We start from the raw sequence: 58,259 nt of genomic DNA on the forward strand, positions 1-58,259 counted from the left end.
TGCCGCCTTGGCAGCAGGGGGGGTGGGCTGCTGCCAGTAAGAAAGCTGGTGCCGACGAAACCCACCCCGCTGCAAGCTTGAAGCCTAGAGATTGTAGTGTGCTAACCTGTGCTCCTACCAGTATATAGAGAGTGAAAGAGTTGCGTCGATCCAACCAGAACCACATACACAACTAGCCTAGTGCTCTTCGCATCGCTTGAAAAAGACGAGAACGTATCAAAACAACGCTGACCCGGCCTCTGACTCAAGCCGCGAGGTGTTCGAGGGTAGTTTTGATGGGCAAATTGCCTAGCGACACCAGTAAAGAAGGACAAAATGCTGGTGCCGACGTTATCATCCACCACCAGTACATGTCTCTTAGGCACGCCTGTGTCTTTGCGTTTGGGCAAGAGCCACGGGGAATGTTAGAGCGTCACTTGTCTGATTAGCGAAAGCTGAGGCTACGACCGACACGTAAACACCAACAGCACCTGCACTTCAGTGTTTCCGCGTGGCCCTTCCAGGCATTTTCACGGACAGTGAGGGATGGCGCTACGTTAGCCATGTATAAGGATAATGCGCCTGGTGTCTGGCCAGACGTCGACGACTCACACACGAACAAATGGGGTTTGAGAGATGCTGGTGCGCGGACCACCAGCTGCCGCCTTGCAGCCGGGGTGGTGCCTCCTGGCAGTAAAGAAGTGGTGCCGACACCACCACGAACCGCGCTGCTATGCAGCCGGGGTGGTGCTCTGCCCAGTAAAGAAAGGCTGGTGCCCGACCCCACCCCGTGCCCCGCTGACACCGAATCGGAGGTGGTGCGCCTGGCCCAGTAAAGAACAAGCTGGTGCCCGCCGACTCACAACGCCGCTGAACCGCCCGACCGCTAAGGCGAGCGTGCCTGCTTGCCGGTAAATTATGAGGCGATGGAGCCGGAAACTGACACCACGCTTCCCGCTGCGCTCGCACGCGGTGGGTTTTGGGGTGTCTTTGATGCGCACTCAGAAAGCTGGTGGCGACCACCAACGCATGCGCTCACAGATTCTCTGCGCCTGCTTGGTGCGGGGCCGAGCCCACTACCAGCGGAGGCGGGTGGGTGCTCACTGCCCAGTAAAAGAGCTACAGCCGACGATGTGCCTTGACCTCACTGCCGACCCACCCCGCTGCGCCTTGCAGCCGGGGTGTGTCCTGCGACCAGTAGAAGAAGCTGTCGTGCGACCCACCACCCGCTGGCCGTTGAGCCGGGGTGTGGTCCTGCAGCTGGTTGCCGACCATCCCACGCCCCCGCTGCGCTTTGCAGCACGGGGTGGTGCTCCTGCCGGACAGGTGGTCACGCAGCACAGAGCGGCCCTCACAACAGCCCGAGTACCCCGCCTTGCGAAGACGGGGTGGCTGTGCCTGCCTGGTGCCGACAACCCCACACCACCACGGCTGCCGACCGCTTACGCACCGGGAGGTGTGTGCTCCTGACCAGTAGCCTTGCATCAGCTGACCACCCCACGCCCGCCTTTTGCAGCCGGGGTGGTGGTGCTGCCAGTAAAGAAAGCTGGTGCCGACCCCCACCCGCTGACCCCGCCTTGCGCCGGGTGGTGCTCTGCTAAGAAAGCTGGTGCCTCGACCCGCCACTGACGGCAGCAGGGATGGTGCTCCTGCCCAGTAAAGAACGCTGGGTGCCGACCACCCACCCCCTGCCCAGCCTGCAGCCGGGGTGGTGCTCCTGCCAGTAAGAAAGCTGGTGCCGACCCCACCACCCCGCCTTGCAGCCGGGGTGGTGCTCCTGCCCGTAAAGAAAGCTGGTGCCGATACACACCCCCCGCCCACCCTGCGCCTTGCAGGCCGGGGGTGGTGCTCCTGCCCAGTAAGAAAGCTGTGCCCGACCCACCCAACCCCGCTGCCGCCTTGCAGCCGGGGTGGTGCTCCTGCCCAGTAAGAAAGCTGGTGGCCGGACCCACCCACCCCGCGCGCCTTGGGCAGCGGGTGGTGCTCCTGCCCAGTAAGAAAGCTGGTGCACACGACCCAGCCCACCCGCGCCGCCTTGTCAGCCGGGGTGGTGCTCCTGCCAGTAAAGAAGCTGGTGGCCGACCCACACCCCCGCCTTGCAGCCGGGTGGTGCTCCTGCCCAGTAAAGAAAGCTGGTGCCGCCACCACCCTCCCACGCCCGCCTTGCAGCCGGGGTGGTGCTTTCCTGCCCAGTAAGAAAGCTGGTGCCGACCCCCACCCCGCTGCCGCCTTGCAGCCGGGGGTGTGGGCTCTTGCTGAGTAAGAAAGCTGGTGACCCGCCCATCGCCCGCCTTGCAGCCGGGGTGTGCTTCCTCCCAGTAAGAAAGTGTGCCGACCCGCCCACCCCGCCTTGGCCAGCGGGGTGGTGCTCCTTGCCCGAGTAAGAAAGCCTGGTGGCCGACCGCCCACCTTGCAGCCGGGGTGGTGCTCCCCCAGTAAGAAGCTGGTGCTGACCCACCGCCCACGCCCGCCTTGCAGGCCGGGTGGTGCTCCGCCAGTAAAGAAGAGCGTGGGTGTCTGACCGCACCACGTCGCCGCCTTGCAGCCGGGTGGCTCGCAGTAAAGCAAGCTGGTTGCCAGACGCCACCCACCGCCGCTGCCGGCCTGCAGCCGGTGGTGCTGCCTGTGCCAGTAAAGAGAAGCTGGTTGCGGACTGCCCCTTGGTGCCCCAGCCCTGACCCCACCAGCCCCGCTGCCGCGCCTGCAGCCGGGGTGTCTCTGCCAGTAAAGAAAGCTGGTGCCGCCGCCCATCCCACCCTCTGCCGCTTGGCCGGGGTGGTGCTCCCTGCCCGTAAGAGAGAAAGCTGGTGCAGACCCACACCCGCTGCCGGCCTTCAAGCGGCCGCTGGCTGTGCCGAAGAGAAAGCTGGGTGCCGACCCACCACGCCGCCTCGCCTTGGCAGCCGGGGTGGTGCTCCTGCCCAGTAGAAAGCTGGTGCCCGACCACGCCCACGCCCGCCTTGCAGCAGGTGGTGCTCTCTGCCCATAAGAAAGCTGTGCCGACGCCGCCCACGCCGCCTTGCAGCGGCGTGGGTGGTCTCCTGCCCAGTAAGAAGTGGTGCCGACCCGCCCATCCCCGCCTTTGCAAGCCGGAACGTGGTGCTCCTGCCCTAGTAAGAAAGTGGTTGCCGACCCGCCACCCCGCTTGCAAGCCGGTGGTGCTGACCTGCCAGTAAGAAAGCGGTCGACCGCCCATGCAGCCGGTGTTGTGCTCACTGCCCAGTAAGAAAAGCGGTGCCGACCCGCCACCCCGCCTTGCAGCCGGGTGGTGCTCCTGCTCCCAGTTAAGAAAGCTGCGTGCCGACCGCCCACCCGCCTTGCAGCCGGGGTGGTGCTCCTGCCCAGTAAAGAAAGCTGGTGCCGATCCCCCCCCCGCCTTGCAGCCGGGGTGGCGCCTGCTGCCCAGTAAGAAGAAAGCTGGTGCCGACCCCCCACCCCGCCTTGCAGCCGGGGTGGTGCTCCTGCCCGTAAGAAAGGCTGGTGCCGACTGCCGCCCACCCCGCCTTGGGCAGCCGGGGTGGTGCTCCTGCCCAGTAAAGAAAAGCTGGTTGCCGGACCCGCCCACACCTCCGCTGGCCGCTTGCAACGGGGTGGTGTCTCGCCCAGTAAAGAAAGCTGCCGAAGCCATTTGCAGACCCGGGGGTTGGTGCCTCCCCAGTAAAGAAGCCCCGACCCCCACGCCACCTCCGGCGCCGCCTTAGCATACCGGAGGTGTGCATCCTTAGACTCCAGTAAGAGCTGCGTGCCGCGACCCGACCACCACCGCTGCCCGCCTTGACGCCGGGTGGCGCCAGTAAAAGAAAGCTGGTGCTGGGCCCTTGCAGCGGGGTGGTGCTCCTCCTCAGTAAGAAGAGCTGGTGCCGCAACAGTTATCACACCGATGGCCCGCTGCCGCCTTGGGCGCCGGGTGGTGCTGCTCCTGCCAGTAAGAAAGCTGGTCGCCGACAACAGCCCAACCCCGGCGGCGCTTGCAGCGCCGGGGTGGTGCTTCCTGCTCTCCCAGTAAGAGAAAGCGGTGGACCACCCAGCCCGGCTCCGCTTGCCCGGGGTGGTGCTCTCGCCCAGTAAATAGCTGTGCCGACCACCCACGCGCCGCTGCTACGCTTGAGCAGCAGCCGGGGTGGTGCTTCTGCCCCAAGTAAAGAAAGCCCGGCACCACCCCTGCTGCCGCGCTTGCAGACCGGGTAGAGTGCTTCCTGCCCGCCTTGCACCACCCGCTTGCCCAGCCTTGCAGCCGGTGGTGCTCCCTGCCAGTAAAGAAACTGGCCCAGTGCCGACCCTTGGTGCCGGTCGCTGCGCCTTGCAGCCGGGGTGGTGTGTCTCCTGCCCAGTCAAGAAAGCTCTGGTCACACTTCACTCGCTAAGAACTCACACCACCCCGCATTGCAGCCGGGGGTCGCGTGTCCTGCCCAGTACAGAAGAAGCTGGTGCACGACCCCACCCCGCTGCCAGCCGGTGGTGCCTGCCCAGTAGAATAATAGAAACGCTGGTGCCTGGTAGACCCGCCCACTGCCGCCTTGCCGCCCGGGGTGGTGCTCTGCCCAGTAAAGAAAGCGGTGCGAACCCCCAACCCGGCCGCCTGCACGGGTAGGTGCTCACATGCCCAGTTAAACAGAAAGCTTGGTAGCCGACCCCCCACCCGCCTTGGCAGCCGGGGTGGTGCCTGCCAGTATAGGAAAGCTGGTGTCCGACCGCGCCCCCCGCGCCCGCCTTGCAGCACGGGGATGGTGCTCCTCCCAGTAAAAAGCGTGGGTGCCGACCGCCCACCCCGCCTTGACAGGCCGGGGTGCGTGCTCCTGCCCAGTAAAGAAAGCTGGTGCCGACTGCCACCGCGCGCTGCAGCCGCGGGGTGGTGCGCTCCAAGTAGAAATGGCTGGTGCCGACCCGCCCACCCCGCCGTTGCAGCCGGGGTGGTGCCTGCCCAGTAAGAGAAGAGCTGGCCGAACCCGCCACCCGTCCCCGCCTTGCAGCCGGTGGTGGTGCTCCTCCAGTAAAGAAGAGTAAAGAAAGCTGTGCCTGACCCGCCACCACCCGCTGTCCGCCTTGCAGCCGGGGGTGGTGCTCCTGCCCAGTAAGAAAGCTGGTGCCGACCACCACCTGCCGCCTGCAGCCGGCGGTGGTGCTCCGTGCGTAAAGAAAGCTGGTGGCCTGACCCGCCCCCCACCCCGTGCCGCCTTGCAGCCGGGTGGGTGCTCCTGCCCAGTAAGAAAGCTGGTGCCCGACCCACCACCCCGCCTGCTGGCCAGCCGGGGTGGTCTTCCTGCCCAGGTAAGAAAGCTGGTGCGGAGCCCACCCAGTGCTGCGTGAGTTCCCCAGGATAAAAGCTTGCAACTGCCGCTGCGGGGGTGGTGCTCTGCCGTCAGTAGACCCAACTTGCACAACCCTGCCCAGCAGTAAAGAAAGGGTGCCGACCCAACCCACCAGCCGGCTTGGTTGCTCCTGCAGTAGAAGAAAGCTGGTGCCGGCGCGAGCCACCGCGGTTGCTTCAAGTAGCTGGTGCGGACCACCCTCTCTCGCTTGGCAGAGCCGGGGTGGGTGCTGCCCAGTAAAGAAGATGGGCTGTGCCGACAACACCGACCCGACCCACCCACCCTACCCCCTTGCAGCCCGGGTGTGTCCTGCCAGGTAAAGGTGGCCGAGTATGCCGACCCCCACCCGCTCCGCCGCCCAGCCGGGGTGTGCTACACCTGCCCAGAAAGAAAACGCTGAGTGCAACCCCCCTAGCTGCCGGCGTGGTGCCGGGTGGTGGCTCACGTCCAAGTAAAGAGAAACTCCGCGCTGTCCGCTCCCTTGGCAGCGGTGGTTGCCCGCAAAAAGCGTGCCCGACCACCCACACCGCTGGCGCGTTGTCAGCCGGGAGTGGTGCTGCTCCAAGTAAAGAAAGCTGTGCCGTGACCCCAGCCCACCCGCTGCTGCCATTTGCAGCCGGAAGTGTGCTCCTAGCCCAGTAAAAAAGCTGGATGACCCACCCACCGTGGGCTGCCGCCTTGCAAGCCGGGGTGGGTGCGTCCTGCCAAAGAGATGGTGCCCCGACCCACCACCACCGCCGCCTTGCATGCCGGGGTGGTGCCTCTGCTCAGTAAAGAAAAGCTGTCCGACCCACCACCCGCTGCGCCTGCAGCCGAGGTGGGCCCCTGCCCAGTAAAAAGTAACACCCGACGCGCCTTGCCCCGGGTGCTCCCTGCCCATAAGAAATCTGGTGCCGACCCATCCACGCCCGCTGCGCCTTGGTGCTGCGTGCCAGTAAGAAAGCTGTGCCGACAGCACACACGGCCGGCCTTGCAGCCGGGTGTGCTCCTGCCGCATAAAAAAAGCTGGTGCCGCCCTGCCAGCTGCGCCGTGTGCCGCCGGCGGTTAGCTACCCTGCCCAGTTAAAAGAAAGAGCTGGGTGCCACACCCACCCCGCTGGCCGTGGGCAGCCGGGGTGCTGCCCCTGCCCAGTTAAAGAAGCGGTTGGTGGCCGACAACACCACACCCCCTTGCGTGCCTTGGGGGCAGCGGGGGTGGTGCCATCCCTGCACCAGTAAAGAAGAGGCTTGTTTTTGGCTCCGACTCACCCACCCGCCTTGCAGCCGGGGTGGTGCTCCTGCCAGTAAAGAAAGCTGGTGGCCGACCACACATCCGGTCGTAAAGCCGCCTTGCAAGCCGTGCCGCCGCCATCCACCTCGCTTTCAGGCGGTGGTGCTCCTGCCACAGGTAAAGTATGAAGCTGGGAGACCCGCCCACCCCGCTTCAGCAGAGGGTGGTGCTCCTGCCATAAGAATGAAAAGCTGGTGCCGAACCCGCACCCCCCGCCTTGCACGCCGGGTGGTGCTCACCTGCCTAGTAAGAAAGCTGGTGCCGACACACCCACCCCGCCTTGCAGGCCGGGGTGGTGCTCCTGCCCAGTAAAGAAAGCTGGTGCCGACCCGCACTCCACCCGCCTTGCAGCCGAGGGGGTGCTCCTGCCCAGTAAAAGAAAGCTGTCCGACCACCACCAGCCGCCGCCTTGCAGCGGGGTGGTGCTCCTGCCAGTAGGTTAAGAAAGCTGTATTACCGACCCGACCCCACCACCCCGCCTTGCAGCCGGTGGTGCTCCTGCCCGTAAGAAAGCTGGTGCCGACCCGCCCACCCACGCTTGACAGCCGGGGTGGATGCTCCTTCTAGCCGCAGTAAGAAAGCTGGTGCCGCATCCATACACGCCAAAGAGATATACTTCTGTCCGCCTTGCAGCTGGGGATGATATGTGCGTAATATCGGACTAGACCCAGTAAGAAAGGCTGGTGCCACCCGCCAGCCACCCGTACCTGGAAATGCTGCCCGGGGTATTGGTTATAGAGCTTGCATGGCGTACTAGAGGAGGACACGCCCAGCAGTAAGAAAAGCTGGTGCCAAGACCCAGTATGTCACACCTGCCGCCTTGCCGCCGGGGTTGTGCTCCTGCCCATGTAAGAAAGCTGGTGCAGACCCCCACACACAGCATGCGCCGCAGAGAGCTGGCGCCGACCCCCACCCATTAGCAGCCGCGGGTGGTGCTTCCTGACCCAGTAAGAAAAGCTTGGTGCCCCCCCACGGCATTTACTTCCCGCTGCGCAACTGACGACTGGTGATAGCTCCTGCCAGTAGCAAGAAAGCTGGTGGGGGGGGGGGGGGCCGAACCCTAATCCACTGCACGCCGCTGCCCGCTCTGCAGCCGGGGTGGTGCTCCTGCCCAGTAACGTAGTGCGAGCCGGGGGGATGCTCACAGTAAGAAAGCTTGCGACGCTCGTCTCCCAGCTTTGCAGCCGATGGTGGTGCTGCCTGCGGCAGTAACAAAGCTGGTGCCGACCCGCCCACCATTAGCAGCACGGGGTGGCGCTCTGCCCAACAGAGAAATTTGCACCTGGTGCCTATGACGCCACCAGTGGTAAGGATCGCGTATATGCCACAAGGCCTGCAGCGGGGTGGTCTACCTGCCCAGTTAAAGAAGTTCAGCTTCTGGTGCCGACCCGCCCACCCGCTGCCGCCTTGGCAGCCGGGGTTGTGCTCCTGCCCAGTAAGAAAGTGGTGCCGACCCGCACGCGACCCCAGCCTCCTGCAGTAAAGAAAGCTGTGCAGCACGACGAGACCGCTGCATGCCGGGGCTACGCACACTGCCCAGTAGAGAAACTGATGCCGACCCACCACCGCCTGCAGCCGGGGTGGTGCTCTGCCAGTTTAAAGAGAAAGCTGGGCGACCAACCACACCCGCCTTGGCATCCGGGGTGGTGCTCCTGCCCAGTATGGAGAAGCCTGGTGCCGACGCACACCGTCTACGCACCCTATAGTTTGCAGCCGGTGGTGCTTCTGCTGTGCCCAGTAAGAACAGTGTGCGAATTCGACCAAACGCCCACCGCCGAGTCCTAGTGGCCAGGCAACGGCGAGTATGGATGGTATTATACCTCGAGCCAGTAGATAAGTAATAAGCTGGTGCCGGACCCACCCCACCCGCCTTGCAGCCGGGGTGGTGCTCCTGCCCAGTAAGAAAGCTGGTGCCGACCCTGACCCACCCGCCTTGCAGCCGGGGTGGTGCTCCTGCCCCAGTAAGAAAGCTGCTGCGGACCCCCCACCCCGCCTTGCAGCCGGGGTGGTGCTCCTGCCCAGTAAGAAAGCTGGGTGCGACCCGCCCACCCGGCCTTGCACGGGGTGGTTGCTCTGCCCAGTAAGAAGCTTGGTGCCGACCCGCCCACCCCGCCTTGCAGCCGTGGTGCTCTGCCAGTAAAGAATAAGCTGGTGGCCGACCCGCACCACCCCGCCTTGCAGCCGGGTGCGTGCTCCTGCCCAGGTAAGAAAGCTGGTGCCGACCCAACCCACCCCGCCTTGCAAGCCGGGTGGTGCTCCTGCCCAGTAAGAAACTGGTGCCGGCCCACCCCCGCCTTTGCAGCCGGGTGCTGCTCCTGCCCAGTAAAGAAAGCGTGGTGCCGACCCGCCCACCCGCCTTGCAGCCGGGGGTGGTGCAGCTAAGACGGTGCCACCCGCCCACCCCGCCTTGCAGCCGGCGGTGGTGCTGCTGCCAGTATAAGAAAGCTGGTGCCGACCGCCCACCCCGCCTTGCAGCGGGTGGTGCTCGCGGGACCAGTAAGAAAGCTGGTGGCCGACCCGCCCACCCCCTTGCACGGTGGTGCCCGCTAAGAAACTGGTTGCACCCGCCCCACCCCGCCTTGCAGCCGGGTGGTGCTTCCTGGCCCAGATAAAGAAAGCTGGTGCCGACCCGCCCACACCACCGCCTTTGCAAGCCGGGGTGGTGCTCCTGCCAGTAAAAGAAAAGCTGGTGCCGACCCACCCACCAACGCCTTGCATGCCGGGGTGGTGCTTCCTGCCCAGTAGAAACTGGTGTCCGTCCCACCCCGCCGTCTGCAGCCCGGGGTGGTGCTCCTTGCCAAAAGAAAGATGGTGCCGACCCCACCCACCCGCCTTGCAGCCGGGTGGTGCCTCCTGCCCAGTAAGAAAGCTGGTGCCGACCCACCACCCCGCCTGCAGCCGGGTGGTGCTCCTGCCCAGTAAGAGAAGCTGGTCGACCCGCCCACCCGCCTTGCAGCCGGGGTGGTGCTCCTGCCCAGTAAAGAAAGCTGGTGCCGACCCGCCCACCCCGCCTTGCAGCCGGGGTGTGCTCCTGCCCAGTAAAGAAAGCTGGTGCCGACCCCACCCACCCCGCCTTGCAGCCGGGGTGTGCTCATCCTGCCCAGTGAAGAAAGCTGGTGCCCGACCTCACCACCCCGCCTTGCAGCCGGGGTGGTGCTCCTGCCCAGTAAGAAAGCCTGGTGCGGGACCACCACGCCCGGCCTTGAAGCGGGTGGTGCCCTGCCAGTAAAGAAAGCTGGGGCCCATGGGTGCCCCCCAGCCCGCCTTGCGCCGGGTGGTGGCTTCCCCAGTAAAGAAAGCTGGTGCGGACCCCAACCTCCGCCTTGCAGCCGGGTGTGCTCCTGCCCAGTAATGAGAAGCTGTGCCGACCCGCCCCACCCCGCCTTGCAGCCGGGGGGTGCTTCCTGCAGGTTAGAAGAAGCTGGTCCGACCCGACCCACCGCCCCGCCTTGCAGCCGGGGGTGTGTGTCCTGCACCCAGTAAAGAAAGCTGGTGCCGACCCGCACCCCCGCCTTGGCAGCCGGGGTGGTTGCTCCTGCCCAGTAAAGAAGCTTGGTGCCCCACCCGCCCACCCCGCCTTGCAGCCGGCGGTGTGCTCCTGCCCAGTAAGAAAGCTGGTGGCCGACCCGCCCACCCCGCCTTGCAGCCGGGGTGGGCTCCTGCCCAGTAAAGAAAGCTGGTGCCGCACCCGCCCACCCCGCTTGCAGCCGGGTGTCTTGCCACCCTGCCTTGCAGCCGGGGTGGTGCTTCCTGCGCAGAAGAACAAGCTGGTGCGACCCACCCGCCCACCCCGCCTTGCAGCCGGGGTGGTGCTCCTGCCCAGTAAAGAAAGCTGGTGCCGACCCGACCCACCCCGCCTTGCAGCCGGGGTGGTGCTCCTGCCCAGTAAAGAAAGCTGGTCCGACCCACCCACCCCGCCTTGCAGCCGGGGTGGTGCTCCTGCCCAGTAAAGAAAGCTGGTGCCGACCCACCCACCCCGCCTTCTTATGCCTATTCGCGTCATGGACAGGGCTGGGCTATCAGGGACGATAAGGGTCAGCGGTGGGTGTTGGTCGTTTGTGTATTACAACTGAAAACCACTGCCTGGTCCACAGTGATCTACACCTGTACAACTCCTGTGTGTCTTGTTATCGTCATGAAGAAGAATCTTCGTCGTACATGCTCGCCCACCTTTCAGGTACAACTCCCGGAGTGGGTGAGGTGGAGAGGTGACACTAGAAAGCTCGGCACAGCAATCAGGTGGTCCAGATGCTAAAAGTTCTGTCAAAAACAAGACTTTCCGCCAAACCGTTACAGTCTGCTAGTCTTTATCACGTGACAGACAAGATAGGTGTTGTCTGTAGGTGGGATGGCAACAGGTAAAAATCTGCTTTATTGTGAAAGTAAGGAATTTCACACGCTGTACGTGTTAAATTTGTCATTAAAAAGTTTCTTTACAAATCGATTGGAATTGTCGCCTGACTTTCCGTATGACTGCTAAATGTTTGGGCTGCGTGTGTGATGGGAGTGTCCGTCCCTAGGCAGAGCACGACAAACATTTATTGGTAATATGTAAATTTATGTTTTAAAGTTGCAGTTAAAAAAGAGAACTGAGCTTAACGTGCAATATTTTTGTTTATAAACTGTTCACTTTTGGAGAGAGAAGGGGCGTAGTATTTGTCTTTAACCAAAGGTGCAGCCCTCATCGGATCGAAAGAATTCCGCGATTATTAACACCATGGTTGTGTCCCTGGAAACAGTCGGGAGATTTTCATCTGTGATTTACATCCGACAGGTAATCCTCCCATCAGCCTCTCACTTTCACGCGTACCATTGCTGACTCAGTGGTGTGGGTCACCCGAGCTATCGGCACTGGTGTAGGGGACGTCACCGCGCTTTGTCGCGACATGTGGGGTCTGGTAAATCACTACTGGTAAATGAGGTAGACAACTGCCATTAAATTCTATGGGTGTCATAACCCTCCTATCCCCCTCCCCATCCCGCACGTGCTCGCTTGCCGGCTTGCGTCCGTAGTCTGGGATCTATGCATATTGTTTTGTTTTGTTTTTTGTTGTTGTTGGTTTTTTTTTTGTTATTGTTTTTTGTTTGAATTTTTTTTTTTTTTGTTTTTTTTTTGGTTTGTTTTTTGTCTGTAAATTTTATTTTTGCTTTTTTTTACTTTTTCCCAAATTATATAAGGTCCCCATGTTCTAAAGTCCATGTTTTCTAAATACTGAGAACATAACCTGTGTTGTTGTATACTGAAAACCCACATACTGCCTTTATTTACAGCATGACATGTCCGGTATAACCCCACAAACATAAGGAGAAAACAAAATCCAAATGAAGCTAAAATATTTTATGTTAAGAGGGGGGGGGGTGGATAACAAAGTTGGTAAATATTATCAGGAATTGTCTGAGTAGGTTCGTTTCTCTAATGTGTTAGCATAATGAAAAGTAATAAAACGTCAGCAGCTATCTGTTAATAATAAAATGAAGACCAGATTATTTATTGACTGTACTATTCAAACAAACTTTGGTGTGTGCAAGAAAAGAAAAAGGGAAAGGCTAATGGAATGGGTTTGTAAAGGTGAATGTGTGTGAGAGATAGAGAGAGAGACTAAGTGTAAATGTGTGAGGGCTGATGTGAAAAAATGAGTGTAAGTTAATAAGTTATAATTCATGAATTGACTATAAACAAATGAAGAAATAACAACTGGCAAATCAACTAAACTCAAGAATTGCGGACCGAAAATTCCTCTTACCAACAGACACAAGCACCTGTTCAAACTATTTCAGGTATGTCGTGAACCATGCCATTAACCGATGAACTACATATATCAGGCTCGAATCAGAAACAGAAATAAGGATGCCGTCACCAACGGAGATTACACCCGACGACTCGTACAACATGAAGAGGCCACATTGATGTTCTTCTGTCCTTTCAGTCAGCCTGAAGCTCTGTGTAATGTAGCTTGAAATACTTTAGATGAACGAAACCAGAAGACAGATGGGAAGCATGTTGTACACCTTGCTGAAGTATATGACCTGGTCAGTTGTGTTTATAAAGCACTTACCCTCGATCTCTCTCTCTCTCCCCCTCACACACGCACACACACAAAAGCGCGCGCCCCTTCTTGTCAGATGAAGTCCTTTTGATTTGAAAATACAGGTAGATGAAAACAACATCACCTGTGACTTGCTGACGTGATCTGAACAACTGACTTCGACATACATAGATTACCCTTTGAAGGTGGGCTATAAATTTCAGAATCAATGCTGCATGAAAGCGGACGAAAACTCTGTGGCGGAACATAATCAGGTATATCTGAATAAGTGCTTATGGAATGGATAGGAGTAAAGAAAAATCGTAGTTTTTCTTCGAATGAAGGATTCGATCATTTTTAATAGAAGCCATTCTGTACATAGTATAAGAACTATACATATTGTACAATAACTTTCTATGTTCCAGACAATGATTTAGTTAAAATGAAAACTTGTTCGAAGATCTCGAGGTTGGCGACATTAAAAGATGATCTTAATTTTCTCCTGTTTTTGTAAGCAATGTTGTATGTGTGTTTAAATAAACTGCTTTGCTGAAACAAAAAAAATAAATATTTATTTGTACAGTCAGAGTAAACAGCACTTGGAGCGAAAGTGTAAACAAAAGTTTGTTTGTATCTCTGGCTACCGAGCGGCTAGCAACTAGACAGCGACATCGTGTCGGACGAAGCAGCAGGAATTCAAAGCTTCTGAGATCGCAACCAAGAGGGAAGAATGTTGTCTTTAAGGGTGGAAGTAGCCATCAGGAACGGCGCCAAGCATTTGGCAGAGGGTCCTCACTGGGATGATGTCACTCAGACGCTGCTGTACGTTGACCTCACAGGTCACGAGGTACACCGATGGAACCCGGTGACCAAGCAGAACACCAAAGTCACCCTCAGTGAGTTCTTACGACGACGACGACGACGACGACGACGACGACGAGACGACGACGAGACGACGACGACGACGACAAAGAAGATCATCATCATCATCATCATCATCAATCATCATCATCATCACTGTTAAATTTAGCAGTAGAACAATTTGTTGGAAGGGGCGGTAAAGTTCTTGACAGATAGCATGTCACAACTCGTGTCGTTGACGCCAGATGTCGCTGCTCTGTCCAAAACTAGACGACAACGTTACCTTCGTTATCCCACGGAAGCAGGGAGGGCTGATGGTGGGACTGGGCCGGACGATCTCCCAGCTTAACTGGAGCTCACACGCCGTGACAAAAATCGTCGAGGTGGATCAGGGCACCAACAACCGCTTCAACGACGGCAAGTGCGATGCCAAAGGCCGTCTGTGGGCAGGTGAGCGTCTTATTAACCCCTTAGTTCCTGCAGGCGGCAACATTTTTTGGTGTGTGTGTGTGTATGTTGCTTTCTTTTTTTTTTTTTTTTTTTGTATTTTTTATTCATTTATTTATTTTTGCACTGCCTTGGTCTCATTTCTTTTTCATAAAAGACGGAAAATAGTTAGGAAGTACAAGAAAAAGAAAATGGACAAAGGAAACACTGGACGATGATGACGATGACGAGACTTCAGATTTCTTTCCGGAAGAAGTCCACTGTCTTGGAGTAGTTTTAACACTTTTTTATCTCACCAGGTACCATGGGCTCTAACCCCAACCCACCAGCGCCCCTCAAGGGTCGCTGTACAGCCTTGACCTTCACCGCACAGTTAGAAAGCAGGCCACGAACTTTCACCTTTCTAACGGTTTGGCGTGGACAGACGACAACCGAACCATGTTCTTCGTCGACTCTCCAGTAAGAAAAGTCTACGCCTTCGACTTCGATCTGGAAGGAGGAAACATAAGTGAGTGTTTGTTTACTGTGTTTGCTACAAAGCTTTTTGTGCCTAAAGACCCGTTAACTTTTAAAAGACAGACCGATGATAACGGGATTGTCTTTTGCTGCTTCCTTCTGACATGTCATGTGTTTATTTTCTGGCTTTTCAACATGCAAGAGCACTAGGGCAGTTGTGTATTTGTTGTGATGAGATCACAGCCTCACAATAAGGAGAACTTTACAATCTTAGTTTTATTAGGAGTAGATGAACATCGTTCTTGCAAGCCAAAGAGATGCTTAATCAAGCAGTAAACTTTAAATGTTTAATGATTCCGTACGTTTCTGAGGATGCCAGGTGTAACTCCCTGTTTTCTGTTGCCAGGCAAGAAAAGAGTCGCCATTGACATGGCCACTGCCGCTCCTGACATCGGAGGGGTGCCGGATGGAATGAACATCGACATGGAGGGGAAGCTGTGGGTGGCCTTCTACGACGGGGGAGTGATTGGTAGATTCGATCCCGTGACAGGTACACGTGTACTCAGCTTCTCGTCATTTGGACGCGTTTGTCTGTGTGAGCACTACTCACGCTTCGAGCGATGCTTCTGGAAGAGATTTCTACAAACAGGATTTGATTAGGAGACTGAGAAGAGAAATAGAAATATAGGGAATGGGTTAACTTTTACTATTATTTTATTTATACAGTGTGTGTGTGTGTGCAGGTAAGCACCTTCAAACGCTCAAGTTCCCAGTCACCCAGGTGACATCCATGTGCTGGGGAGGTCGCAACCACGACGAGTTGTACGTCACAAGTGGACGACAAGGTCACCCCGAGGAGTACTTCGTCCAAAAAGAACCACTGGCTGGATCCGTTTTCAGGGTTACAGGTTCGGGGTATAAAGGTCGCGCAGCCCACGTATATGAGGGTTGACCGACCAGTCCCGAGTTTTCGAAGCTACCCCAATAAACCTGAACCTCACAACATGGGTGGCTGTAATAAATAAAACCTATAATATTCCTGATGAATCATGAGAAAAGGACAATTTTTGAGCTACATATCCTATTTCCCGTTGTCAGTTGGCATAGAACGATTTAAACTTCCATAATTTTTAGTACTTATAACTTACTGCACTATTTAGGTTTTTATTATTCTTTTATACGCAATCGATTATTTATTGATTCATAGATTATGCTCCTTCTGAATGTGATTGTGCAATAAAAAGCATTATTTCAATGAAGTCTTTAATTGAAAAACCTACTATTTGAGAGAACATGTCAAACAGTATAAATAGACAACACAGAAATGACTGACACATGAAACACAAATGTCATTATAAAGACTAGAAATCACAAGTAAAACACTATCTGTCTTTCTTTTTTTTTCTATTTGTTCTTGAATCTCTCCCCCTCACTAACCAACACACACACACAAGAACACAATCTGATACAATAAGTACAACTCTGACACATTATTTCTTGTCTTCAACGTTGTAGACTGTTAACATCTTTTCATGTTCTAATAAAGTGTTTAAAAACATACTTGGTTCTTGTTATGTCTGTTCTTCGAAAGCAAAAATGATTCTATTTTTTGTTGCTACTTAAAGTCCGACTTTATTATTAATATTAGGAGGGTAGTCTAAGAAATTCTGGAAACAGAGGTCACATCGGCTCTCAGCAAATTAAAAGACGCCACCACCTTTCAAACATGCTTAAACAAGTCTGAAACAAATATTAATAAAAAAAAGATAATTATATAATTTCTCACAAAATTATGGCACCAAGCATCCTCAACCAAAATCGAAAAAAAAAAAATTAATAAATTACAATGATTTAATAAATTTATAAATTGAACAAAACATAAATCCCAAGGTCTAAAGCTTAAAGACAATCTCCATTAAAATTAAAGCAAGAAGGTTCATTATACAAGTAATAGCCAGGATATGATCTTTATTTGTTTGCTTGCCGGCTGCCCCTTATACATTCTTCACAAATTCCAGAAAGTACAGAACTTCTCTGTCTGGTGTTTAGAGACAGGAAACGGGACCATGTCTCTCCTCTCCTCAATTCTACTATTCGTTTTTGCATCCAGTCAAATTGTCCGTGCTGTATTTTCATTTCATTACTGGCTGTTATTCTCATCCCCCTCCCACATTCCCCATTTTCCACTTCCTCTACAGTGTAAAATCGCCTTTAGGGGGAAGCACTTTTCCTCTTTAAACTAAACGACAACAATAAAATCATCAACACTAATAGTTCAGATTGTGGTGACTTTCCTTCTCGTTTTTTCTCCCTCTCTCTATACATAAATATATTTTCCTTCTTTCTTTCTACATCAAGAAACTACAGTGTTCCCTCGTTTATCGCGGGGAATAGGTGCTATGATCAGCCGCGATAAACGAATTTCCGCGAAGTAGGGACATACACGCAATAATAATATATACATGTAAAACAATATCATGTGAGTGTAAAGTAATATATTAATCATGGTATTAATACAGTACAATAACAAATTAGTGTAAAAAAATTATAACTGTACTCAGAGAAACCCCAAAAAACTTATGCGAACTGGCTGCGAGATGGGAGATAACAATCATGGCTCGTCGCTTACGCATAGCAATGGATTTCTGTTACACAATTATTTATTTCTTTCTATCTACAAAATAATTATGGTATTTTAATAGAAATACTAATACAGCTTCATTTTTCGTCTTTTTCCTGTTGAAGTATCTATGGTATTTTGTAGAATGATAATTCCCAGCACGAAAATATCGATCGATACTTAACTCAAAAAAACCGCGAAGTAGTGAATCCGCGATATGTGAACCGCGAAGTAGCGAGGGAACACTGTATTTATCTGATCATATACCTTCATGCCTATGTTTCTATATTTAAATGTAAATGTTCATGTCTATTATCGATATATATTCCCCTAGTCTCTGTCTAACCATTGATATGTAAATAGTGTCGATGGTCTAACCATGACTGTGGCCGTGGATATTGTCCCTTGTTCTACACTCCAATAAATCGGGAAACTCCACATTAGCGTTACTCATAATAATCAAACCTAATTCCGATTATTCTGTTTACTTTCAACAAATATTTAGCATTTCATAACACTTAATTACTTATTTATAATGATTTCTGAGAGCCATGTAGCCAATTTTTACTATCCTAAAGTTATGATCCTTGTTTGTTTATTTATTTAGAAATTTAGTTTTGAATGGTATGAACAAATAAAGCACCTTAGCACAGCTTGATAGGCCTATTACAGTGTTTATAATTGTAGATAAACTGTCAATATGTAAGGCGGTCCGACAGTCGGGTGGTTATAGTCGGAAACGACAGCAGTACCCGGTGCTGCTCAACCTGTCACCTGGCGACAACCTAGACTGCCGTTCGAAAATTCTCTTTTTACCTGATTTAAAATAAGAAACATTCTTTTGTTATTTTTTTTTCAATGTTATTTCTTCTGCTGCGTCACCGACAACCTACACAAAAATTTATAATAATTATCTGCAGTAATTCGTTATTTCCTGTGAACATTGGTTTTGTAGTTTAAATGCTTCCTTTGCTAACTGCACTTGTCACTGAAAAGCTTGGATACCTTGGATACAGGACGAGGAACATTTGTTTTTCGAAAAGAGGTATCATACATGGGTATGTTTGTTGCTGCTAAATAAGTCACGTGATAATAATTATACCATCACCTCTTTTTCTGCGATGTTGAACCAACGATTTATAGTTTATTCTTCTTTTTCCTTCTGCAACATTTATCATTCCTTCTCTCCGATTTAGTGTTTCGTTGAATTGTTAATTAAGATAATTATTATTTCATACCTCATCTCAAATAGTAGTTCCTGGTGAATTTCCGAAGAACCTACACAGAAACTTTTCATGTTTGTTCGTTCTAGTTGTCGAATACATGCGGCATACAGACAAACCAACCGCACAGACTACTGGAGAAATAACAACAAAGTGGAACAGACTACTGAAGAATGTTTGAAGAAGACGGCAGTCGTTGCTGTTGGTGACCATTGGGTTTGTAAGGTTTAAAAATAAACTGTCGCGTGCAAGACTTGTACAATTATAGTCAATCGGGAAAGTCAGATCAATGGCTAAAGGGCGATCATACATTTGTTTAGTTTACAAGTCATAATGACAATTTTTCATGGAATTTTATCAAGATATCGAAAATCATTTTTCATCAGTTTTAAGCATAAGGATGCTAAAGTTTGAATATTTCGACTCTTTGCTGACGGAAGAGATTTTAGTGTGTAAATTCAGTCGCTGACTGTATGGATAAAGTGAAACGTTACATAACACAACAAATATTTATTTGTCCTTTATAAGGTCCTCGTTCTCAATACCCGTAAGGCGGTCCGTGTGCTTGTGGGTTCTCGTCAGTGATGGCAAACCTCCTACTCGCCTGACCATTAGACCGCCGTCAATGAATTTCTCTTTTTACAACTTTTGGTTTGTCCTGAGTAATAAAGTTCAGGGTTACATTTTTATAAGTTATTTGTATGACATCAGAACAGTTGCCTGATATCTTTAACAGTTTGTAGGACAGTGGTACTTTATGATATATCGAATCCTGGTCAGGGCAAGAAGTGTGTGATTGATTCTTTAGTCTTCTAAGTCAGGAGTGTGGGTGTGTATATATAGATATAAAGTTAAGCAAAGAAGAACATCTCAGGACACTTCTAGGCACGACGTCCGTGCTGAGTATTCGGTCGACGGCCGACATCTTTTCAAATTTCTTCAACTCCAAGAGACTTGTAGTCGAGACCAGTTGTGGACGCTAGGGGAGTAGAGGACGAGTACAAAGGGGAACAAAGGGAACTTCCGCTCCACGTGAGCAGGGATGGGCAAGCTACTTTTAATTTGTAGCCGGCTAGGCTACAGCTACTTTTTTTCAAAATGTAGCCGGCTACACTACAGCTACAATTTTGCAAAAAAGTAGCCAGTTTCTTTGGGCTACTTTTAAAATGTAGCCAGCTTCTTTTGGCTACTTTTAAAAGCGTGATGTTATAACAAGTTAGCTGTAGCCAGCTGGCTGTAGCAACATACACAAACATCAAACACACAAAACACTATTACTTGCTTTACAAAGTTTTTATTATAATAAGAAACGGAGAACTGCGATATATACCGACAATTTTATTTAGTGAATCCATAAATGCTTTCATTCATTCCTTGCCCCCTTCCTCCCCGGCCTTTTTCACACAATAAGTACACGTATTTTACGATTATATTAAACATTTCTGGATCTTTTTCCTCATCCTGTTTTTAGTGACAAAAGAAATTATATAAGTTTTCCGATAAACATTTGTTTTCTATAACTATTTGTTCCCTATTACTTAGAAATGAAAACTAAACAGATGCTTAAGTATCAGGTACCTGGTGGAATTTTCAATAAGTTAGGTTATGTGGTGATGAAAAATGTCAACCTCTTATCAATACTGTGACAATGAACAACAGACCATTGAAATAAATGAGTTTGCATGGAATATAAGTAAAACACTGCTTAATCTAATTTAGGCAAGCAGATCATAAGGCATTTTTTTTCTAACACTGACACTGAAAACAAAGAAAGGAACACAAACTGTTTCCAAAAGCTGATAGGGTGAAAAGTATAGTCCTGGCATACTAGAATAGACTTTAATTATATAGTAGGATGTCAAATGTAGCATATAAACACTGAAATATATTTTTCAAAAATGATCTGATACAAGATATATTTATTTTAAATCTTTAAGCTTGAATTTCTCTGTTTGTCGTTTTTGACATCCAGTCCTAAACTATAAAAACATATTTCTCAAGATTGGCTTGTGCTTCAGCAGTAAAATTTTGCAATTTTGTTTAGAAATGCATAAGCTACAAAGTGATGCATTTGAGAATATGGTACAGTCAAATCTCCCTACTATGCCACCTACCGGGACCGAGCAAAAGTGGCATAGTAGCGAGAGTGGCATAGTAGAGAGGGTTCGTAAAAACGGCTTTATTTGCTCAAGTTACCCGTCAGTCCAAAGCAGGGGTGGGCAATTAATTTTCCCAAGGGGCCGCATGAGAAATTGGGATGGTTTTAGAGGGCCGGACTAATATAGTTAACTCAGTTTTACCTAATACTGTATATATAGTATATATACGGCGGGCGGGCCGGTCAGAGACTGCAGGAGTCCTTTGCCCAGGTCTGGTCCAAAGCTCTCAAGAATCGTCGCTTCGCTAGCTGTCTCCTCTCATTCTCCCCTCACCTCTTCATCCTCCACCCCTTCCAACACATCGCGCACCTGCATCCTGTCGCTAGTCGACCCTCACACCTTCCCTCTGTCACGTGGCTGTCACCCGGCTAGCGACCATCCCCCCCCCCACATTGCCAGCCTCCACCCTCCCTGTGTGCGTGCTATGTTCCATCCCACCTAACTGCGATGTCACACACTACCATACAGTATAATAATCGAGCACTGCGCGGAATTTTACAACTTGTGTCTTTTAACAGTCACAAAAAAGTGGCATAGTAGCGAGAGTAGGGGTGGCATAGTAATTTTTTTTTTACATTGAATTTATAGTCGGGACCGAGCAAAAGTGGCATAATACCGAGAGTGGCATAGTAGAGGGGTGGCATAGTAGGGAGATTTGACTGTATAGACATTACTTTTGATAAAATTAACATTTTTCTAAATATTTTCTAAATATTTAATTGCCACATTCACACTGAGTCGGGGGGTACCATGTCTGATTTTTTAAATCTCCTAGAAATCTTGAGATATCAAAACGCCTTATGCATCAGTTTTCTTATCAGTGCCTCTAGTTTACAAAAAATCCAAAACCTTTGGTATATGACTTATGGTATTGTGTAAATTTGTTTTTTTTAAATGATTGTACGTTTTGAAACAAAATCGTTGATTAAAGTCACAATATTTCACTTTAGGTACTCAAAACAGTTTTGAAAGTGCTATATTTATGTTATTTGTTACTCTATATTTAAAAACCCTTAAAGATATTTAAAATATGGATTTTTAATTTTTGGAGTGTACCGGTAACCTTAAAACAAATCTACATTCTTTTAGTCCTTCATGGAATTGAATTTGAGCAGAACTTTGGCCTCGAAGTTGCTGTCTGTCACCCTAGTTCGCAGCTTTTGTCATGATAAGTCCTGCCAGACTGAACAATCTCTCAACAATTCTTGCATTTGAAACTATACCCACATTTTGTGGCTTCGCAAAATGTAAAAAATTTCAAATAAGGCTGGAAATTGATGGTACGTCCATCTTCGTTTTTCAAATCGCTCCGCGCACATGGACGACCCGGTACTTCCGGTTACTGAGCGTGCGAGACACGTGGTGTCTGGCTGTCAAGACACCGAGCAGTGACAGCAGTGGCTGTCGTCGTCTTGCTGACACGCTGTCGACGAATGGTCGTGTAACCAACACTTCAAATGGCTACGTAGAGTGCTGTCGTACCAGAAATAACACAGAGATTGAATTCCACACTGAAGTTTCTTTAATTCAGTATCTTTTTCTCAGCAGCTGGCCTAACTTCTCTCTCTCTCCAATTCACAAAGAGGTCCCACACCACTATCAGCCCTGCTATTTATTCTCCTCCCCTCGAACATTCTAGCACAGACATTCTATTTCGTCGCAATAAAGACATTTTTGAACATCGCTACATTGTTGAACATCATTTCCTCCCTCGCACAAAGACATTCTATCTTTTACATTGCTGCCGTGCTGAACATTCTGGAATATAGATGCAAATCTACAACCCAAAGACATTATACTTTGTACACTACTAGAGTGCTACAGTCGTGAAAGTAGCCAACATGTAGCCAAGCTACAGCTACTTTCTAAAATGTAGCTACGGCTACAAGCTACTTTTTTTAAATTTGTAGCCGGCTAAGCTACAAGCTACAAAATTTGTAGCCGGCTACAGTAGCTGTAGCTAGGCTACAGCTACTCCCCATCCCTGCACGTGAGTGACGTCATGACAAACAGGTAATCGGCAGGTTCCGCTTTTGTTGCCAGTGACAATAAATGTCAGAAGACTTTAACATTTCAATATAATTAATCTCTTCTTGTCAAGGTGTTCAATAATTATTAAATAAATATAACAAGATTTCACGATAGTGAAGGATATTAATTTTCTAGAACTGGTTGAAAAGTGTTGTCGAACTTTTTCAAAAAGTAGTTGCTGACTGCATGGAGGGAAACTTAAGCTGTACAGATTAATTTAAAGAAAATGTGGGTTTAAGGCCAAAACATGAATACAATTACCTTAAGGCGGTCCGGAGTGCTCATGGTTACTGTCGGAGACGACAGCGAGTGCCAAGATTTTCATCTGATCCTTTCCAAGAGCAAAGCAGTAGACTGCCGCAAAATTTTAACTAACAGTTCGTTTCATAAACACTCACGTGTTTATGTTTTTATAGCATTTGCTTCTACGTCCATTTTCTTGCTTGGATGTTTTCCATTTTAATAGTTTTGATTAACGACAGCGGTTTTCGTGTTGTGATATCGAATGAACGTTTGTTGTGAAGTAGTTAACAAAGGAGACTATTGTTATAATACTGACATTATTAGCTCATATAGCCCTACATCCTATTGTGTTCAACTCAGGTGTGGGCAAAGTATTGTCCTCGGATATCTTACGACCGGCCCGTCTTCCAAAGTGTGAAGTGCACTTACTTTCTTTTTTTCTATTGAGCTTAGGTTAATTTGATTGAAATTTAATTTATGAAGTACAACAGCTTTAGAAATTGGCAGTTTGTAATATTCTAACACAAACAAGATACAAAGATAACAAATAACAAGCTGACATGTCTGATGGAGTCGCTAGAGACCGTCAGCGGCGGCTGCCTTCAAAGGAAAGGCTGGCTTTAAAGTTTTATTTTTATTTATTTATTTTTCCGCCAAACATTCCATCACGCAAAGTGAACCGTTACAGTCCACTAGTCTTAATCACGTGACAGACACGCTAGGTGTTGTCTGTAGGCAGGGCAACGGGTAAAAATCTGCTTTAGTGTGAAAGTAAGGAATTTCACACGCTATACGTGTTAATTTGTCATTAAAAAGTTTCTTTACAAATCGAGTGGCATTGTCGCCTGACTTTCCGTATGACTGCGAAATGTTTGGGCTGCATGTGTGATGGGAGTGTCCGTCCCGAGGCAGAGCACGACAAACATTTATTGGTAATATGTAAGTTTATGTTTTAAAGTTGCAGTTAAAAAAGAGAACTGAGCTTTAACGTGCAATATTTTTGTTTATAAATGGTTCACTTTTGGAGAGAGAGAGAAGGTGGCGTAGTACAGTCAAATCTCGCTACTATGCCACTCTCGGTACTATGCCACTTTTGCTCGGTCCCGACTATAAATTCAATGTAAAATAAATTTACTATGCCACCCCTACTCTCGCTACTATGCCACTTTTTTGTGATTGTTAAAAGGCACAAGTTGTGAAATTCCACGCAGTGCTCGATTATTATACTGTACGGTAGTGTGGGACATTGCAGTTAGGTGGACGGAACCTAGCACGCACACAGGGAGGGTGGAGGGTGGCGATAGGGGGTGGTGGTCGCTGGCCGGGTGACGGCCACGTGACAGAGGGAGAGCGGGAGGGGGTCGACTAGCGACAGGATGCAGGTGCGTGGATGTGGCTGGGAGGGGTGGAGGATGAAGAGGTGAGGGGGAGAATGAGAGGAGACAGCTAGCGCCAGCCGACACTTCTTGAGAGCTTTGGACTGACGGGTAACTTGCACAAATAAAGCCGTTTTTACAAACCCTCGCTACTATGCCACTTTTGCTCAGTCCCGGTTCCCGGTAGGTGGCATAGTAGCGAGATTTGACTGTATTTGTCTTTAGCCAAAAGTGCAGCCCTGATCCGATCTTCAGCGATTATTAACACCATGGTTGTGTCCCTGGAAACAGTCGAGAGCTTATCATCTGTGATTAACATCCGACAGGTAATCATCCCCATCACCATCTCACTTCACGATGTACCATTGCTGACTCAGTGGGTGTGGGGTCAAACCCCGAGCTAGACACTGTGTAGGGGACGTCACCGACACGTGAGTCTGTAATTCACTACTGGTAAAGGTAGACAACTGCTATTAAATTCTCTGGGTGTCATAACCCTCCTATCCCCCCCATCCTGCACGTGCTCGCTTGCGGGCTTGCATCTGTAGTCTGGGATCTGTGCATATTGCTTTCTTTTGTTTGTTTTTTTTTTTTTGTTTGGTTTTGTTGTTTTCGTTTTTGTTTGGTTTTGTTGTTGTTTTTTGTTCGAAAATTTTATTTTTGCTTTTTTAATTTTTTCCCAAATTATATAAGGTCCCCATGTTCTAAAGTCCGTGTTTTCTAAATACTGAGAACGTAACCTGTGTTGTATATTGAAAACCACATACTACCTTTATTTACAGCATGACAGGTCCGGTTTAACTCCACAAACATAACGGAGTAAACAAAATCCAAATAAAGCTAAAATATTTTATGTTGGGGGTGGGGATTACAAAGTGGGTAAATATTATCAGGAATTGTCTGAATAGGTTCGTTTCTCTAATGTATGATCACTAATGAAAAGTAATAAAATGTCAGCAGCAATCTGTTATTAATAAAATGAAAAAAATTATTTATTGCCTTTACTATTCAAACTTTTGTGTGTAAGAAAAAGAAAAAGGGAAAGGCTAATGTAATGGGTTTGTGAAGGTGAATGTGTGTGAGATAGAGAGAGAGAGACTAAGTGTAAATGTGTGAGGGCTGATGTGAAAACATGAGTACAGGTAGTCCTCGGGTTACGACGGTCTCGAGTTACGTCGTTTCGTGGTTACGACGCTCATTCCGACTTACGAGGTCAGTGCATCAAAGAAAAGGAAGGTCATCACCATGGAGGTGAAAGTGGATATCATAAGGCAATCTGAGAAGGGGAAACAGCAACAGAAATTGGCATGTCTTTAGGACTTAGTCGTTAGACTGTCGCTACGATTATCAAGGATAAAGATCGCATCCTTGAACACGTGACAGGATCTGCTCCTATGAAAGCGACAGTGATAACAAAGCGTACTGTACGGCAAACTATTTTACTGTACTTATGTTTATTGATAATTATGTAGGGCACTGTGTTAGGATAGGTGTTTGGATAGGCTAAGTGTTTGCAGTACTGTACTGTTATTATGGTACAGTACTGTATGAACGTATGATCCGACTTACGTCGAAATTCGGTTTACGACGCCACGTTAAGAACGGATCCCCGTCGTAAGTCGAGGACTACCTGTATAAGTTAATAAGTTATAATTCATGAAATGACTATAAACAAATGAAGAAATAACAACTGGCAAATCAACTAAACTCAAGAATTTCGGACCGAAAATTCCTCTTACCAACAGACACAAGCACCTGTTCAAACTATTTCAGGTGATGAACTACATATATCAGGCTCGAATCAGAAACAGAAATAAAGATGCCGTCACCAACGGAGATTACACCCGACGACGACTCGTACAACATGAAGAGGCCACATTGATGTTCTTCTGTCCTTTCAGTCAGCCTGAAGCTCTGTGTAATGTAGCTTGAAATACTTTAGATGAACGAAACCAGAAGACAGATGGGAAGCATGTTGTACACCTTGCTGAAGTATCTCACCCTCGATCTCTCTCTCTCTCCCCCTCACACACGCACACACACAAAAGCGCGCGCGCGCGCGCGCACACACACACACACACACACAAGCGTGCCCCTTCTTGTCAGATGAAGTCCTTTTGTTTTAAAGACACAGGTAGGTGAAAACAATATCACCTGTGACTTGCTGACGTGATCTGAACAACTGACTTCGACATACATAGATTACCCTTTGAAGGTGGGCTATAAATTTCAGAATCAAGGCTGCGTGAAAGCTGACGACACTCGGGTGGCGGAACATAATCAGGTATATCTGAATAAGTGCTTAAAGAATGGATAGGAGTAAAGAAACATCGTAGTTTTTCTTCAAATGAAGGATTCGATCATTTTTAATGCTAGCCATTCTGAACATAATATAATAATAACTATGTATATTGTACAATAACTTTTTATGTTTCAGAGAGTGATTTAGTTAAAATGAAAACTTGTTCGAAGATCTCGAGGTTAGCGACATTAAAAGATGATCTTAATTTTCTCCCGTGTTTGTAACCAATGTTCTGTGTGTTTTTAAATAAACTGCTTGGCTGAAGCGAAAAATAAATATTTATCTGTGCAGTCAGAGTAACCCGCATTCGGAGCGAAAGCGTAAACAAAAGTTTGTTTGTATCTCTGGCTACCGAGCGACTAGCAACTAGACAGCAGGAATTCAAAGCTTCTGAGATCGCAACCGAGAGGGAAGAATGTTGTCTTTAAGGGTGGAAGTAGCCATCAGGAACGGCGCCAAGCATTTGGCAGAGGGTCCTCACTGGGATGAGGACACTCAGACGCTGCTGTACGTTGACCTCACAGGTCACGAGGTACACCGCTGGAACCCGGTCACCAAGGAGGACACCAAAGTCACCCTCGGTGAGTTCTTACGACGACGACGACGACGACGACGACGACCACCACCACCACCACCACCACCACCACCACCACCACCACCATTACCATCATCATCATCATCATCATCATCATCATCATCATCATCATCATCATCATCATCACTGTTATTATAAATTTAGCAGTAGAACAACTTGTTGGTGGGAGAGTACAGTTTTTGACAGGTAGCATGTGTCGCTTGACACCAGATGTCACTGCTCTGTCCAAAACTAGACGACAACGTTACCTTCGTTATCCCCCGGCGCCAGGGAGGGCTGATGGTGGGACTGGGCCGGACGATCTCCCAGCTTGACTGGGACTCACAGACCGTGACAAAAATCGTCGAGGTGGATCAGGGCACCAACAACCGCTTCAACGACGGCAAGTGCGATGCCAAGGGCCGTCTGTGGGCAGGTGAGTTTCTTGTTAACCCTTAGTTCCTGCGGGCGGCAACTTTTTTGGTGTGTGTGTGTGTGCGCGCGCGCGCGCGCATTTTGCTTTCTTTCTTTCTTTCTTTCTTTTAGTTTTTTAAAATTTTTTATTTATTTATTTTTGCACTGCTTGGTCTAAGTTCCTTTATATAAAAGAAGGAAAATAATCAAGAAGTACAAGAAAAAGAAAATGGACAAAGGAAACACTGGACGATGATGACGATGACGATACTTAAGATTTCTTTGCGGAAGAAGTCCACTGTCTTTGATTAGTTTTTACACTTATTTTGTCTCACCAGGTACCATGGGCTCTAACCCCAACCCACCAGCGCCCCCACAAGGGTCGCTGTACAGCCTTGGCCTTGACCGCACCGTTAGAAAGCAGGCCACGAACTTTTACCTTTCTAACGGTTTGGCGTGGACAGACGACAACCAAACCATGTTCTTCATCGACTCTCCAGCAAGGAAACTCTACGCCTTCGACTTCGATCTGGAAGGAGGAAACATAAGTGAGTCTCTGTTTACTGTGTTTGCTACAAAGCTTTTTGTGCCGAAAGACCCGTTAAAGACTTACCTATGATAACGGGATTGTCTTTTGCTGCTTCATTCTGACATGTCATGTGTTTATGTTCTCGCTTTTCAACATGCAAGAGCACTAGGGCAGTAGTGTATTTGTTGTGATGAGATCACAGTAAGTAGAACTTTATAATCTTAGTTTTATTAGGAGCAGATAAACATCGTTCTTGCAAGCCAGAGAGATGTTTAATCAAGCAGTAAACTTTAAATGCATAATTCTGTGAGTTTCTGAGGATGTCAGGTGTAACTCCCTGTTTTCTGTTGCCAGGCAACCAAAGAGCAGCCATTGACATGGCCACTGCCGCTCCTGACATCGGAGGGGTGCCGGATGGAATGAACATCGACACGGAGGGGAAGCTGTGGGTGGCCTTCTACGACGGGGGAGTGATTGGTAGATTCGATCCCGTGACAGGTACACGTGTACTCAGCTTCTCGTCATTTGGACGCGTTTGTCTGTGTGAACACTACTCACGCTTCGAGCGATGCTTCTGGAAGAGATGTCTACAAACAGGATTTGATTAGGAGACTGAGAAGAGAAATAGAAATATAGGGAATGGGTTAACTTTTACTCATGTTTTGTTTATACATTTTGTGTGTGTGTGCAGGTACACACCTTCAAACGCTCAAGTTCCCAGTCACCCAGGTGACATCCATGTGCTGGGGAGGCCGCAACCACGACGAGTTGTACGTCACAAGTGGACGACAAGGTCACCCGAGGAGTACTTCCTCCGAGAAGAACCACTGGCTGGATCCGTTTTCAGGGTTACAGGCTCGGGGTATAAAGGTCGCGCAGCCTACGTATATGAGGGTTGACCGACCAGTCCCGAGTTTTCGAAGGTACCCCAAAAAACTTGAGATAACAACATGGGTGGCTGTAATAAATAAAACCTAAAATATTCCTAATGAACCATGAGAAAAGGACAGGTTTTGAGCTAAGTATCCTATTTCCCGTTGTCGGTTAGTACTGACTGCTTGACTACTTATCATTGTGTGTTTTTGGCATAGAATGATTTAAACTTCCATAATTTTTAGTCCTTATAACTTACTGCACTATTTAGGTTTTTATTATTCTTTTATACGCAATCGATTATTTATTGATTCATATATTATGCTCCTTCTGATTGTGATTGTGCAATAAAACGCATTATTTCAATGAAGTCTTTACTTAAAAAACCTACTACTTGAGAAGAACATGTCAAATACTATAAAGAGACAACACAGAAATGACTGACACATGAAACACAAATGTCATTATAAAGACTAGAAATCACAAGCAAAACACTATCTGTCTTTGTTCTTTTTCTATTTGTTCTTGAATCTCTCCCCCTCACTAACCAACACACACACACAAGAACACAATCTGATATAATAAGTACAACTCTGACACATTATTTCTTGTCTTCAACGTTGTAGACTGTTAACATCTTTTCATGTTCTAATAAAGTATTTAAAAACATACTTGGTTCTTGTTATGTCTGTCCTCCGAAAGCAAAAATGATTCTATCTTTTGTTGCTATTTATAGTCCGACTTTATTATTAATATTAGGAGGGTAGTCTAAGAAATTCTGGAAACTGAGGACCCATCGGCTCTCAGCAAATTAAAAGACTCCATCACCTTTGAAACATGCTTAAACAAGTAGGAAACAAGTATTAACAAAAAAAGATAATTATATAATTTCTCACAAAATTATGGCACCAAGCATCCTTAACCAAAATCGGAAAAAATCAAATTAATAAATTACAATGATTTAATAAATTTATAAATTGAACAAAACATAAATCCCAAGGTCTGAAAGCTTAGAGACAATCTCCATTAAAATTAAAGCAAGAAGGTTCATTATACAAGTAATAGCCAGATATGATCTTTATTTGTCTGCTTGCCGGCTGCCGTTATACATTCTTCACAAACTCCAGAAAAGTACAGAACTCCTCTGTCTGGTGTTTAGAGACAAGAAACGGGACCATGTCTCTCCTCTCTTTCGTTTTCTACCATTCGCTTTTGCATCCAGTCAAACTGTCCGTGCTGTATTTTCATTTCATTACTGGCTGTTATTCTCATCCCCCTCCCACATTCCCCATTTTCCACTTTACTCTACAGCGTAAAATCGCCTTTAGGGGGAAGCACTTTTCCTCTTTGAACTAAATGACACCAATAAAATCATCAACAATAATAGTTCACAGTGTGATGACTTCCCTTCTCCTCGTTTTTTCTTACTCTCTCTCTGTACATAAATATATTTTCCTTCTTTCTTTCTACATCAAGAAACTATTTATCTGATCATATACATACACGCCTATGTTTCTATATTTAAATGTAAATGTTCATGTTTATTATCAATATATATTCCCTGAGTCTGTTTAACCATAGATATGTAAATAGTGTCGATGGTCTAACCATGACTGTGGCCGTGGACTATGTCCCTTGTCCTACACTCCAATAAATCGGGAAACTCCACATTAGTGTTACTCATAATAATCAAACCTAATTCCGATTATTCTGTTTACTTTTCAACAAATATTTAGCATTTCATAACCCTTAATTACTTATTTATAATTATTTCTGAGAGCCATGTAGCCAATTTTTACTGTCCTAAAGGTTATGGTCCTTGTTCGTTTATTTATTTAGAAATTTAGTTTTGAATGGTATGAACAAATAAAGCACCTTAGCACAGCTTGATATGCCTATTACATTGTTTATAATTGTAGATAAACAATTAATATGTAAGGCGGTCCGACAGTCGGGTGGTTATAGTCGGAATCGACAGCAGTACCCGGTGCTGCTAAACCTGTCACCTGGCGACAACCTAGACTGCCGTTCGAAAATTCTTTTTACCTGATTTAAAATAAGAAACATTCTTTTTGTTATTTTTTTCAATGTTATTTCTTCTGCTGCGTCACCGACAACCTACACAAACATTTATAATAATTATCTGCAGTAATTCGTTATTTCCTGTGAACATCGGTTTTGTAGTTTAAATGCTTCCTTTGCTAACTGCATTCGTCAATGAGAAGCTTGGATACCTTGGATACAGGACGAGGAACATTTGTTTTTCGAAAAGAAGTATCATACATGGGTATGTTTGTTGCTGCTAAATAAGTCACGTGACAATAATTATACCATCACCTCTTTTTCTGCGATGTTGAACCAACGATTTATAGTTTATTCTTCTTTTTCCTTCTGCAACATTTATCATTCCTTCTCACCGATTTAGTGTTTCGTTGAATTGTTAATTAAACATAAGATAATTATTATTTCATACCTCATCTCAAATAGTAGTTGCTGATAAATTTCTGAAGAACCTACACGAAACTTTTCATGTTTGTTCGTTCTTGTAGTCGAATACATGAGGAATACAGACTACTGGAGAAATAACAACAAAGTGGAACAGACTACAGAAGAATGTTTGAAGAAGACGGCAGTCGCTGCTGTTGACGACCATTGGGTTTGTAAGGTTTAAAAATAAACTGTCGGGTGCAGGCCTCGTACAGTTATAGTCAATCGGGAAAGTCAGATCAATAGCTAAAGGGCGATCATACATTTGTTTAGTTTCACAAGTCATAATGACAATTTTTCATGGAATTTCATCAAGATATCGAAAAGCATTTTTCATCAGTTTTGAGCATAAGGATGCTCAAGTTTGGTTATTTCGACTCTTTGTTGACAGTAAAGTGTTTAATATGTAAATTTAGTCGCTGACTGTATGAATAAAGTGAAACGTTACATAACACAACAAATATTTGTTTGTACTTTATAAGGACCTCGTTGTCTACATGCGTAAGGCGGTCCGTGTGCTTGTGGGTTCTCGTCCTTAGTGGCTCTCCACCTACTCGCTTGACCATTAGACCGTCGTCAATGACTTTTTTTTCGCAACTTTTGGTTTGTTCTGAATAATAAAGTGCAGGGTTACATTTTTATAAGTTATTTTGATGACATCGGAACAGTTGCTTAATATCTTTAACAGTTTGTAGGACAGTGGTACTTTATGATACATCGAATCCTGGTCAGGGCAAGAAGTGTGTGATTGATTCTTTAGTCTGCTAAGTCAGGAGTGTGGGTGTGTATACATATATATATACACACAAAGTTAATTAAACAAAGAACATCTCAGGATACTTCTAGGCATGACGTCCGTGCTGAGTTTTTGGTCGGCGGCCGACATCTCTTCAAATTTCTTCGACTCCAAGAGACTTGTAGTCGAGACCAACTGAGGACGTTATTGGAGCAGCGGACGAGTACAGAGGGGAACAAAGGGAACTTCCGCTCCACGTGAGTGACGTCATGACAAACAGGTAATCGGCAGGTTCCGCTTTTGTTGCCAGTGACAATAAATGTCAGGAGACTTCAACATTTCAATATAATTAATCTCTTCTTGTCACGGTGTTGAATAATTATTAAATAAATATAACGAGATTTCACGATAGTGAAGGATAATATTAATTTTCTAGTACTGTATGAAAAGTGTTATCGAACTTTTTGAAAAAGTAGTTGCTGACTGCATGGAGGGAAACTTAAGCTGTACAAAGTAATTTAAAGAAAATGTGGGTTTAAGGCCAAAACATGAATACAATTACCTTAAGGCGGTCCGGAGTGCTCATGGTTACTGTCGGAGACGACAGCAAGTGCCAAGATTCTCATCTGATCCCTTCCAAGAGCAAAACAGTAGACTGCCGCAAAATTTTAACTAACAGTTCGTTTCATAAATATTCGTGTATTTATGTTTTTATAGCATTTGCGTCTACTTCTGAGAATATTGAGACCAGCCGGCAAAATGGAAACTTTGCCCACCTCTGCTTAAATTGATAAACGTATTTGACATTTCTTCTCGTATCTAAATCCCTCGTCTATTATACGTGTTTCCATGCAACAATTAGTCTACTTTTGTAATACACACACACTGTCACAAACTTGCCGTATATTTTTTTACATAAAAGCGAAATTTAAATTTGGTAGAAGCAACTGCTAACGACTACTGGTGTATACAGAATCCAAACTACACCCAGTAACACCGTGTATATAGACACATAGTCAATCGGAAAAACCAGTTTGAATGGTTTCGAATAGACATCTGATTCATTTCATTATTTTGCAAAATATAACAGTTTTTGTAAGAAAACATACGAATGAGACAACTGTAATTTTATTAGTTTAAAGAGATAAGTATATAAGTCTTGCTCTTGGAGCTTTGTTTAAACAGATGTGTATTGGCTTTGTTAATTTAGTTAATAACGGTATGCAAACACTGAACAGCTTACTCACAGCAATTAGTAGACTTCACTGGTTTATAAGAGACTCGTGTGTCTATCATAGTAAGGTGGTCCGGAGTCTTGTGGGTTACTGTCGAGATGACTTCTTGTCCATAGACGATAAATTTGCGACCACCAAATCATGTTTTGGTGTTTTCTTTTATTTTATCTACTTTTAACAGTTTCTCTTTCCTCCATGTCTCCGACTATTTTATGTTTAAGTCCACAGATGGCTGTGTTCATCTGTATGCAAGAATTAAATTATTATTTGGTGTTAATGTTTAGGATAGCACTAACAAGAAGGAAACTATAACAATTAGTTAAATATTAATTTTAATAAGGACAGCTTTTACGGAACATTGAATTGTTTGTTGCTGCAAGATATCTAAGGGTCCTACCTGAAATGGCTACCTGCATTTCTACTGCTATTCAGAGGTCAGAAAATGTGTGAAATTTAGTGTCCAGTAACAACAAACTGTCATTATCTGGTGACGGTGACAGAAAGTGAAGGGAAGTAATCTTTGTGGCACATAGATACCATGATCTGCGCATGCGCACTGCGCCACTCCACCTACTCTTCGCCCCTTTCTCTCCTGCCAGGCCTGACGAGAGGGGGGGACAGGGGGGACTGGTGTACCCGGGCCCGCGGCTGTCAAGGGGGCCCGCCTTGGTCAGTGGATTTTTTTTTCTTCTCCTTTTCTTTTTCTTTTAAAGAAAGGTCTAAGGACAGAACACCCAAGCGTTACACATGCACAAGTTGAGTTTGAGTGTAGATATTGAGATTCGAATTGTAAACATACATTATATACTGGGAAAATAATTTACGATTACAAGTGCAAGGGGCCCGGAGAGGTCTGTCCCGGGGCCCGGGCTGGCTCTCGGCGGCTCTGTCTCCTGCTGACATTAAAGGGACAAAACGGGTAACAGTGTGTTTACTTCTTTTGAAAGTACAAGCTAACTACAGGGAGAAGCTTTTAAACCATATATAAAATCATAAAATAATTGAGGGCTTAAACACCGAGATTAAAATTAGATTATGTCAGATTGTTTCTGGGTGTCTGTTGTCAACAACAGCGAGGGGTTCGGTGTTCACCTCTCATCATGTCCATCTTCCAGAGTATTAAAAGATACTGCTGCCAAATTTTTACGTTTCTTTTTTTCTGTTAAATCTGTGGTAAATATTTTAGACCTCCTTTGGGTTTTTTTTAAATTGTTTGTTTGGTTTGGTTTTGGTTTTACATGATCACTACATGACACCAGTTTTAATGAAACGAAATCGTAATTTCTTTCTCTAATTTTTTTAAACTTTCGTCATGGAAAATGAACAGCGTTCACCAACCCACACCCTGTCCCTACAGCCATTTTCCCCACTTTGTGGTGCTGCTTATATTGATAACAATATACAACAGTCGTGTCTCTGACGACGAGGAGTGCGCGAGATGAGATGAGTGTGAGGGAGGGGGAGTTCAGCTTCGCGCGCGCGGTGACGTCCCTTGCGGGCGGCTTGACCTATCGGGTCACGTAGTCAATCGGGGAATTCCATTTCTCTGGCTCAATCGCCTGACATGTAATGCAATTTAACATTTAAACATTAAAAATTAATTCTTCACTACAATTGTCAATAATTACAAGCAAAATATAACGAGATTGCACGAAATGAAGCGATAATCTTGATTTTTAATTACTGTCTGCAGATGTTTTTTAGAAGTTGGTTTAAAATTAATTACTAACTACATGGATGGCTTCCCAGACCAGACCCTAACTGCAGACGGGTGAAGGGTTTAAATAAAGGAGAACGTACAAGCTTTAGTTTAAGGTGGTCCGGACTTGATCCTGGGTTCTTGTTGGAGACAACAATGCTCGCCTCCCTACCTCCCCCCAATTCCGCCCCAGGATCGTACCTATAGACCACCGCACAATATTTTTTTTTCCAGAATTTATTCTCTTTCGTTTTGCAAATATATTTCTACCTCCTTTACCACTTTCGCCATTTTGTTTCATATAACTTCTACAGAAAATAAATCCCTTAAAATTAAGCATTTCCTGCTTTTTTTTTCCATCGTTTATGGAGGGTTAGAGGGAAATGTTTTCTTGTAGTTGCCTTGAGTCAGGGTTAGTCTGCCCTGTCGTTTGAACTGTAATAGCTAGCAGAACAGATTATGATTACTGGCAATATGATTGACATTCTTACTGACATTATGACTGACATTCTTACTGACATTATGACTGACAGCCCAACATGTTATTAGCTATTTCGATACAATGTCGACCTCGTCTTTTATCTTGTTTGATCTGTCACCTCCCTGTGTAAAGGTGTCGATACCAAACACTTTTCACTCAGGATGTAAGCAAAGGATATCATGGACATCTACACGAAATTACCTGTTCTGGCTTGAGACTTTCTGTCGCCAACAGTCAACAGCCATCGACCATAGACCCCCAACCCCTCACACACACACTCTCCCAAAGACAGTACGCAGTGATGGAAGAAGTGTGGTCACCAAAAGAAGAACGCCAGACAGTCAACCACGTCGTAGAACCAGAAGCTTATATCAGAAATCAAGATTGCCAGCACCAGCAACCGGAAAAAAAAGGAGAAACAGTTTTCGACGAAGTTTCAGATGACAGATTCTCGTCTGCATAGAGGTCACGGTGGGTCATGTCAGGCTCAGGTCAGCCTGTCTGTACATACACGATCGAGCGCGCGCGGTGTTTGTGTGTGTGTGACGAGCGCGTAGGCACAAACACCGTTAGTGACGTCACACGCAAACATGGCTGAAAGCGACAGACACAAGGTACACTAATGACCCTGCATTTTTCCTAATGGTCTTTTTTACGCTATAAATAAACTCTAGTCTTGTAAGCTCACGTGACTTGCATGTGACCTGTACATCAGTCTCGCTGGAGGCGGAGCCGTTAAGAGTGCTGGCAGCAGGTCCCCCTCCTTTCACCAGAGCCTCGTCACTGCCTGAACCCGACACAGTAAGTCTTCTCTCGCAGTTCTGCTTTTGTACAGTTTGCGAGCTAATAATTTAATGCTAATTTACTTTCTGCTGTATAGGAGCCTGCATGAATAACGAGGGTTTAGAGAAAATGGTGAACTTGCGGACAGAAAACTGAAACACGAAACGGAAACATTGCAGCAAGTGTTGAAAGTTTTGCTTCTTCTCCTGATGTGTGTGTGTGTCACAGATTCTCACGGTCTGAATTATTCCTTCAGTTTTAGTCCTTTAGGCGGATATAGTTTATTGAAGATATTTTCGTTGGTTGGTTGAAATTTTATTATAATCGAGCAGCACAGTCTGCAGACAGGACATTTCCTTCAGGACTGGAGCCAAGCAGTTACAGAACTGCTGACGTTTCATGTGACACTGGCATCTCGCACTTTCGTGTTTTCTTTTGCCTTCTCTCACCGGCAGTGGCATAGCACTTTTCTTACGGTCAAATTCCTTTTCCTACACTACTGGTATCTTCATCTTATCCAGGCATTTTTTTGAGTGTTAATTTTTTAGTTGAGAGTTATCATTTTCTTTCGTGTGTTCCTTTAGACACGACCTTGTCCCCTAATCTCTTTCTCTGTATTCTCTGTATTCTCTGTGTGTGTGACTGTTGATTTGCTTCTGCACTCTTGTCATTTTCTTGTAAAATGCTTTTATTTTTCTGTGTACGTGACTTTCATCTTGTTTAATTGTGGTATCTACCTCGTCAAATTTATTGTCTTTTTATAGAGTTTTATGCTTTCTTTAAAGCACCATATACTCTCGGTTATTGTAACTCTCCATCTACTGTATCGTGATAAACTTCGTTCTTGACAATCAGACTTATGGTTGACAAAAGCAGTATTGTGGACTGTGACTCTGTGACCTGACATAAAACCTTTGTGTGGTCCCACGATGGATGTGTAAACTGCTTTCCAGGACGATGACGGGGCTGATTGTGGCTGTCCATTTAGCCTTCGTCTTGCTTTCGAAACAGCTCTTGTCGGAAATATTCAGTCAAATCAAATAAAATAGAAAAGTTTCTCGCAAAAACAAATTCAGCAGGTTTTGGTACTGTCTTTTACTCACATACCCACGTTGAACCGCCTTGTCGTGTAATTTCATATTTAAAGTTTGATTATTCTAAGTTAGCAACTGAACGAAGTATCACACACATATACACACTTTTATTGTGTTTTTTTTTTATGGTGTACAGTTTTCTTGTTTGTGGTTTCTCAAGGACCAAGGATATTGTTACTGTGATATCTTGAGGGATATTTCTTCGTACTTTATATGAGCGAGAACTATAAAGGCAAGCTTTATGATATGAATATGTGCTTCATTATGTACTTTTGGTCTCCGCTTTTTTTTCAAAGAAGGATGCACAGGGTGATAAGGGAGTTGTGTACTGTCCTTAATAAAGCATGACAGAGGGGACCGGCCAACGGTTGCTGGTTTGAAACTTGCAAAATTCCACACCAGCCTTCAGTTTTAGAGGACTTTCTAATCAGTGCTTTTCTATTTGTGTGTCAGTGTGTTTGTGAGTGTGTGTGTGTGTGCGTTTTTGTTTTTTTGTAGTTGGGTTGTGGGTTCCCTTCAGCTCGTGCTGCCTGCGCTCCTATCAAGCTAGTTCTCTGTGACTGAATTCTTTCCTGGCACAAAATTCTTGTCTGTAACCTCATTTACAGCCTGCAGCTGGCAGAATCTGCTCCACTGTATATGCTTTCACACCATCGTGGGTCTGTGTCAGGCTGCACGCTCGCACGCAAGCTCGTAGATACGTGTACACACACACACATACACACGCGCGCGCGCACACACACACACAGAAAGACTAGAAACCCGCTACACAAAGAGTCTGGAGTTCTGTATCAGATTTTGGAGGCTACAGTTGTTACTAAAAGCAGCCAGCAGTGGGTGTTCAGTAAGGTTTAACATCTGTACTAAAAGTTCTACATGAACATTTCGCTGACATCTATTATCCGGGCTCTAAATGGAAACTATTTCCAGAGCCGCCAAACCCTGACCTAGATTGTGTACTGCATCTCACATCCTCTGGTCTGCTGTGCAAACACTTTGTGCTGGAACTCACAGACACGACAGACACGTGAGTGGAAATGTAAGCTGGAGCATTCTCCAAAAGTTTGTTCATTCGTGTGTACTCTCCCCCAACCCCCTCATCCATCTGCACACACAAACACGTACACACGCACATAGAGGTTTTATCCCTCCCTTCCCCCTTCTCTCTCTTTCGAGCTGATGACATACATAAGCAAGTAACACGATGACAATCAAACCTCGTGTAAACTAGTACAGTCACCAGTCTGTCATGTATGTGTGATGATGACAAGGAATCAGTAACGGTATGATGAGAGAATGCACTGTGGTACATGTCTACAATGTCTTTTCATGACTGATGACTGAATCTCACTCCTGAGTACGTGTGTATATTTTCATTAAGCATGATCCGTCAGTAGACATGAGAGGTTAGCCGGTCAAGGACAAGAGGTGGGGGGAGCGCTCTGAGATGTTTCGCGCACACGTGACTAAAGGGAGGAACAATGCGCGCTCAGGTTTCTGCTCAGGCTATCGTACAGACCTTGACTGTCCAGACATGTGTGAATAACTGGATTCACACACAAAACACACTTCTACCATTATAACTTTAGATATCCATATACATAGAGTAAGTCACCTGATTTAAAATTTATATTTTTGATATTAGCTAATAATTCCAATAAAGTACATCACTGAACAGTGGCTGTATCTCTACTAGCTAGAGCTCAAGTTATCTGCCTGAGTAACCAAAAATATTATGTGGATCCTTTCTCTGTTCTCTTCATTCCCAATATCTCCCAAATCTTACCGTTCGAAGACAAACGTTCGGTACTGGTCCGGCCAGGTTCGATTCTCGGAGAGACCTTTTTTATTTTTTGAGTGTATGACAAATATTTTGACTTTAATACTTCTGTCAGGTAGATTGAACTTACACCATCAGTCGCCATGGCCTCGCCCTATGTGGAGGTAGCGGTCAAGAACAGCTGCACGACTATTGGCGAGGCTCCTCACTGGGACGAGGCTTCACAGAGTCTCCTCTACGTGGACATCACAAGTCTGGACGTTCATCGCTGGGACTCCGTCAGCGGGGAGGACAGCAAGGTCCATCTCAGTGAGTCCGTGTGGTGGCGCCTCGAGTCTGCCCGCGTGTAGAGATGTGTAGAATCTTGTAGAATTTTATAGACTCGCATGTAGACCCAAGTAACAGCTGATGAAGAGGTTCTTAGGAATGCGGTTGTCTGTGTGAGGGATATGCGTAGCAACTGTAAAGATAGGGTATCGTGTGTGTGTGTGTTTGTTGGAGTGTGAGAGCAGCCCAACTGTGGAAGAAATCCTCACCCGTCATTAACACTTTTTTTAAGAGGACACCGTCAGCTTCGTGGTTCCCCGACGGCGCGGTGGATACATCATCGGCCTGGGTCGTCGCCTGTCGTTGCTGGAGTGGGAAACAGGTACAGTCACAGATATCACAGAGGTGGACCGCGACACCGGCAACCGCTTCAACGACGGCAAGTGTGACGCCAAGGGTCGCCTGTGGGCAGGTGAGAGAATAGTAGAGTGTGTCACGTGCATCTTACACATACTTTGGTGACAGTTGCTCATTCTAATAACAAAACACAAAGGTTGCCTTGGGCTGGCACAAGAGAACAGAAATTAATTCCAACTCTCAGTATTCGACACCTGTCTACGTGCGAAAAATTCCACTCCATGTAGAATATTCTTCAAACTTCTGGTACACCACATCGTCTATCTTGTGCACAAGCATCACACAACACGTTATCTCCCTTTCATACCCACTGAGTCATATTTATACTGCATTATCTCCCTTCATTCACACGAAGTCACAGACCCTCGCAAAGTGTGTGGACAAAATGTTGAAGTGTGTCCGCAAGTGAGAAAATGATAATTTCATGTATGCGACGGGGACTTTTGCAAAACAATGTATAAATCATCATCATCATCATCATCATCATCATGAAAGCTAACTTTTCGCCCTCGCATATCCTTCTTTTAAGGTACGATGGGCATCATCTCAAGACCACCGCATCCTGCCATGGGGTCGCTGTATAGTCTTGATGTTGACCGCACGTTGAAGAAGCAGCTGCCGGACATCTACCTCTCCAACGGACTGGCCTGGTCTGGTGACAACCGGACCATGTTCTACATTGACTCTCCCATCAAGAAAATCTACGCCTTCGACTTTGATGTCGAGAGCGGCAGCATCAGTAAGTTGGACAACATGACAAACTCCAAGGTGCAACTTGAAATATTGTGAGTCTTGATGCCGTTATTAAGTCGTCAGGCGGAGGATTGTTATCAGGAATTATTGCCTGTTATTATTTTCTGGCAATGACCTAAGTCCAAGTTTCTGAATTCAGGCAATCAGCGGGTGGCTGTTGACTTTAAAGATTTACCTGCCTCTGTCAGTGGAGTTCCGGATGGGATGACAGTAGATGCTGAGGACAAGCTGTGGGTGGCATGCTTCGGGGGAGGACAGGTGTGCAGATTTGACCCTGAAACAGGTAGGCTTCGGTGGAAGAGGTACAGTGAGAGAGAGACGAAACGAGTCGATGCGAGGAGAAATGACAGAAACAAAGAAAATAGAAAAAAAGACAGAGGCATGAGTGATTGATTGGTTGGTTGAGGGATTAATTATTCAAGAATCATAGCTTTAAAGAAAGAATGGCAAAACAGTACAGTAATGTTAAAACAATATTATTACAATATTTTCTATAAATTTATTGACAGTAAAGGTAATAAGCAGTATTAAGACCCATCCATACTAGAGTGTAAACATTTCATTGCATCATAAACATAAAAAGCCAGTTTTTTGACAACAATTTCTTGGTTGTGACGCGTGTCTGCGCATGTGCGCATGCTTTGGTATATTTGTGTGTGTGTTTGTATGTGTGCTCATGCTGGTGTGTGTGTTTTCATACGTGTCCGTGCTGGTGTGTGCAGGCGCACTGTTGACCAGTGTGGAGCTGCCGGCCTCGCAGGTGACGTCCGTGTGTTGGGGCGGCAAGGACCTGGACGAGCTGTACGTCACCAGCGCGCGCATCAACAGACCAGACGTCTACTTCTTTGAAGAAGAGCCTCTGGCCGGCTCTGTCTTCAGAGTCAAAGGCCTCGGTGTGAAAGGACGACCTGCCTTTGTGTACGAGGGTTGACGAGTGAACTGAACATTTGTACATCTCCATCTCCTTTCCCCAGCACTCTCTGGAGTGAAACTCAGCTTCATCGTTTAAAAAAATTTTTTTTGCTATTGATTCCATAATGGAAACATGAATTTTGAACTTCTGATATGTGCTGTTGTCCAAAGCTTTCTACATACATGAAGAATAATAGTGAGATCATCCCCAAAGAGGTTGTGACTAATTAATTAACCATTGTGTTTAGTTTGTGTATTTTAATCGTTAACTATGGAATTGTGCAAGATAAACATGGAAACAGCCTGCAGAGTCCAACGTCGTGCCATCATGTGATGTGTGCTGCATTTTGTAGATGATAAAAGGTAGATGATATACGTTAACTACAGCTGTACATTCAGCTCAAAATAATCTGACCACCGATGTGCAGTGTCCCGGCTGTGTTTCACAACAAGAGCATCCTTTGCTAAGCATCTTGAACCATGATTAAACAGAGCGTGTATACCTTTGTGTGTATAACAGAAATACTTCTTCGCCACATTGTATCTATTATTCATGATGAAATAAATGTTTATTGAAGTTTTTCTGTATTCCTTTCTTGTGTTTTAGAAAGACACAACAAATAAAAAAAAAAATACTGTAACTTGCAATATAAGGTATTGCTGCAGCAATATTTCCGATGATGGAATTCGAAGAACAGCAATAATCATCACTTTATCATCTTTCTACTGGGAGCTGGGACTTGAGGGAGAACTATAGTCTGGATGGATGTCTGTCCATTGGTTAGCCGGTTGTTTCCTTCTTTTTTGTTTTGAATATTTATCTGAAAACAATCACTATATGATAACTTCCTAACAGATTTTTTTTTAGTCCGCTGATGTATTTTTTTTTACAAGAAATCTCGCGATAAAAGTACACCTCCAACCACGCTTGTCAAAATGTTAGCGTGCTCGTTCATTAATCGAGGATGCTCACGTGATATTCCCCTTATCTACCCCTTACCTACCCGGCGTAAGTGTGACAGCTGACCTACAGCTTGCTGCTAAATCACACACGTAACTGTGTTGTCATTTGCCTCGAGAGCGAAGTGTGTCGAGAAGTAAGTGATACTATTTAACTTTTGTTACTAAATCACTCGGCCTTCTCCTACCTGTCGTGTTTAACCTACTCTCTCCTCCTCTTCGTCGTCCTCGTCGTCCTCCTCCTCCTCTCTTAGACAGAAACTCGTAACAAAGCGTGAGCACCAAGCGCAAAAAATAAGCAAACACCGATATCAGTTTAATTTCTGCTGAGTTCCTTGACCTATGTGACAGTGGAGTATCTAACAAAACTGTAACAACCAAATGTTACAATCTGTACACCGTTGGAGGTCATCATGTCAGTCATGGTCATAATGAATTCATCGTCTACACTGACAAGACTGGCGTGACTGTCTGCAAAAAGTTTTATCTTATCTGACGTCTGCATCAGTTCGAAAAGTCGAGACAGTCTTTCCTGCCCATGATTACACAAAATCGTAAATAAAAATCTCAAAATTTTATCATAATAATAATTACTGTTTTGACAGAATCTCAGACAGCAGTGCACTTTAAAGAACATTTTTTCCCCATAAAGTACAAACTAAATTATACTCACAATCGTTAAAACAGTATTCTCTTGATTGTTCTTTACCAGACCTTCGTTTCACGCCTATAATGACATAAATAATAGTATTGTTTGCCAATTCTAGGTAAATACCTGGGTAAATATGACGTCCCCTAAAGTGGAGGTAGTGGTCAAAAATAGCTGCACGACCGTGGGCGAGGGTCCTCACTGGGATGAGACCTCGCAAAGTCTCTTCTACGTGGACGTCAGGAGTCTCGACGTTCATCGATGGGACTCCGTGACGGGACAGGACACCAAAGTCCACCTCAGTGAGTGTTCAACTCATTCCTCACTTGCATGTTGTGGCATAATCCCATGAAACTGGGATAGGTGAACAGAGTGTTGGTATGCTCTAGTGCAGGGGTGGGAACGGATGAGAAAATGGTTGTAGCGGGCGGGCCGGTCGGCCGGATCCGGCCCGCGGGCCGGCGTTTGCCCAGGTCTGCTCTAGTGAATACTAAAATTAATAAACTAAAGATGAGCAGTTTGTAATGCGTCCTTTTCTAGATAGTGTTTGGACGTTTGGTCGCTACCATCCTGAACATCAGCCGCAAACATTATCACTTTGATAGGTAGTACTTACAATAATTTTCTCCCCTTTCTTAGACAAGCTATTGAACTCTTCTATTAAAAAGATGGGAAACCCAAAAGATGAGTAAGAACTTCAGTTCTGTTCTCGGGCAAGCTGTCCTTACACGTGACACCTACTGACAGCCGTCTGCTTGTACGTGAAAGATACTGGTTTGGCGAATAATGTCAGACTACCACTGTTCTCACTTTCAAAAACTTCATATTTACTAAATGTGTACCGTAGTTGAAACGAGGACTCATTTCAAAAGGAAATGAAAGAACTGAAGAGAACATCGATACTCGATCATTTCAGAGGACAAAGTCAGCTTTGTGGTTCCACGAAGACGCGGTGGATACATCATCGGCTGGGTCGTCGTTTGTCTCTGCTTGAGTGGGAAACAGGTACAGTCACAGACATAAGCTGAAGTAGATCGTGACACGGGCAACAACCTCAACGACGGCAAATGCGACGCCAAGGGACGTTTGTGGACAGGTGAGCATATCCCATGTACCTGGACTCTCAGAGATTATGGCCTTGCTTAAAAGAATGCAATGGGGGTTAGATAAAGCCTGATTTATTCTTTAAGGTGGAGATAGAAAATGATTGTTCAATGTGCAGTGCTCAGCTATAAATGCATTTTTAATGCAGGTACGATGGGCTTCATCCCACGTCCACCACACCCTCCGATGGGGTCAATGTATAGCCTTGACCTTGATCGCACCGTGACGAAGCACCTGTCCGGTGTCTACATCTCCAACGGACTGGCCTGGACAGGTGACAACAAAACGATGTTCTACATCGACTCGCCCCCAAAGAAAGTCTACGCCTTCGACTTTGACCTGGAAAACGGAACCGTCAGTAGGTCAATGGCAACATGTCTAGTTGTGTTTTGTGTGTTTTACTGGTACATGCTTTAAAAACTGTCATATTGCATTCATATCGCAAAGATTGCCAGCTTTGCATTACAAATACCTGCACAGCTTGCAAAAAATATGCATAGGATATATTAGTCTTGATTATCGAGCAAAGAAACTGGACGTTGAGTAAAGTGAGGACTACGTTCGGTGTAGTATGAATAGTTGTAGGTCTAGTGACATACAGTTTTCTTTCTTTTAGCCTGCAATATACTACTTCCCTAAATTCTTATTAAATAACATCCATTCCGTTCGCGAGATAGATAACAGCAGAAAGTCAAAATCATATCAGACATTACATGGATACATTTACCTGTTAAGGCTACAATCAATAGAAGATATAGATAATATGTTATTAGACCCATCAGTGGTCATTTGTGAAGTCACAGGTTAGACCTCCTTCTGTACATCACTATATTTTTATGAATTTGTAGGCATATGATCAGGGACACAGACTTTGGGAAACTGTTTTGAGTTGCGTTTACCTTTTAGTGATACAATTCCATGCTTTGCGTACGCCTTCCATGATATATTTTAACACTCAAGTCGTTGTTTACCGATATACTGCAGTAAATACTTGGTATATGAAAATTGCCTACCTGTTGCTAGGTAACCAGAGAGTGGCTGTGGATTACGAGACGCTTGCTCCAGATGTACGAGGGAACCCGGACGGGATGACAATCGACACAGAGGACAAACTATGGGTGGCATGTGTCCGTGGCGGCCAGGTGTGCAGGTTCGACCCCGAAACAGGTGTGTTGACCTTATATTCAGTGACCTCCCTTGAAAAAAAAAAGCTTATTTGTGGAAAAAAATTGTCTTGAGGTCATTGTAGTATTTACGTTGTCGCGAGGTCGCTGTAATGTAAAGTTAGCTTGTCTGTCTGTCTGCATGTCTGTGTGTTGACAGGCAAGCTATTGCAGACGATAGAGTTCCCAACATCAGACATCACATCCCTTTGCTGGGGAGGAAAAAACTTGGACGAACTTTATGTCACCTCAGCACTGATTTCCAAATCAGAAGAGTATTTCCGCCAGCACGAGCCTCTGGCCGGTTCTGTCTTCCGAGTCACTGGGCTTGGTGTGAAGGGTCGCTCCGCATATGTGTATGAAGGTTAACCAATATTTATAGAAAATACTAATTTTCTTCTTTTATTATATTAAATCCAGTGCGAGTCAGCGATTCAGCTTGGATAATCTTTTTGCCGGTGTGTGCACAATCTTATCTTTTCTTCAAAGTAGACGTACTCTATCTTTTCACACATTACACCATTAAATAATAGCCAACCACCTGCAATTTTTTGCCAATGACTTATTTTACAATTTTGTAAAATTTTAGGTAATAAGAAAGAAAAATGAATATTAAAGACAGCTAAAACCCACCTTTATTTTTAATAAATATTTTCGTAATCCAGCAAACGTCACCGTTTCCTCGTCAGTTCTTCACCAGCCTTTTCCATCCACTTCTTCCCTCTTTTCCGCTCTATTATTTGCTAATGTTTGCGTTTCTTTCTTCTGTGGCCAACTCCTATATTATATTTTGGAGCTGTGTGGTTGTTGATTAGTTTTACTAGAACTGCTGATCTCTCTCTAATACTCCTTTGGGATTCTATATCATGTAGTGATAATTCCATGGCATTTAGCGCTTAAGACAAGAATAGAAAGCATGTAAAGGACCAGAGCCGGCGCGCGTGGGGAGGGGGTCGAGCATGAAGGCCTCGTACTACGCACGTTCGATCGCAAACACATGCACACACTCACGCTTGCACGCACACACGCACGCTCTCATGTGCACACACGTATGAACACACGCTCGATGTACACCTTTGTGACACTCTGATCATGCTCTGACCCTACGGTTGACCGCTCAACGATAATGCGACCTTGACAGCTGCTGCAAGTAAACTATGGGGCAAAGTACGAGCGCGGACTTGTATTTTCTACACCCGAGGTACGAGTCGGGGTCCACTTCAGGTCAAGGCCAGGATGCCAGAGTCGCAGACGGTGAGCAGCGGAACAATGCGCGAGCGGCACACCGTTGAGTAAGCACCAAGGAGAACACGATCTAACTGGTTATAAAATCATGCACTAAGGTAAAAAAATTCAACCCTTTACATTATTAATTAGCGAAAAATTAGTGATTCATTGATATCTTCTTCCCTTCAAGGATATTAAAGTACCTGTAAAGGGAACAAACTCTGGGGTTTGTTGTCTTTTTTTTAATCGTCGTTGCTTACCTGCCCTTGGGTGGGACTTCCGGTCCCAGGTAAGTGCTTGTGACACTTGTATATTTTCAAAATACAGTAATTCGAGCTCTTGTGGCAAGGATGCATGTTTTTGCATATTAAAAAAGTCTATCTGCACGTTTTTAAATTCTTGCAAGTTATTAGCACTGTATGGGTTAGTTTTGTTCTATTATCAGGATTATCATGAGGTAGTCTGCTACAATCAGGGTCGCCCTATCTCAAGTGGCATTCAAATGGCAGTGCGTAGGTGAGAATGCGAGATAATTTGCCACTAAAATTTACTAGGACACATAAAAATATATTTTACTGACTGCTGCATAGTCGACAGTCACATATCGCGGCATTATGTGTGCCATGTAAGACAAAAATGCCCACGTTAACTGTCGTAAACATATAAACTCAAACCGAGTCGGATTAAAATAAGCATATAGTTTAACAGTCACTATAGATGCTCATATCAGTAAAATAAATCATTCGTAGACCACTTATGTGCGCTTATAGAAGGGATTGTTCTCCTAGCTCATAAAGCTACAAGACTGTTTGAAACAGATTGTCAACATTGAATGGTCATCTGCACTCATGCACGGTGGTGGCAACGGGTTTCAGTGAAACATAAATTTCCTGTTTGTACTTATAGCATCCATAACATGTTAGCTCTGTTCCAAGTGTTTAACATGCTGTTACATAATTTAAGTAAATAGTATCATTTTAGAATAGCAGTATATGATGCAAACAATTGCATAATATATTAACCTCTAAACTAAAATACAGTTGAATTTTTATATTCTGTTTCATTCACATGTATTTCTTAAAATATAATCTGTTACATATCAGACTGCTCAACAAAAGCAGCAGAGAAACCATCGGGAATGCAGCAAGACTTTATTAGCCACCACTGTTAAAAAAGGTGCTCTTCTTAGTTGCTGTTCATTTATATACTTCCTTTCCTTGACACCAAAGCTCTTCACACCCATTCTCTTTCAATCATTCTTTAGCCAAAAGTAACTTCGTTATGGTTTTTGTTATCTAATTTGGTCTAGCTATCTGTGCTCTAAGTGAAAAATTTAGAACTAGAAGGGAGTGTACATGTAACAGTATTTTTCGAAAAATTTCCAAGCAATTACTTAGGGCTTCTGGTGAGCACTGTTTAATTTCTTTTATTAGCATCATATAAACGTCACTAAACTTTTTAAAAAATTAAACTCTTTGCCAGCTTCATATTCTTCTAGAACTAAACTGTTCATATGTACATAACAACCTAGTAAAAACTGAGCTGGCATTAATTTAACAACTGGCAATTAATACCTATCATAACAGTCATACAAAAGGAACATTTGTGAAGCATAATAAAGCTCAGGGATGCATGTGCATTTATCTGTATTAAGTTATTTCAGCAAAGTGTATTAAGTCTCAGAAGAATTGATTTGTGCCAATTAGGTATTGATAAATTTATGAAACTTTTGAGCTTTGAGCATTCCTTCTTTTTAATTATACTTTTTATAGGAACTGATGAGCAGAAGTTCAAGGTAATAAGATGGCTAGTTACCAGCTTATGTGCTCTGTAGTACGCCCAAAGAACCCTACAGAAGCCTGCAACATCAGCAATTTTGAAGAAAAGATCAATCAACATTCTTCAGCTGTAATTCATGATGTCTCTGTCACCAACAGCACCAGCAGTCACATTTCAAGCCAGACTGAAGCACATGAAAGCAAATCAGAGGAACTGAACGATGACTCAGTGTTGTTTGCTTTGTTGCCAAGACAACTGCCAGGTTTTCAGGTGGAGTACATAGGTTCATCATCCTCTTTCTTGTTCTTTTTTGTGTACAGAAGGTTCTTGTGGTCTCTCTCTCCCCCCCACCACACTCCTGACTCACCTGGCCTCTCACTGAAGATGTCTGCTTTATTTGGAGGTTGTTTTTATTTCTATTGTGGTCAATAAATTTTTGTACAAACTGCTGTAAAATAATGAAATGAAATCAGTAATTTGTAAATAATGTTTATTCTTTTTAATAACTTTATGGATTGATTTATTTTTAACTTTTACTTATATAGGTGCAGAGGAATTTGGTTCACAAGTTGAGCTACCACGATACTGGTGTAATATGTGTCCATTCGATACCCCTAGCAAACCTTGCTTGCTGCAACACCTTGTTGACCAACACTGCTTTATGTGCCCTTTGTGTCCATTTGCTGCATTTACTCGTTCTGCAGTAGTGAAACATGGCCTAAAGGAGCATCATGTCTTTCAGCAAGAGGTAAAAATCGTCTTTTGAGACAGAGGAAAGATAGTTATGGGTGTGCACATGCTTGGGTTTGTGCATATGGGCAAGAGAGAGAGACTGTGTGTGAGATATGATATTGACAGCATCATTTCTGAAATGCTTCTATTAGAGTTTTCTTTCCTTACAGCGGCTGTGTAACATTTACATCCTTAACTACTGTTCTTATACTCAGTCTGAGTACTCCATCATGCTCAGCATGTGTATTCCATCATATTCAAATGTATGATTAATCTTTTAGTTTTGCCATCCTAACAGACTACTCAGACCACCCTTTATGCTTTATGTGATGTCACTAAAATGAATGACACATGTTCATATTGTCAGAGACTAAGTGAAGACAATTATTTTGCAGATGTCTATGCAAAAACTTAGGGGACTCCAGCTTAATCGTCACAGTTTTCAAGACCTCTTTGAACCAGTCAGAACTACTGCTCGAGCTTCCAAAAGAGGCAGCGAGACTTGTGGTGAAAGTAGCGTAGGCAGCAAACCTGCCAAACAGATGCGAATGTGTGATCAAGATAAAAGAGGTGAAACAAATTCTACTCCAGGGTCTGGTTTTTCTGGAAACCAGAGTGCTTTTACATCTGACGATAACGTGGTGGGAACTGATGGAAACAGAGACTTTGACCTGTGGGGGAGCAGTGCATCAAAACTTCTGGCTGATTTGGCAAGCAGTGCAAATTTGTGCAGTGAAGGAAAGTTGCTTGGTGAAAACATTGTCAGTTCCTCGGGCATGGAAGCTGATAGTGGAGTTGATACGTGGTCAGTGAACCGTGGGGACAGCAGAGAGGCACCCTATCTTGGCTCATCTCCCCAAGCTGCAATGCAGGCAACAAGAAAGATGGAGGGAGAGGAGGCAGTTGTCAGCATTAAACAGGAAGTGATGTGGCCAGAAGACTGCTGCAATCACACTGGGAAGCTAACTGGTGGTGATGATGACCCTTCAAAAGAGGTTCAAGGTCAGCATGTCATTCACATTCCTTCGGAGGTAGACGTCTGCATCAAGATGGAGATAGACCCTGAGAGACAGGATCTTGGGCAGACCGTGCCAAGTGGTATCTTCCCTGACCACACGCAGCAAAATGTTGGTGTCATGAGCTGTCAAGTGCAGCCATCTACCAGTCCACCGCTTTCATGCATCAGGGTTGAAAACTTGCAGAGACAGTTTGAGGAATCAGTTCGCTCTATAGACATGTTTAAATATCATGAACAAGATGCTTCCTCCCTTAGCCCAAGTCAGCATAAAAGGACGAAACCACCATCAACTGAGCCACACTGTCAAAGAAAAAGCAGTTTAGTCTCAAGTTTCAACCACATCCATTCAGACAGTAAAGAAGTAAGTGTTTCCAATCAGTCAGCTGTGGAGAATTTTCTGCTGGTGAAGCCTTCAGGAAAAAGCATGAGAGACCCATCGCAGAATAGCAGTCAGTGCATGACCAACGTGCTTCGACGTCTTTTAACAAAAGCCCAGTACTCAGACAAGGAAAGCTCTTTAAATGATGACAGTGGCAGATATTTGCAGGACAGGACCACAAATCAGTCTTCAGAAGATCAGACCACGAAGACTGCTATTTGCAGGCCAGTCACTTCAGGCTCTCCAGTCAAGTCTGCATGTGATGTTGAAGAAAGCAGAATTTTGATTAAGTGCGCTTCAGCTTCACAAGCATCCAGCGTGCAGAGATCACCTCCTGATAGATTTGCTTATAATTTGCTGTCCTCACTACTCACTGCAGACAGATGTGGGGTCCCAGAAGATGTTTGCCCAATAGATGCGAAATCTGTGTCAGTGTATCAGAGTCAAGAGCCTCAGAAGATTGAATCTATGAAGACTTTCAAACAGGAACCAGATACAGCAAGCTCAGAATACAACCAAGCTCTGCCTGATTATACTAAAGATCAGCAGCAGCAACTTTCAGACTGTGATTCTGGAAACAAATGGTCTGCTGCAACATCCAGGCAAGATTTCACATCCGTGGCCTCACACGAAAACATCTTTGTGACATCGCACTTGCAGTCTTGTGCACCATACCTGAGAGTCAGAGATATTTTGAAGCTGCCAGCCAGCCACACACCACTGTTGCCTTCGCTTTTATTAGCTTCCGAATCTTCACGTTCATGCCCAGAGCAACCTAAACAGTCGAGACTGCTCAGCTTGGCTCTGAGCACCCCACTGGCATCAGCGCAGAAGAGAATAGATTCTTTCAAGTCCTACTCCAACATGTCACTGAGAGACATACTGACCATGAGGGTTCCACCCAACCTTGAGCTTGGTGGTGCCGCTAGTGCATCAAGCAAAGATGATCATGAGAATAAAGATGTTGGTGAAGAGGATGAAGAAAAGGTAGGGGGTGAAAGCCAGGTTGTATGGGAATGTGATTTTTGTGATTTCTCAGGAGCAGAAAAGTCAGTCGTTGCAAGCCATCGAGCATCCCAACACAATGATTTTGTGGATGGCAGCTGTGAGGCAGAAAAAGGCTCTGCTCCATGGCAAAGGTCTCCATTCAGCTCTGTCCCTGAGACACAAACTGGTTTGCCGCAGACAGGTAACTTACTGGATGAGGATGAGGATGGGAATGAAGAAAATCCAAACCGAAAGATCTTTAGTCCTTCCAGACATTGTGTAAATAAAAGAAAACTTAAAAGGGAATCCTTAAGTACCCCAAAAACTGAAGATTCTGAAAGTGAAATGGACGATTCTACAGGAGGAAGAAAGAGCTTATTAGCCTCATCATCTGAGCCAGATGATCCTGAAGATGGTAATTACATTCCTCCAAAGTCATTGCAACAGTCTGACAGCTATGACAGCGAATCTTTTTCGGATACCGATGCAGAACAAGATAGCTTCTCTCCCAGGAGAAAAGAAGCAAAGAATGGAGGGGAATCAAGGCTAACTCTCTTCAGCAAGACCATGGACAAGAGATTAGAGGCTGGTGTGATGTCGTTGAAATCAGAGCATACTGCATTTCCAGTTTGTTTGCCTGTACTGTGCCTTAAAGGTAAGCTCTTTAAAACTTATAAAAGACCATATTCGATGCAACACAACCACGGTGCCACATTATTTCAAAGCCAAAACTCAGCAAGCCAGCGACCAGGAGTGTCACATGTTTCTTTGCCCCAGAGAGGAGTGTTCTTTCACAAGCCCGAATCCAAAGTTTTTTCTCCAGCATGTTTTAAAATGCCAGGGACACATCTTTGGTGCCTGCTCCTTTGTGCTGAAAGTGCTGACCACACCCCTCTGTGTAAGCTTTAGGAAGTCAAGTGCTGCTCAGTGTGTGGTGGCCAGCTGCTACTTTTCCTCATCTGACTTGATGGTGATGCGCAGGCACCTGTTTGGCCATATTTTGCAATGCATGCCATGCTTATGGTTTTCATGCGCACCATTACCAGTGCTATCACTGACTCTCATGCAGGCTCTAGTGACTTGTGCCCTTTCCTGTGCTTTTTGTGCAGCGAAAACCTGTCTACTCTGCAGTCAGCATGTGTTCACATGGAAAGCGAGCATGGAGGGTTGACTACTGGGGTCTTTTATCTCCAGAATCAGCCTGACGTCATCTGTGGGTCTGATGCTAGACCTGCTGTGTCTCTGTGTTGCACAAAGTGTAAACAGATGATGCTCCAGTTGGGACAGTGGCTGTGCCATATGTGTGAAATAACTGCTTCAGCTGCAGACATCAAGGACAGCAAGCATGAGACTCATCTCAGTACCATGTTATGGTCCAGACTATTGCAGCCTGCAGCTTACGACACTGACAGTGATGCTGATGTTAATGTGATGTCCCTTCAACTTAATGAGTGGCCTTGGTACATCAAAAGCAGTACAGATGTGCTAGCTGCAAGAATTCCTAAGCCTGATTCAAGAACAGCTGAGCAAGTGCCTCTCATACGACGCATCTTAACTGAGAATGCCCTGCTATCGTTGCCTGTTTTTCCATCAGCGTCTGTCAAATCTCAGGTCCAGAGTGATTGTTCAGAAAGTTTAGATTCATTAAATGTGTCACAAACTAAAGTTATGACCAGAGTCCCTGCACCTTTCACAAACTCTGATGAGGCGGATCAAAGGTCTGGTGTTTTTGAAAAGAGTTCTTTCCCCTCAAAAGCAGGCAACACACAAAAGAAATCTCACAATCAGAACTCAGCTTTTGAGCGATGCTCATTTTCTTTGTTGAGGTCACAATTGCAAGGAGTTACTGCCACGCCACCTTTGATACACATGTGTGAAAACAAAATCTCAGACAAGGATTGTTCATATTTTAATAAAGCTGTTAAGTGGGCAAAAGACAGAGGTACCCCTGGTGAGTCTTCAGTTTCCAGAGCATTCTTTTCACTAGGAGCAAGCTCTGAAAAAAAGAAAAGTTTCACAACTTCTAACTCTATCCCCATTACTTCTGACGTGGCCTGCTGTGAGACAGTGGTGGAAAAGCAATACACTGATGCCAGTGACATTGATCATAGAGTCCAGCCAGATGATATTACTCAATCAAGTAGTTCTCAGAAAGACTCCAAGCTTGATCTGATGAATGGAGTATGGGCTTGCGGACCACTGTTGCGGTCATCGCTGACCAATCCAATAGCAGATAATACCAGCAAACGACACTGTCATTCTTTGGGTACCAGTACTTTGGAGGCAGCAGCAGCAGAAAGAAGGGATCATTTCCAGACAAAGGATGATGGTCAGTCCCAAGTTGATCAGAGCAGTGCCACACCATCTCATCATGCATCTCAATTGTCCAACCCCCTGGCAAAATCTTGCCATTGCTCCCAGCCCCACTGTCAGTCAGAACTTTGTGACCCTCTCATTGCTGGGAAGGAGACAGAAGACATGGTTGCATGGTTGGATCAGCAAGGCAGCCACATGATGCGTGTTTTAGGTGATGCCATGGATGACTCCAGTAATGAAAAACAGTTTTGAGTATGAATGTATTTTTAGAATTCCTGTCACATTGAAACATTTGTGTAAGCTATAGTATATTCTAGAATTTTTCTTTCAAATGACTCAGAAAAATTTTCTTTCCATTCCGTACTATTCAGATTTGTGATTGTCTTTGTGCAAAAAAGGCCACTAAACATTAATTAAATTTCACCACCAGACATGTGGGTGCTAAATAGCTTCTAAGTCAAACTGCTTTTTCCTATTTCCTTTGATGCATCCAAAGATGCAGATGAATGAGTTTTTAAAGTCTTCTGTAAATATATCTAATAATTTAAAAAAACAGCTTTTTTTCAAATTAATCACAAATATTGATCCTGTCTTGTCATTGATAGTGTCCTTTATTGTTTAAGTTTAGCTTAGCAGATGTAATATTTAGCTAAAGTTCATAGTTTGGGCTTATAGCACAGTATTTTCTGTGATACACATTTAGTGGCTAAACTTTTATTTGTCATTACTATGATTATCCTCTTCTTCCAGGTGAAAAAATAATTCAAAATCATTAATATGATTATTTTATGCAATCAAAACTTCACTTTTTATGTCCAATTGGTGTGATATATGAAAGTGCATTCTGTTAAGGCAGCCATTCCATGAAAATAGTGGTTTCCGGTGAGATTCTAGCATGTTACTGTTGACATTTATGTATTAAAGGATAATGAACTTTTTCTTTGAGAAATTAAAAAAAATTCTATTGGACAAAATACTTTTAAAATATTTTGTTACACAAGGCTCGGCCCCAGCCCAGCCTGACCCTTTGAAAGGGAGTGGGGGGTAGGGAGAAGAGAATTGGTGTTTTAGGCCAAGGCAGCAACTAATGGCAAGGCAGCCACTATACCACAAATCCCTTTCAGTCCTTTGCCCACAGACACCACAGCGATGACGCTAATTTCCGTTACAGGCGTTTATCAGATCCGTGATGAAAGGTGGTGATGCTCCTGGTGGTGATGGTGGCAGCAGATAGTGGTGGAGTCAATCCTCACATTATCATAAATCTCAGTATGGGTATGAATTTGTATACACGTAGGTGGTGTGAGGATAGCAAAGCTTTTGCTCTTGGACATTCCACAGGATGTTGCAAAACTTGGTGTCAAAGGTCAGGTTCTCACGCCCCTACAGGATGCTTTGAAATGTCGATTACTTCGCAGCAGCAGAGCTGATTACAGTAATGACTCCATCCTCGAGGTATCAGCCTGCTGTTATCACTGTCTTGCTCTGGTTATATGTGTGTTTGATTCTGCTTAGTCAGAAAGGCTACTACTTAAGTGAAAAGAAAACTTTTTCTCAGGCGAAATGTTCTGTCGTGGAAATGTCTGTGCCTGACCTTAGAGACCCTGCAACAAAATAAGCCATTTAGTGGTTGTGATCCGTCAGCCACAATCTTACTCCCCTTACAATTTGGTTGCTTGGTTTCTTCTGTGGTTTAGATTGATTAGTCACTTTTGTTTGTCTGGTTTGGCCTTGTGACCTGGCACAACACTTTGTCTTGCATTGTTCTTCCGGACACCCTTGAGTGAAAACAGATTAACAGAGAAGAACAGCAGACGACATTGCTATGGAGGACCTACTTCCAGACCCTCATCTAAGGCCCCTGTAGTGAGCTTTGCCAGCTACCCGAGGACCAGGACCAGGTCCCCAGCACAGGTCAAGGGACTGAACTAAGATGAATAGTCATCTCCCTTTGACTTGAAGCATGCCTCACAACACACGACAAAGGGTACTGAAAGCGCTTGTCATCCAAAAGTAATAAAACATTGACGTGTTTATACATCTTAACTTTTAATGGAGCAGACTAGTTTTGTTGTGTCCTCTTGTGTCTCGAAAAAAGCCACCTTTGGTGTTTCATTAACAGCCAGTGTCATCATCAGCACGTCTTCTGAACATACTCCTCGTTAAGATAAGGCAAGGGTTTGTATACAAATTAACGATTTGCTTTGGTCATAAACTTCTCTAATCCACAGAATTCCTCATTATCTCAGCATTAAGTCATGTGAGATACAGCTACACCCAAAAATAAATTACTTGCATTATTTTCATCTCAGACAAAAACTCGCTCATGGCTCCTGCGATCATGTAAACCGTGTGTACAAAACTTCCCAGCAGAGACTGTAGCTTTTAAGGCTATTTCGCAGCTTCGATGTCAGTGCTGGAGGCTTTACACGGATTCCATGTTGAACACATTCTCACTATCTCCTCATCAAATACAAGGCTGGGCAGTCATCAACCGGACAAGGAAGATGATTGGCATCACAGCTATCAGCATCTGACTTACACTTCCGTTAATACGCCAAATCATGCCTTACACACCTTACACACCCTGTCCATTCCCACTTTCAGTTGCTGCCTTCTGGCACAAGACACAAAGTGCCACTTGAACTAAGAAATGCATTCCAGAGGTCCATCGTGCCAGCAGCCATCACCATCCTCAGTTCTAGGCACAATATCTCATGGTGATGCTGTGTTAGTTTGGGGTTTGAGCTCGTGTGTGTATATAAATATAATCAACGTTGGCATGTTTGTAAGTGTTCTTGTGTGAGCTAAATACAAATTTGTGTTCTAGCATCATTGTACAGGAAATAAAACTGAACTGAACAGCAAACTGCAAGATTACACAAGCAAGCTGACTGACAAGAACACTGCTAACAAAGTGGTCAAGGTCTCTGAGATCTGTCTTGTATCCTGACATCTTCAGGTCCGCTTCCTGTCTTTTTAGCGCGTAAAACCTGATTCTATTTTTACTGTCTGCTAATCAAACGAAAATCTGTTGATAATAATGCTGAGACGGAAGCACGAGTGAAAGAAAGAGATAAAAGGACTACGCCGACGAAAATAGGAAGAAAGTCTAAAAGAAGGAATTTATTTCAAGCGGATGTGAAGTTGAATTTGATCATGAAAGGCTTTAGGTTAATATGTTAGAGAAATAAAGCACTTTGCATTTCTCTAAACTCATTCAGCTCCATCTCTTCATATCTGTAACGGTTTTAAGCAACGACTATCTGTTCGTACTTCGAGCGTCCAGCTGACTTAATGACAGGCACTTGATGACACTTGTTGTCCGCGTGTATCTGGCGACAACAAAATAAAGACCTCGCCTTTCCCTTGTATGCTGGTTGTTTAAATTGCTGCTGATGTCAGCTTCTAAACAACCATGGTAATGTAACCAAATGTAAGAAATAAATTGTCCAACACAGAAATTTTTATATGTGGGTGAGTTTTCTTGACACAAGAGACAAGCACAGACATAAGTGACTTGAATTTCATTTAAAATATTCAAATTATTATTCTTATTCCTGCACCGGAAGATCCTTGCCGACCACGAACGGACGACTGCGTCAGTGATGTAAATGTAGATAACACGATGAGACTTATCGAGCGCGCACGGATGAAGCCCTGCGTTCCTCGATAATCACCAGACTGCACGCAGTTCACAAGTTTAAGTAGACTGGCAATGATGGATTAATAATCCAAGTGGGTGAAGTTGATCAGCATATATACCGCATTTACAGCTACAACTAAGGGTTAGAACAAACCCACTTTAGGGGACTGTGCAATGTGTGAAGGCTAGGAATAGAGAGGTCTGCAAGGTGTATTTTGAAATAGAAATATTCTTGGTATTACAAGTGTTCAAAATCTAGAGTTCAACTTGCTTTCTCTCAACATTCGTCCCATCCAAACGTTTGGCGAGAGGCGAGGGTGGTGTCATCGAGAAACAATTCCAAGTAAGAAATAGAACACGAACAAATTCAATCCACAATCACCTGGTCTTGAGAGCAGTGAATGGGTTTCATCTTCTCTGGTGTTTCCTAACAACCGTTTCGTCACTGAAAAAAGAAAAGTCGGCAGCGAGACAACATCCTGCTATCATCCCGGACCTTTTTCATGTGTGTCTATATTGCGGGTTATGTTTCTGCTAACAGAGGTACTAACACACGAAAATGATTTTATTGTCAAGTCTTTCTTTGACAGGTGTGTCTTATTTAAACAAGTATAGCTTTTAAAGTTCTTAATTTGTGTTGTCCAATGTGCTTCTATAAACTATCTGAAACAATTTAGGGCATAAAAGTGTTTAAAATTAGAAATGTGTTGTACAATCACCCCGTGGTTCTTTGTTAGAAAATGTTCCAGCTGAAGGAGGCAGCAAAACTGACTTTGAATAACAGTTTTGAAGATTTTACCGACGGAGAACATCGGGGAGTGACATTAGAAAAAAAAAACAACAGCAACATATATTTCTGAGTTATTATTAAGTCTGGATGTGGGGATTACATGTTCGATGGGATTAGAAAATACTTATGTATCTTGTAAGTCTCATATACGACAAGGAGTTGGACATCGTCCC

General features: G+C 45.3%; 4 protein-coding genes across 10 annotated transcripts; all 4 read left to right on the forward strand.

Annotated features, from left to right (window-relative positions):
- The first annotated feature begins 13,209 nt into the window (after window positions 1-13,209).
- On the forward strand, window positions 13,210-29,363 carry LOC112574060 (regucalcin-like). Of its 2 annotated transcripts, none has more exons than XM_025254875.1 (6): window positions 13,210-13,269; window positions 26,673-26,883; window positions 27,133-27,312; window positions 27,629-27,838; window positions 28,174-28,317; window positions 28,511-29,363. In XM_025254875.1, exons 2-6 carry the CDS (start codon window positions 26,718-26,720, stop codon window positions 28,795-28,797), a joined length of 987 nt encoding a protein of 328 aa, XP_025110660.1. In that variant the 5' UTR covers window positions 13,210-13,269; window positions 26,673-26,717; the 3' UTR covers window positions 28,798-29,363. The 2 variants fall into 2 exon arrangements, with proteins under 2 accessions (XP_025110660.1, XP_025110661.1); XM_025254876.1 differs by lacking the exon at window positions 13,210-13,269 and adding an exon at window positions 26,209-26,284 and having other exon boundaries at window positions 26,594-26,883.
- LOC112573810 (regucalcin-like) lies at window positions 13,265-15,804 on the forward strand. The gene is made up of 5 exons (XM_025254415.1): window positions 13,265-13,480; window positions 13,716-13,895; window positions 14,206-14,400; window positions 14,755-14,898; window positions 15,092-15,804. The coding sequence occupies exons 1-5, from the start codon at window positions 13,315-13,317 to the stop codon at window positions 15,298-15,300; spliced, it is 894 nt and encodes a 297-aa protein (XP_025110200.1). The 5' UTR covers window positions 13,265-13,314; the 3' UTR covers window positions 15,301-15,804.
- Window positions 29,364-36,006: 6,643 nt separating the features above from the next.
- LOC112573811 lies at window positions 36,007-45,876 on the forward strand. The gene is given in 14 exon segments (XM_025254416.1): window positions 36,007-36,131; window positions 39,103-39,296; window positions 39,547-39,726; window positions 40,201-40,410; window positions 40,564-40,707; window positions 41,147-41,350; window positions 41,857-41,876; window positions 43,064-43,247; window positions 43,862-43,912; window positions 43,915-43,970; window positions 43,972-44,041; window positions 44,198-44,407; window positions 45,073-45,216; window positions 45,373-45,876. Coding segments are annotated over 13 exon segments (1,848 nt in total). The 5' UTR covers window positions 36,007-36,131; window positions 39,103-39,130; the 3' UTR covers window positions 45,582-45,876.
- Window positions 45,877-46,287: 411 nt separating this feature from the next.
- LOC112573960 lies at window positions 46,288-54,616 on the forward strand. Of its 6 annotated transcripts, XM_025254693.1 has the most exons (6): window positions 46,288-46,555; window positions 46,885-46,955; window positions 47,543-47,615; window positions 48,212-48,488; window positions 48,764-48,966; window positions 49,346-54,616. In XM_025254693.1, exons 5-6 carry the CDS (start codon window positions 48,814-48,816, stop codon window positions 52,241-52,243), a joined length of 3,051 nt encoding a protein of 1,016 aa, XP_025110478.1. In that variant the 5' UTR covers window positions 46,288-46,555; window positions 46,885-46,955; window positions 47,543-47,615; window positions 48,212-48,488; window positions 48,764-48,813; the 3' UTR covers window positions 52,244-54,616. The 6 variants fall into 6 exon arrangements, with proteins under 6 accessions (XP_025110478.1, XP_025110477.1, XP_025110480.1 ...); XM_025254692.1 differs by having other exon boundaries at window positions 46,885-47,615; XM_025254695.1 differs by lacking the exon at window positions 46,885-46,955.
- Window positions 54,617-58,259: the final 3,643 nt, after the last annotated feature.

Source organism: Pomacea canaliculata, linkage group LG10 (genome assembly GCF_003073045.1).
Source record: "Pomacea canaliculata isolate SZHN2017 linkage group LG10, ASM307304v1, whole genome shotgun sequence".
NCBI lineage: Eukaryota > Metazoa > Mollusca > Gastropoda > Architaenioglossa > Ampullariidae > Pomacea > Pomacea canaliculata.

What these genes read in the sequence shown, in the direction of transcription:
- LOC112573810 (XM_025254415.1), top strand. Translation starts at nt 13,315, where the DNA reads ATGTTGTCTTTAAGGGTGGAAGTAGCCATCAGGAACGGCGCCAAGCAT. An exon ending in GAACACCAAAGTCACCCTCA is followed by an intron (nt 13,481 to 13,715) that starts GTGAGTTCTTAC and finishes GTCCAAAACTAG; the next exon opens with ACGACAACGTTACCTTCGTT. An exon ending in TCTGGAAGGAGGAAACATAA is followed by an intron (nt 14,401 to 14,754) that starts GTGAGTGTTTGT and finishes TTCTGTTGCCAG; the next exon opens with GCAAGAAAAGAGTCGCCATT.
- LOC112574060 (XM_025254875.1), top strand. Translation starts at nt 26,718, where the DNA reads ATGTTGTCTTTAAGGGTGGAAGTAGCCATCAGGAACGGCGCCAAGCAT. An exon ending in CAAGGGCCGTCTGTGGGCAG is followed by an intron (nt 27,313 to 27,628) that starts GTGAGTTTCTTG and finishes TTGTCTCACCAG; the next exon opens with GTACCATGGGCTCTAACCCC. An exon ending in TCTGGAAGGAGGAAACATAA is followed by an intron (nt 27,839 to 28,173) that starts GTGAGTCTCTGT and finishes TTCTGTTGCCAG; the next exon opens with GCAACCAAAGAGCAGCCATT.
- LOC112573960 (XM_025254692.1), top strand. Translation starts at nt 48,814, where the DNA reads ATGTGTCCATTCGATACCCCTAGCAAACCTTGCTTGCTGCAACACCTT. An exon ending in ATCATGTCTTTCAGCAAGAG is followed by an intron (nt 48,967 to 49,345) that starts GTAAAAATCGTC and finishes ATTATTTTGCAG; the next exon opens with ATGTCTATGCAAAAACTTAG.